The 61,701-nt window shown below is 38.3% G+C and overlaps 1 protein-coding gene across 3 annotated transcripts; it reads left to right on the forward strand.

The window, feature by feature from the left end:
- Positions 1-30,565: 30,565 nt before the first annotated feature.
- Gdap1 (ganglioside induced differentiation associated protein 1) lies at positions 30,566-50,429 on the forward strand. Of its 3 annotated transcripts, XM_048783072.1 has the most exons (7): positions 30,763-30,846; positions 31,560-31,607; positions 32,731-32,821; positions 41,107-41,280; positions 44,899-44,993; positions 45,811-45,925; positions 47,298-50,429. In XM_048783072.1, exons 3-7 carry the CDS (start codon positions 32,818-32,820, stop codon positions 47,678-47,680), a joined length of 771 nt encoding a protein of 256 aa, XP_048639029.1. In that variant the 5' UTR covers positions 30,763-30,846; positions 31,560-31,607; positions 32,731-32,817; the 3' UTR covers positions 47,681-50,429. The 3 variants fall into 3 exon arrangements, with proteins under 3 accessions (XP_015341365.1, XP_048639030.1, XP_048639029.1); XM_015485879.2 differs by lacking the exon at positions 32,731-32,821 and having other exon boundaries at positions 30,566-30,846; positions 31,560-31,752; XM_048783073.1 differs by lacking the exon at positions 32,731-32,821 and having other exon boundaries at positions 30,756-30,846.
- Positions 50,430-61,701: the final 11,272 nt, after the last annotated feature.

Consider the following 61,701-nt stretch of genomic DNA (forward strand, 5'->3'; position numbering starts at 1 on the left):
GCGATCCCGCCCCACGGGCCCTGCCCCCAACGCCGGGAGCCGCCGCTTCCTTGGCGGGCGGGCGCGCGTGTGTTCGCGCTGTGGGATGCGGGTGGGAGGGCAAGTGTACCCGGGGACGCGCGACAATCACGCTTGTAGATGAAGGCGCGGCTCCATGTGTGGGGGCAGCTCGCGGCGCCGGAGCCTCCGGTGTTTGGGGTTTCTCAATTGTGCTTAAGCTCCTTGTAAGTGCGGCCACGTGTGTGATGAGGGAAAACTCATTGTATGTGTTTGTCTGCATGGGGTTTGTAGTTGCATTTTTTCCAGCATTCCAACTTGTGTACTGTTGCATTTGTCATGCTCAGCTGTCATTGTGAATTAATGTTCTCCAAATATATGTATGCATGTGATATAAATCTGAGGCAGCCTAGATATAATTGTGCAGAATGTTCTTTTACACCTACCCATTTCAAAGCACATGTGTTTGCGTTTCTTTAATGAAGATACTGAGGGAGAGCAGTGCAGTTTGAAAGAGCACAGGATAAATTGGTTAGTTTTTATTTGTAATAACGAAGAAGAGGTTTTAAAGCTGTTTTTGGAGGGGCACAGGATGCTTTCTTTTCCATTAGAGCCTGCTTACCTTAATGCCTCATTTGTTGTTCTTCACAACCTTAGAAATCCTTGATCCTGGAGCTGTGTACCCAACAGGCAGAAGACTCAGTCTGTATGTATTGTATATGTGCCTGAAATGTACACTTGACACATCTCCACTGGTATGCTCGATTTAAGAAAGTAAATAGAAGTTTTCAAGGATGAACGGTAAGTAAAACAGTGCTCTAAACTAACAAAGAGGCTGTGACCTACAAAACTAGGGACAGGTGTCAGCTGATCCACTTTCCAGCTACAACACTGCCTTGTTGAATTCACTTTAGATACCTCTTCTAAACTTTGTGTGTGTACGTGTTTGAGGTGTGAGTGTGTGTAGGGGGTAGGGCCGGAACTCCAGGGCCTCATGTATATGAGGCAATGCTTTACCAATGAGCTGCCCCTCCAGCCCTTAAACTTTTAAAATGGTTTCATTATTTTCTGAATAGAAATAACTAGATTTGCTTTTTTTTATGTTAGGTAATAACTGGGTATACTGTGAGAGCAGTGCCCAGCCAAGAATTAGGGATTTGGTACTGGACAAGTTGAAGCAGTCAGTATTGCCTCTTTTAAGGAGACACTGGTCTCAATCTCACCCTTAAAATACTCAGATTCACAGCCAAGGGTCTTAGGTTGGCCTCTCAGGAAAACTGCCTTGCAGGCAACTCTAGTTATTCCTTAGACTGAGAGGCCTTTGGCGGAGGACCAGAACACAGTCTGCCAATTACCTCTCACTAGGTATTTGATAAGCTGATAAAAAATGTAAGGACAGGTGTCGGGAAGGCAGCAGGGCAAAAGTAGACTTTCCTGCACAGAAAAGGAACTGAAATTGACCTTGATTGGGTCTCTCTTAGGACTGGAGCTGATCTTCCCTGCTTATCTGTCTGAAAGACTGAAAGAAAAATCTCAGTTTACACTGAGCCAAATCACCAAAGAGAATTAGAAACCCTCATCCATGGCGCTGCCCGCAGAGTTGCCAGGAATAGTGCTTACCCTAGTGGCCTGAAATAATTAGGCATCTCGCTCAGCATCTTGTCCTGGACTGGGGATTGATTTAGGCCACTGGGAAAAAGAGGGCCCAGAGCTTTGCAGCTGAGCCATAATTTTATTTCTCTGTTATGGGATATACCAGAATTGGGAGCTGGACACATTCCCATCTATTCTGAGGTTCTGTTTGATAGGAGAAACAGTGTGGTTGCTCAAGCTAATATATCTTTTTCCTCCCCTTTTTGAAGGGGCTTTCTTCACAGTAGCTTTTGCCCTTTTTGCTTTTTGCCTGTTTGCTTTTGGCCCCACTCATGTGTGTTAGTAGGTTCTCTATAGTTCTCACAGAAATGAGAATTCTTCTGGCATACATGGCATAGAGCAGGTTTCTGGCTTCTGAAATGGATAACTTGTCCATTTGTGGTAGAAGGGCAAAGAATGGCATTGCACATGCATCTGGGTAGAGTACGGAGATTTCAGTAGGAAAATGGACCTGATCATTCATTGGTTTCTTCCCATGAAAGGAACGTTAATTAAAAAGTGAGAACTTTCCACTGCGTATGTGCTATTAAATTTCAATTCTAACCTGACTCTGCCATTGACTTTCTTCATGAAAGAAAGTTTTGGTATCCTGAACAATTTTTGGCAAAGTAACCATATAAGCCATGCTTCCATTTCACCTGCTACCACCACAGGTGAAGTTTCCCCTGTCACAAAGATGTATTCGTTAATCCTAGTGTTCAGGTTCCATGTCAATGCTTGTAGAAGATTGGCAATGAGAACTAGGAAGAGGAAGCGTTGAGAATGACTGTGTAGCAGAGAGAAGGCGGTGGAATAACGCTGCAGTTCAGTACTCAGGGTTAGTAATGTCCTTATTTTCCCTCTCATGCTGAACCTTTGCCCTGGATAAGGGGGAGTTGAATTTAGCTTTAAGGAGGGATTAGTAAGAAGAGAATGTGAATGTTGGTGTGACAGGTGGGATGGGGGAGGTCATTAAAGCCCAGGGACCAACAACCACTCTAACAGTTTGTTTTCCTCCATGCTTAAAACCTAGCTGTTATGTTTTTACTCTAAAAACTTATAACAAACGGTGAGCCACTTAGAGGATAAATACGTGCAGTTAACAAAATGTTGAGAAAGGTGTTTTGCTTAAAATTTAATGATGTTTTATTTTTTAAATGAAGGTACATTGAAAAATTTGATTTTAATTTATAGAACTAATTATTGATAATTTTAATAAAAAATTACAAAACAGCTAATCTGTGTGTGTTTATTATCTTAAGGAAATGAATTAAAGTGTAAAACACATACAGTTGAAATTACTTGATGTATTCAAAATTCATACTACTAGGTTAATTTATAAAATCAAATAGAAATATGTTGATTATTTGTAATCATCTAAGCATTTATAAAAATTCAAAAAAATTTTTTAATAAATTTCAAATTTAATATTTAATAAATACAGTGATTAAGAAATATGGCCATAAGCTTTGCAGGCAGAATGAAATCAGAAGAACAGAACAGTATTCTAAAATTAGTGATCTTCAGATCTTTTTTTTTTTTTTTTTTGTGGTGTTGGGGTTTGAACCCAGGGCCTTATGCATATGAGGCAAGCACTACTACCAAATGAGCTATATCCCCAGGTCCAGTTTTAGATCTTTAATCCCTTCTTAAAGGCAATTGTTTGTCAGATATTATACTAAGTTCTTCACATGTATTAATTCATGTAAGTCTCATATTGGGTGCAGTGGTTCACACCTGTTATCCCAGCATTTTGGGAAGCTGAGGCAGGAGGATCAGAGGTTCAAGGCCATCTTCAGCAACTTTGGAAAACCTTGTCTCAAAAAATAAGCCAGGTGTCACGGCACATGCTTGTAATCCCAGCAGCTTGGGAGAATCTGGAGTTCAAAGCCTCCCGCAGCAATGGCGAGGTGCTAAGCAACTCAGTGAGACCCTCTCTCTAAATGAAATACAAAGTAGGGCTGGGGGTGTGACTTGGTGGTTGAGTACCCGTCTGTTCAATTCCCGGTACCAAAATAAATAAATAAATAATAAAAAGGGGCTGAAGATGATGTAGCTCAGTAGTAGAGCACACTTGGGTTCAATCTCCACTCCAAAAAATATCTCATAATAACTAAGAGAAAATAAGAAGAAAAAAGGATTAGGATATTTGTGTGCCTTGGGTTATTCAAGGTTTAAATGATTGAACCTGAACTGGGAGCTTGTGTACCCTGCAGGTGGTTCTTTCTTAGTCTTTTATTCTATTGGATAAAGGGTGAGAGCATGTTGCAAGCCTTAAGAGCAGGGAGGAGGAGCCTGGGTGGGAAGTGAGAAGGGGTGGTAAGGATGACTTTTATTTCTTAGGTTTTTCCAATAGCTGACTGGGCAAATGGCAATACTACTGTCTAGAATTTAAAAAACAAAATGAAGATAGAAGAGGAATTACAGGGGTTGGAGAAGATGTATTTTTTTTAGTAGAGGATGATTCCAAAATATTCACCAGGGCTGGGGTTATAGCTCAGTGGTAGAGCGCTTGCCTAGCATATGTAAGCCCTGGGTTTGATTCCCCCGTGCTGAAGAAAAACAAAGAAGAAAGAAAACCCAGAAATATGCACTTGAAGAGATGTTAGGTAGGCAACTGGATACTAGAGATCAAAAACTAAATAATAATAAGATATTAAATAAATAACTCTCATTTTTTACCTTCTCAGTAGCACCTCCTTTTACCACTTGAACTAGTCATTCATGCCATTGGTGCCCTACTCTGATCAGCATCTTCTTTAGGCCATTCCCCCATGTTCTTCCAGGACTCATCCTCTGTCCACTGTGCCTTGCCTTGTCCTGGACAGCTTCATCCTGACTTCAGAACCACTGCCTTTTGCAGCTTCATGACCTTCAGCTTTAAAGTTCACTTCCCAGACCCAGCCTGGATCTTACTTTGACCCAGACAGAGGGCAGTTCTGAGAATTGGAAGGTTATAACTCCACCCTTTGACAGCCTTCTCTTGTCTTTCCCACTGAACAAACACTATCGACTCTTATCAAAGCCTCCACTGTTTTTATGTCCTTCCTCTTCTCCTGGCTCTTCCCTTCCTTACTCTGCTTGGAGGCTCTTATGAGTCACTTCTGCCACACCATCCCTGGCACTCAGTTTCCTTTTCATAGTGGCCTTCTGGTGCATCTGTCTGCCCAGTCCCCAACCTTTATTTTTTTTCCTTTTTAGTTATACATGACAGTAGAGTAGGACTGAGGCTGTAGCTCAGTGACAGAGCTCTTGCCTCACATGATAGAAGAGTAATTTTGACATATTTGTAAAAACATGAAGTATGTCTTATTCTAATTAGGATCCCAGTCTTGTGGCTATACGTAATGTGGAGATTCACTGTGGTGTATTCATATATGTACATACGTAAGTCATGTTAGATTCATTTCCCATCTTTGGCTCCTAGGAAGCCCTTCGGAAGTAACCACATCATTTACTAATTGCTACTGCAAACTGTGGTTGCAAGCATTGAGCACCTCCATCCTCCATGGGAGATCTTTTCCTAGGCAACTTCCAGATGTATATCACTGTCCTGGAGACCCCCTCAGCCCCAGGCCTGCTACTGTGCATAAGACCTTGTCTTTTCCCTACAGAGGAAGAAACATAGGGAACACCCTTGCTTTCTCTCTTTTTAAAACTTAATGTCTATGTTAATCAACTTTTCATCACTGTGTGACAAATTACCTGAGAAAATCTTCTATGTTTGGGGCTCACAGTTTCAGAGGTTTCAGTACATGGTTGCTTGGCCCTGTTGTTTTTGGGTCTGTGGCAAGGCAGGACTTCATGGTGGAGAGTGTTTGGCAGGTGGGAAGCAAAAGGTTCCATTGACTTAACTTCCTTCCATTAGGTCCCACTTCCTAAAGGTTTTACCCCCTCCCAACAGAGCCACAGAATTATCAACCAACCTTTTAGCATAAGGATCTTTGGGGGACTTTTTTTTTTTAAACGCAATTTTTTTTTTTTTTTAGTTGTAGATGGACACAATACCTTTATTTTATTTATTTTTATGTGATGCCGGGGATCGAACCCAGTGCCTCATGAATGCTAGGCAAACGCTGTACCACTGAGCCACAATCCCAGCCCTTTGGGGGACTTTTTAAGATCTAAACCATAATAACATCCTTCCCATTGTCTTCCTTTTCCCTTCCCCTACTCCCAGGAAAAAAAAAAGATATTCTTTTTCCTCTCCCAAGTTCTAGGTCAATTCCTTTTCTCTTTTAAATTTACTTGAATTTCTTCCCTTTTAGCCAGTAAGCGTGCTTTTGTGTCCTCCATATTAAAATAGCTCTAATTTCTTGGTCCCACTTGGTCCTTGTGTCCTTTGTCTAGTCTTGAAGCCACAGACCTTCTTTACATTCCAGTCTTTACTTCGCCCCCACCCTGATTCTTCCACCACTTGATTTGCATTCTGTTATCACTAGTCTAGTGAAGTTTCTTTAGCCTTTGGGGACCTCCTATTTGACAGATGCGGTGACATCTCATCCGTTCCCATCCTGCTAGTGGCAGCTATGAATTTCATACTTGAGAGCGCTTGTTTCTCAGGCTTCTGTGAAATCTTTGTCTCTTGCTTCTCTCCCTCTTCCTCTCCCACCACTTCAGCTGTTTCATTCCTATTTTTCTTCTTTGTATCCCTTTCTAGCCTCCTTAATTCTAGGCTACATACTGTGTTCCAGCCAGGATGGTTCATGGTACCAGAATTTTATGTGATTGCTGGATACTTGTTGGCTAGTACAACAAGGCAATCCTGCCTTAGAGGCCAAGAGTCTAATTTAGAAATGGTCTAATTCCTATATAAAACACCAGCTGAGCCTTACTTAAATCTCAAGGGCAGTACTTTGGTTTCTTCCCATGACTAGTCCCCTGTGGCTTTCTGCCTATTCTTTCTAATGGGGAAAGCTCCACGTGGACCTACATAGCATCCGTGTCTAATGATGAAATTTACAGAGGGTTTCAGGAAAGTTCCAATAATTAAAAAAGTAATGACAGATTAAAGGGATACTTAATAAAGTGTAGTAAACTTGAAGATACAGTTTGGATTGCAAATCTATATTGAATACCTAGTACCTGAAAAAAATCATAAAACGTATATGTACATGTATGGTATGTATGTGTACACATGTGTGTATATATGATACATATTTTAGGTTTGGGTACACAGAAGTAAGGCTTAGACCTTGCTCTTAAGGCCTTTCTATCTCTACAGGGACAGGAGATAAAAAAGAAAAATAATAGAAGTACAAGGGACTGCTGTGGTTGAATGATTTTGGTGGAATTGTGGGCATATTGCTTAGCCTTTGGATATAATGAAGGTGTATACTTCCAGACATCATTATGTAATGATCTTGAGCTGAGACACCCGAGGGAGGGAAGGAATGAGGGGACCCCATATATAAGTGTGAGAATAGAAGAGACCCTCTGGAAAAGGTGTGCCTGGTATCTGAGGGACAATACCATGAGTTTATCTCTATCATTTACAAATCACAGTGCTTTGTTCTGAAGATATGGCTGAAAGGCAAGTAGGTATTTGAAATAGCGCAAATAGGGGATGGCAAGGGAATAGAAAGCATATTTGGGAATGTCAGTATTAAGATATTAAAAGTTGTGGAAATTAATGTGATAACCTTTTCATAAGGCAGCTGAATAAAGAGGGAAGACACACAGTATTGTTGAAAGTATGGCTGTGGAGTAAATCAGCTAAGTGACTCATAGTGAAGGAAAGGGAAAAAAATAACTATTAGGCAGTTAAAGAAATGTAAATTATAATTGAGGAATGAATGAGGTTCTAAGAGCTCTGGAACTGGATTTGAAACAATAGCCAACAGTAGTGAAGGCTTTCTTGTAACTACATGATGGGGGGAGTGTTCTGTTCGTGCCGAGTGTTGCAGCCTCAGTCTGTGTAGCACCTCAGCACACACATCTCAAAGCCCTTGTGGGATTCTTCGGATACTGATTACATTCCATGTACAGCCGACATTCCTCTTCCTTTCCTTCATCATGCTCTAGCATTTTTGTCACCGCTTGCATTTCACTTATTACTTGCACATGGCAAGCACTTTTTAAAGCCTACTGAGACATTAGAACCCTCCATGAGGAGGTCATGGAGGTATTCAGATCTCCCTTCCAGAGAACCTGCAGTGAAGAGGGAGCCTGACAAACAGCGTCCAGCTGCTGCGACTTCAGCTGTGCAGCAGTGCTCACGTGAGGTCATGCTCTGCCCAGGACATACCCTCCCAAGTTTAAGAGGCAAATACTGCATCCTGTGTCTCGTAAGTGCAAAAAAAGGAAGCAGAGCACCTGGTAAAGTTCTTGGGTTCTGGAAGCAACATGTGGCACCCTTCAAAACGGCTCCAGCCTTTATGCTGGGTGACAGAAGGAAAGCTACCAGCTTTGAGAAGGCTTAGAGAAGGACAGGGTTTGCTAGAGGTTCAAGCTGTGATGCAAGCATCCCTGCTTCTTAGGTCCTGTATGATCAAGCAGGTACTATGGTGTTGGAGGTTTGAGTGGTGAGAAAGACATGTGAAGATATGGCAAGCCCCAGTGGAAGAACTACAACATAGGTCTATGAGAACCTAAAGCAAGACAGTATTAACTGCAATAGAGAATTAGGGGTCTTTCTTTCTTTCTTCTTTTTTTTTTTTTGTGGTGTTGAGGATTGAACCCAGGGCCTCACGCCTGTGAGGCAAGCACTGTACAAACTGAGCTATATCCCCAGCCCCGAGAAAAAAAAAATACTTAAAAAAAAATACTTCTTGGTAAGTTACTTGGCTTTGGTAGAAAAGAAATATTTGACAATGAGACCAAGTGCCATTTGTCCAATATTTCCCATTATAAACTGGGTATGTTGAACCTACCAAGACAAAGTTGGACAGATCTGAAGCAATCTAAGTTAGACATGGTACATCCAGGACCAGACTGGGCAGGACCAGAGGGCACAAGAATTCCAAGAACAGGTTGCCTAGTCCTCTGTGTCCTCCACCAGGGTTGCATTCCAGCTCTCTGGGCAGATTGGGATTCTATACAACCAGCTAAAGGAAGAGGAAAGACCTTATATAGTTTCTGGATAGAAGCTTGGGGTATGAATTAGCTGGAAATGAGTTGAGATTGCATTACACCCACACTCAGGGAAAGCCTGTAGACAGGGAAAATCTTTCCAATGGGTACAGCTGTGAGCCGTGAACCATGACATATATTTTATGTGAAAGGAAAAATGGCCCAGTGTCTGAATATATGTATATTTCTGAGCAATGACCAACAGCCTGGTCATCATGTCAGGGACCTCTAAGGAAGAGTACTGGAAGAATGGAGACATAAAGGTCTAGGTGGAGGCATGTGGATGAAAGTATAGAAGTAGACAGAATGTGAAGGGTTCTGTACTGAAGGCTAATGGCCTCCATGGAGGAGGCATTGAAAACCCAAGTAGACTACAGGGTTGTGCTACTTGATTTTAGTCAGCCTTCCTCATCGGCCATCTCACATCTGGAACTAGGGACACATAAATTTAGCAGCCTCAGTGGCAAAGGTTCCGGTTAAACATGGGCAACAAGGACTCCCACCTATCAAGGCCAGTTAAGTGGCTGCTGCCTCTGACTATCTAAACTGCCAGCAGCAGAGACTATTCTGTGAGGATACTAGTTACCTACTTGGTGGCAGGTTGACTGTATTGGGCTCCTTCCAGCCTGGAGGAGCAAGTGGTTCATCCTTATTAGGGATAGACAACTACTCTGGGTATAGATTGGCCTTTCTGTCCAGAGCCTCAGCCTCTGCCACCACAATCCAGGAGCTAATGGAGTGCCAGATCCACAGGCATAGAATATCATACAACAAATGTCTGACCAGGTGACCCACTTCATAGTGAAGAAGGTGCTGGAGTGGGCTCTGATCATGAGATCCCCCCTTATCCTATCACATACCACATTACCCCATATGTGTATTATCTATGAAGAGCCAACCTCATGGAATGGTAGAATGATCTCCTTAGAGGTACAGCAAAGTTGCAGTTTTCTGGTATAATCTGCAAAGATGTAGTTGCGTCTTTTGGGGTGCAATATATGCACTAAATAAGACTGCTCTATGACATTATCTCTAATAGGAAGAATATGTACACTAGGGAACTAAGAGATGGAAGCATCAGTACCTAGTTGGTCTTATCCAGTGACTTACTCAGGCTTTTTTATCTTTTCTGTGCCCGAAAAGGCAACATCTTCAAGAGTTCCCATCTCCACCTGGCCACCTAGGCTTCTGATAACCCACAGTGCTCATGCAGGGCCAGGGCCCCAGAAGAAGCCTCACCAAACCCTGCCTGCAGCCAAGCAGAGGCAACTGGGCTCTTCTGGGTCCCTAGAGGAGAATCTAGAGTAAGAAGCAGGAATTCTTTTGAACTACAACCTATGTCTGCTGCCTGACAGACTTCAGTGACTTATGCCCAGAGACCATCAGATGAAAAGAATAATCACCATACTGACAAGGATGATTTTTATATGATGGGGACAGAAGGGAGTATGTGCAGATCCCAGCTAATGCACTAGAGTGCTTCTTGGCACTCTGCTGGTGCCTTGTTACTATGGATACACATGTGAGAAGGGTATGACGTACAAAGGATTCACTCTTTCCTGAAATGAAGGTTTGGGTCACACCACCAGAGAAGCCACCAGAACCTGCTGATGTCATACTTGGGGGTGAGAGGAATTTAGAATGGAGATGAGGAAGAAGATGAGAACCATTTGTAGCCTCAAAATCAACTACAGCAACAGGGGCTGCTATTGGCCTGTTAATTTCCCTTTTCAAAGCTTCTTTTCAGGAAGAGAGGCTCACGGGAGCTGCTTCCAAACATGTGGAGATGATCTTTGCAATGGTTGGGGACCATGTGGTGGTCATGGATATGCACCATTTAGAGATCCTCCTCCAAGAGAATTTGCTGCAAGGAGTGAGGTTGATGAACAGCCTCAAGCTGCTGCAGGTTTGGATTCCCCACAGTGTTCTTGGCAATGCCACAGGCTACCCAAGCTGTTTCCAGCCAATAACTGAGCACAGTGGGATAACAAAAGTTGGGTCACTCCTTCTCATCTCATGCCTCCTCTGATGGGTAATACTTTCTGTTCTCCCTATTGACCTAGCTGAAACTTTCTTAGGGCTATTGCAGTCTGAGGCTCCTTGGCACAATTCTTCCTTCTCTCTTTCCCTTTCACCAGTTTCAGACCTGCATTATGACCCAGAGGCTTTCCCTATCTATCCATGTTTCCTATGGGTTCTTTCCTTTACATGTGTTCCCCCTGGTAAATCTCTTATCTTCCTAATTCTGTTCTGGTATTTGTTTCTTGGAGGTCTGAATTGATATGCCAATTAAAGATCTTAACTGATCTTTAAGAAACAGAAACACATAAGGGTCCTAGTCGGGGAGAGATGAAAAGTCTAATCCAGGACTTCATAGAATTTGAATTGAAATTTAGATTTCATGGTCTTTGAAGAAGAATGAGGAAATTGTATATGTACCAATATGGAAAAATCCCCAAGATCTACTGGATGTAAAAAAGCAAGGTACAAAACAAGGTATGTGGCATGCAATATTTTGCTGTATTGGTATGTGGTGTTTAAACCTGTAAAGATACAAAGAAAAAAGGGGATGGGAGTGGAAAACTTCACTAAAGAGCAATTTGCTTTGCTTTTATTTTGCACCTTGCAATTATACCGCTTATTGCTAATTAAATTGAAATCCAAAAAAATAAATTGAAATATAAATCTTTAGCTTCTGAGCATTTTATTATATTTCATGATTTAAAAATGATCCTGTATATGTGATTGATTAGCACTGTCAGTTGGCTGATGATGCAATAACAGGTGTGAAGCAATGCAGAGATAGACCCATTGAATTTTAGGACCCTCCAAAACTTACTGTCCCAAATGAAAAAAGACTGCCTTGGGTAATCTAGATGGTATGAGTGATTTCTGACTCATTCATTGAATAATTCAAGGACTGTCTGCCGGCTGTGACAGAAGTGGACATTTAGAAACTTCCAGCTGTATGCTGGTGTGCCAGTCTTGCTGTATTTGCTGGTTTGAAAGTTTTGCTATTTCTAGAGAAAAGTGTAACAGCCCATGATAAATTCTACCCCATTTCTACACCTTAGATCCATATGAAATATTCCTTTAGGATTGGAAGGAATATTTCATGGAAGTGAAGGTAATAATCCTATGGTGAACATTTCAAAAGCTCCCTGTGCAAGTTACACCCTTTACTTTATACCTAGTAAAATCTGTGAGCGTGGTCCCATCACATACATTCTGAGAATTTCCTAGTGATCATGATGTATTTCTCTGATGAAATTATTACTGAAGGAACATTTCAAAAACTACCCTGCTGACAATCACTAGGTAGCACTTGTTAAATATATACATGCCAAGGTTTCTCTCTAGATGTATTCTGATTCTCGGGGTTTCTAATGTGGACCAGGAATCTGTGTTTTTATTAAATACTCTGTTTTTCAGGGAAACTTTGCTTTAGGGAAATTCTCTCATGTGGACTTCCTTTGATTGTGTAATCCAATATATTTAAAGTTGCCCGGTACTCATGATCCTAGTATGACTTCATCTTTTTTACAGGAATTTTTTTTTCTGCAAGTGCTTTGCAAATTACAAACAATATCTTCCTACTTGTCATTTTAAAAGCAAAATTCAAAAGTACAAAGTAATAGTGTATCTCCTAAATGGATAAATGTACAATAGATGGTAATAAATATGTACAGAATAAAACAAAACGCTAATGAGGTAGCCTTGCAACTGAGATATCAATGAAACTGAAAACTGTAGGCCAGACCAGTGAGTGGACTTGCAGGGTCTCCGTCTCTTGTCCAGTGCCTGGAGCCTGACCTCAGGGAGGTGTGGTGTCTCTTGGAACCACTGGTTTTGAGAAGTCTGTCTCCTTTACCCACCTTGGAGAAGTGGCAGGACACAGGGACTGAGCTAAGCCCAGAAGAACTCTGCCCATGGGTAAGAGTTCCCACTGCCCCAGCTCTTGGGTTTCCAGTACCTTTACAATTAGAGCATTAATCTGACTCGCAAGTTTCCCATGACCTTGCCATTTCTGGGTATTGTTTCTGCCAGGCACATTGGCCTCCCCTGCTCCTGAGTGCCAGCATCTTTAGGACCTGTTTTTCCTCCATCACTCCTGGGGGTTGGAGCAGTGTTGGGATGGAGGACTGAACACACAAGAAGTGAATGTGTCCAAATGATCCTGGGGCAACTCTTCAAAATTTTTTCAAGTTACTCTTTAAAATTTTTTTGTTAGAGCCAGGTGTAGTGGTGCATAACTATAATCCCAGTGACTTTCGAGGCTGAGGCAAGAGAATCACAATCAAGGCCAGTCTCAGCAACTTAGTGAGGCCATAAGCAATTTATCGAGACCCTGTCTTAAAATAAACAGTAGAAGGCCGAGGATGCTCTTCAGTGGTTAAGCGTCCTGGGTTTAATTCCTGATGCAAATAAATAAATAATAAATAAATTTATGCCTGTTAGAGGAAAAAATCTTTTCTACAATTATGAATAAGTAGTTTGGTGACGGTTGAATTACATTTAGCCTAAGACCTATTCTATCAAGCAGTAACTAAATTTTGCTTGAAGAAATCTATAGCCTTTGAAATCATTTTCATACTGATTATGGTGTATATTTTATCTATGATTAGTGTCCAAGGAGGCCATCTGCAAGTGATGTTTTAGTTTGTGACTTTTTTCCAAAGGAAACACATTACTTTTCCTCAAAATTTATCATTCTTTTGGATTGTTTCATATTAATATAATCCATTAATTAAAAGATTTTAAAATGTTACAAAAGATCATTCTCCCTCCTTGCAGCTGTTTCAGTGATGTGAATCTAATCTTCAGGTATTCTTTTTGTTCATTTACTTAATACTATATGTAGACTGCAGGTGTCTTCTAAATGGGATCTCCAGTAATAGGTATAAAGTCATTAATTCTCTGCCTTTGTGGAATGTGTAGTCCTCTGAGGAGATGGATACTGAATCAATACACATTGCAAATGCTGTGCTACAGAAGGAAAAATAGTGCTATAAGGAAGAATAGAAAGGGACATTTTCATTTAGATTAAAAAGTCAGGGAAGGCATCTCCATCCACCAATTCATGCTTCTCTACTTCCATCCATCCACCATCTACCATCCATCCTTCCAACAGATATTGCTCCAATTTTTCTGTAAGGAGATGAAAGTCCAGCTAAGCTCTGAGGGATGAGTAGGGATGGCCAGGAAAGGAAGTAGATCAACTGGAAGAGAGGAAACAACCCTGATGTAGAAAAAGGCTTGGTACATTGAAAGGTCCAAGAAAAGGACCTTGTGTTGTGGCTTATTAAGTCAAGGACAGGGTCTTGGTGAGAGTTGATGCTAGGCAGAAAGTAGGGACCAGGGTCTGTTTGTGATCTGTTTGAGAGCTCAGTAAAAAGCTGTTTAGTTGCCTTCCCCATAGCTGGGGATGGAGCAGAGAGAAAAGATGAAGAAGGGTAGTACTGGAGAATATTGGAAGGGTCTTTAATGTGAGCCTCTCCCTATTGATTCTGATGCATACCCTGAGGCAAGATGTGGTCCCTCTTCTATGAACCAGTGTCTTACAAACTGTAGAAATTCACAGATAACCTGGGAGAGGAAAATAAAAATGCACCTAGACCTCTCTCCTATGGTAACTTTAATAATTTCTTTTTTTATTTAGATTTACCTCAGCCATTAAAAAGAATGAAATTATGGCACTTGCTGGTAAATGGATGGAAATGCAGACTGTTGTGCTAAGTGAAGTTTGCCAACTCAGAAACTCAAAAGTCGAATGTTTTCTCCCGTATGTGGAAGGTAGAGTAAAATAATGAAAAGGGAAAGGGAAGGATGAGTAACATAAAAACCAATCAAATAGAAATTAATAGAGGAACAAAAGGAAGTCTAGTAGAGAAGAGGAAGGAGAATGGGAGAGGGGTGGGAAGAAGGGAAGGAAAAGGGAGAGGAATAAGGTGGGGATCATGAGCTGAAATTGATTTCCAGGCATGTGTGAGTTTGTTGGCATGAACCCAAATACTATGTATAACAATAAAACTCTAATAATAAAAAATAGATTTACAATGGTTGTTTATATGTACTTCCATAAGTAAAAAATAAGGTAAACTGCTAATTCACAATAAGTATGGGGGGGCGCTAGGGAAGAATAGAGGTACTTTGGATTAGACAGAGGGGAGTGAAGTGAAGGGAGGGGGTCTGGGGGTAGGAAAAATAGTAGAATCAATCAGACATTATTACCCTGTGTGCATATATGATTATATGACCATTGTAATTCTACATCATGTACAACCAGAAGAATGAGAAGTTATACCCCATTTAGGTATGATGTGTCAAAATGCATTCTACTGTCATGTGTAACTATTTAGCACAAATAAAAAATAAGATAAACTTGTGTATGCTTATAGTTTATTTATAACATAAAGCCAACCCAAATTGAAGCAATAATATTGAAATTAGCAACCTGAATTTAATGTGACAGATGATGTTTTGCATTTTGAAATGTTAGGGTACTGCCCACGGAGGTACAGCTTCCCCCGAGTTCAGCACAGCATCCTGTGGCTGCCACTGAGGACTCTGCTCTCTCAGGAAGCCTCTGTACAGTGCACCGGCACACCATTTGGCTATGCTTGGTGGAGAAGCACCAGTTTCATAGTAGGCCTGCCTCTCTCCTCATTAGTCAGAAACCATCAAAGTAGGAGGAGTCGGTGCCAAAGTCAGCCTAAACATAAACACAAAATCAACCCTAAAATCAAATAACAGTCATCGAGATGAAAAATCTGGAGAGTTTTTCCAGACCCCTTAGAATACATGGGTGAACTCCCATGGGTGAGTGAACTTGTGTTTGGAAAACATCCTAAATAAAGAACAGATCATTCCCAGAGACTTCCTAGAGGTAAAAAGGGAAGCTATCTCTTCTCACATAGAGCCATGGGGCAGAATAACTTGTTCCTTCTAACTTTCTAAAAAGGGATCATTAGAACTCAAAGTTTGGTAGGCCAGGAGGGATCATTAAGATCTGAGTGTAAGGAGAGGCCAGTTTGGATGAGGTCACAGTCCTTGTGGATTCTTCTTATGATATCCAGGACAGACAAGATTAGAAAGAGGCCACCGAGAGGGCTGCCTTCATGGACATGTGACTGAAAAGGCTTTGAGTAGTAGCAGGTACAAACCCATCCACTGGGGTGTGGGAAGAAAGTTTTAAGAGCTTTGGGAAACTTGAACCCTGCCCTCAGGCACACAAAGAACAGCTCTCATAGACGTTAGAGTAGGGGCTCTGCAAAGTTGAGAGTTTTCAATAGTTTGTATATTTTATCAAATACAAACAGCAGCCATAAAGGAAATGTGCATTTTGTGACAAGGCAAATAATAAAAAATAAAGGAGTAGTCTGTATTTGGATGATCATATTAATATGCTTGAAATGTTAACTAAAGCTGAGTTTTCACTGTTCCAAGTGATCACAAGTCTTCCTGTTCATCAACAGCATTCATCCTTCAGGGCAAGGTTCAAAGGAAGTAGATTTGAAGCTTTCTACTTGAAAGCAGATTTTAACTTTAGAAGAAATGATTTGCATGCCAGGTGTGGTGGTGCACACCTGTAATCCCAGTGGCTCAGGAGGCTGAGGAAAGAGGATTCCAAGTTCAAGATCAGCCTCAGCAACTTAGTGAGGCCCTAAGCAATTTAGTGAGACCCTGTTTCTAAATAAAAAACCAAAAGGGCTGGGGATGTGGCTCAGTGGTAAAGGGCCTCTGGGTTAAATCTCCAGAACAACAACAAAAATAGATGAAGAGAAATGATAGGCAAGAGATGAAGACTAGTATTTGTCAGATTCAGGCATCACTGAGAAAGAAAAAAAAATTAAAAGTTTTCCTGAAGGTTACCAATTGGAGGTGATTGTTCATTTTTTACTGGGAAACACAGATGAGGAAAGTTATAGGATATGGTATCAGAACAGTTTGGAGAGCTTTGGGGACAGTTTGAGAGAAATTTCAAAATATTCTGAGGATCTGAGAATTGAAATGTCTCTAACAATACTTCCTTCCTGAATACCTGGGGAGGGATGTGATAAGATTTATCAAATAATAAACCAATCCTAAAGAACCAAAGGCTGAATGCTTTCTCTGACATGCAGATGCTAATTCACAATAAGCGGGGATGGGAGAATACAGGTGCTTGGGACTAGATAGAGAGGAGTGAAGGGAGGGGAGGAGGTATGGGGGTAGGAATGATGGTAGACTGAATCAGACATTATTACCCTATGTGCATATATGATTACATAACCTGTGTAACTCTACATCATGTACAACCAGAAGAATGAGAAGTTATACTCCATTTATGTATGATATATCAAAATGCATTCTACTGTCTACATATAATTAGAACAAATTAAAAAAAATAATCGGAGCCAACCCAGCATAGCTACCTCAAGACAGAGAAGACGGTGTGGTATATTTGGGCAGATAGAGAATGGGTAGCCCTCTATTGGACCCGAAAGCACTGGCCAGGCTCCCTGGACAGGCCCCCTGGACAGGGCATTGGTTTCCCTAGCTGCTGTGAGTGTCCACAGCCAATGCCTCTCAGCTGGCTCCTTGCTCAAGAATTTTCCTCAGCCAAAAGAGGGCCTTGCAGCTGGAGGTCATGTGAACTTTTGGGGGCAGCCTGCATCCACCACTTGTTGATTGTGGGTCATATAAATATCTGCCCCACCTTGTCTCAATTGAGGTAAGGCTGTGGGTGGACATCACAGAGGCAAAGGACTGGATGGGAGTCATGGCTGTATTTAGAAGATCAGTTAGAGCCAAGTTTGAGTCAGCTTTGGTGAGGAGGAGTGGACAGCTACACGCTGACCATGCCTGACCGTGTTGGGAAGACTGACCATGAGTGACCCTAGATATGAATCTTTCAGCAGCTGTAGCAAGACCAGAGGTCAAAACCCAAACATCCAGCTGGACAAGACACCTCAAGGGAGGTCAGTGAGGACCAGAGGATGGCTCTAAAACCAGATGCCCCTCCTTTGAGGCCAGGAGAACACTAAACCACCAGAAGATTAGATTGATTCCCACACTCCCTCCACCACCAAAGGGGAGGAGAGGGGTGACTGAATAATTACCCCTAGGAGATCTGTATTGTACTGGAGATGGCTGAGTTACCCTAAAAGGAAGAAAATATTTTTTTCATCATTAGTGGAAATGGGTCTCTAGAGAGATGAATTTTGGTCCTTGAGACATAAAACAGTTCCATTTTTACATATATGAGATGTGACAATGCAGAGATATGCAGTTGAGAAGAGATGGCAAACAAAAGACATAATGAGTAAAAGCAAACCAAATCTGTGCTCTACATTGATGTATCTACCACTTTAACATTCAGGATAGTCTCTGTCGTAAGTGCTTTCATTTGAGTAATTCTATAGTTTATGGAATTTTCAGGAAAAAATTAGCAGGCTGCCTGCTGATAGTGCACTTTAAATAATACCCAGGATATTGGAGCGGTATTTCCCCGGCAGGCAGCCAGAAAAACTGAATCTGGAGCACAACTCTGTATTGTCCTTTAAAAGAACAGATAGATGAAGACGTACTATGACTGCTCCCAAGGAAACTTGCCAGAGTAAAACCTCCCTGCTCTAAAATGAAAACAAGCCTCCTGGCTCTGGCTTTTAGTTTTTCTAATTGCTTTTGCACACATCTTCCTCATAGAATTCTCCCAACAAGCCCATAAGGTGGTTACTATTATCACTTTATAAGGGAAACCATGGTTGCACAGCTGGGCTATAGGCAGGTGTTCAAACCCAGAGCCCATGGGCCTCTCCACTGCTCCCCATTACCTACACTATAAATTCTCCAGTTTCAAATTGGATTTGTGGAAGGCACAAGAAGTTTGGAGAGGCTTAGCTACGGTGATCTTCCAGGTGGAGACAGACATGGACGGATATGAGCTGTGACAGAAGATTCCAGTTGGGAATGAGGAGGGGTTAGCGGTCAAGTCAGAATCACTCTTCCTTGGTGCGGGTAACGCATGTTGTAATTAGTTATTTGTGTGTCCAAGTTCTTCATTTAGAAAACCTGTATATAGTTACTTCCCAGGATCTGTCACCTGTGCCCTGTATCATTGTAACCTTAATTGGAGCGTCTGTGGCTTGTCATTTAGTCTCTTTCACGTCACAAAAGAAGCGTGTCTTAGTAGGGAAGGCTGGAGGGACTGAGGTCACACCCAGGCAAGTGGAAAATCTTCAAGTGTTCTGGTAACATTTGGACACTCCCAACACTCAGCAGTGAAAAAGTCAACATTTGCCAAATTTCTAAGCTGTCCTTATCGGTCAAGTTGTTTTCCCCCTCTATCCTTGTTTCCATTCCTTAGCAAACTTACCACCAAGAGTTGTTTATATGGTAATAGTGGGATGCTAAGAGTACACATTTAGAATAGAGGACAACAGGATTGAAAACTTTTAATAACATACCACAGATGGATCTAGAAATGCCTCAGAACTTCTCATTTGAACTTTCCTCCTGATGGAATCTATTTGTATCACTGGTTTCAGCCCTTGTAGACTTGGAGGGAGCGGTGAAAGATGAACAGGCAGTGCTTAGCCACAAGGGGAGAACAACGTCATCCAGCCCCTAGAATAGCAACAGCAATAAATATGGCCATGTCGCTCTTCAGCTGAGGCTGAAACGACAGACGGGATCACATTTACGGCACCCAACAGGCCTACAGGCTACAAGGGGTGGCTCGGGGGATTGGAGGAATTGTGTACAAAAGTTGATGCTCACTTAGAGGCTTGATTTCAGAGCTGTGACTTAGCACAGGAGGAGGGCACAGGCCACAGACCCCACCACAGAGACTCGCCACCCTCCAGGCCTCAGGGGAGGACGTCCTAAATCAGCTTTCAAGACAGCTGGCAGAAGGCTCTTAAGAGCTGAGCCGAGAAGTCCCCTGCATGTCTGAGAACTTGCTGCTATCTGCAGCTGCCCTAGCCATCAAGGCACACGTGTAATGAGGAAGGTGAAAAAGAGGGCTGTCGTTGGTCATCAGTTATTTAAAGAGGGCCCATCGTATTTCAGCCACTTCATTGTACAGAATCAGCATCTTTGCTCTGGGAGATCTCAGAGGAAGGGGCATCTCCCTCCCTTCAAAACTCAAGTGTCCTTTCCAGACTTGGGCCATTGGGTTCTAGACACTTCTGGGACTTTGGGTACTTCACCTTCATCTGTCCATTTTCACTATATTCGGATTTTATACATTGTGTAGTCTTATCTCCAGGTAATTGTGGTTTTACCATCTTTACCTTCTTTTGTCACTTGGAATTGGCAGGACTGGGTTTTTCCGTTTTCATAATCTGCATCTGGCAGCCTCTTAGGTTGCAAAGTTTTTAAGCTAGGCTGTGTGGCTGATTCTTCCCAAGTGCTTTGGAAATCAAAGCATCACCTGAATCTGATCTTTTTTTCCTTTCTCTGTTAAACTTCCCTGCTCTGAAATGATAGTTTCTTATAAAGCCATTCTCTTCCTCTCTGTGGTCTACTGATCTCTCCAGTCCGTCCCCACAGGGAATCACTGGAAGATGGCTCATTTTGGCCACATCACCTATTTCTTTCATGTAGCTTTAATAGGCACAGACTCAACTCCATGCTTTCGTTTGTCTCAGTTACATGCTGAGGATTTAAATTCACCTTTTCTCACAGTATTGACTTTATTTGAAAAATACACTATTTTAAAAAAATGAAAGCCAATGTGCTTTAGAGTTGGATGCAACATGAAATCCAGCACTGTGTTCTATTGTTTCTGTTATCTCAGCTTCTTTAGGATCTTAAGACCAACAAGATAAGTGAAGTAGGCTTTTATAGCACTAGCTCCTGTGTTTGTTCTCTCAATATCCTTGGTGATGTTGGATGGCTAAGAAAAAAATCATGCCAGTGTGTCGAAGTTGATGCCAAAGGAACATAGATGACTATTTGGTGCCCAGAATCTGTGGCTGCCCAGAATCTTATCTTGTCCTATTTTTACCTTCACAAAGTAAAATCTTACTTAGAGCAACCCTTTGCAACATTAGCAATTTCCTTATTTGAAGCTTCTGTCTGAATTTTAGTGCCATTTTTCTCATATGGCCAGAGACAATGCAGACATAAATTAATCACTTTTTATTTATTGACTAAAACACACACACACATACACACACACAAACACACACACACACAGAAGGACTTTTGAAAAAATAAATTCCAATGTATTATTAAATATTCTAATTTGAATTACATAGATAGGCACTGAATGATCTTACATTCCTAGAAAGATTCCTTTAAGCATAAAAAAAAAAAGAATGAGAAAACCAAGTGTCTGGGAAGACTCCCTGAATCATTTATTGGGAAATAGCTAGAAATAGGCAACTTCCACTGAGAGAAGGGCATTCTGTAGTGATGAAAGAATAGTTAAAATGTACACAAGCATATTTTAAATTAGGAAGAAAGCACTAGCTTTAGGAAATACACCTAATTAAAAGCTGCAATTTCGAGCTTAAGCATGAAGTATACTCTGTGGAATATGCTTTTTCCAAAATTATGTCTAACAAAATCTAGAGAATTTTATAGTTGCAAACATTTCTAAATAAAGCTCTTTACTCTTGTTGCATTAATGAAGGAAATGTTAGTGATGTTACTAGTTCTATTCCAATAGTAGAGCACACTGGGAAGTGACCCTGTTTTTTTCCCCCTAGATTTTGCTTACCTTCATTCATGTAATCAGTGCTGTTTGCAGAATATTGATACAACCATCAAGTGTTCTTTTAATGATCTACTCAACAGGCACAGCATGAAATGCACTCGCGGATGTATGAGTAGTTTCTAAGGATTTTATCATGTCATTTCTGTCATTAGATAGTTTATTATCTACCTCAGAGAGATCATTTTATATGTGTCATTGAAGTCTAAATGGCTAGGATTCATGTTAAATCATTAGAATTTTTAAAAATGAACTTCAAAAGTGCAAACAATCTAGCAGGATAGATCCTCCAGGAGAAAACATTTACCCAGAATATTTAAAAATCAATTATTTTTACCTTCCTATCATTATTAATTTTTCTGTATCATGTATAAACATTGTGCTAAATACTTAACTTTAAAAAATCACAATCCTCACAATATGCCAATAAAGGTGGTATAATTTCTTTACTGTGCCCACTATCATGTAGCTGGTGACTGGTAAAACCAGGACTGGAATTAGTTCTGACTGTAAAGTCTGAGCTCTTAACTACTTCTCAGTATGCCAGCATGGAGAATAATGCTAAGTTGACATGGAGAAATGACACAGTGAAGTATAACCTTGGCCACTGTACTCACAATAGGAAGACCCCACAGTACTGGGCAAACAATGTCCAGATTCATCACTGTAACTCAAGTAACTGAACAGAAGTCAGTAAAAGAAGAGAAGTCTTTATACTTTGATGCCAATGTATAAAGAGGGGGCTGAGGAGCTGACCCATGCACAGACTGAGGCAAGGAGTGGGCAACACTGAGGCTGCAGATGTAGTAGAGTATGTGTGGAATTTGGAGCTATGAGCCTTGTGTTTTAATTTCAGCTCTACCATTTATTAGTGGATGGACAACTCCACACCTCAATTCCCATCCCTTATCTCTAAAAGGGAGATGTTGGGCCATCAAATGAGTGCTATTTATAAAGGCACTTTGTAAATTTTAGAAGGAACTCCTGTCTTATAATAGGAATGTTGATACAAATTTGTAATAAGTGTTATCTTATTTTTAGGAAGATATTCTTTTCATCCTCCTTTCCCCAATATTTTCTATGCACTCTAAACAATTTTATTCCTGCAGTAAAACACTCAGTGACTTAAGGATTAGATAATATTTGTGAGACTAGGGAAGCCATAGTTGCTGACCATGATTGTGCTTTATATAGTGAGGCTGGGTTTTTTAAGAAAATGATCTCTAGACCAGACTTCTGGGTTTAAGAGTCAGTTTTGACACTATTAATAGTGTGAGTTTGTGAAGTTTAACCGGCCACTCTCTGCTTCAATATCCTCATTGATAAAATAGGGATGATATTTTTCTCTGCCTTTAAGGGATTTTCCAAGTGTTAAATGCAATATACATACAAAGCCCTCAAAAGAGTTCCTAGTACACAGTAAACATTCCAAGAAATTAGTAATCTAGTAGTGCAAATACATCTGTTTGAATTTCATATGGTCCATGTACATGTATTTATTCTGAACATGTACATCATTCATGACTGTAGAGATGGATGGAAACAGGTAGATAGATGTTAACTGCTTCCCATTAGAAATATTGCTCAAAGTGAATTTTCTACTAAGAAACAAAGATTTTAGCATATTATTAGCATTGTTATTTATTCTTTGGGAAATCAGAAGATTCAATTATTGTAATTTATAATAACCTCACTGCTAGAGTCTCTTGAATTAACAAGTTATGCTTGACATGATAATTTCCTCTGGATTGTAAGAAAAACCAGAGGAAACATGGCTATTGTTGATCACTGTAGCATTTGCTTAGAAGCCAACAGGTGAAAAATTGCACATTTTTAGGGAAGAGTGGTAAAGTTTTTACATCTTGATCTTGGGAACTTTAACTGGTGGCTTGGCACCATAGGCTTTTACCTGTTTTGTAATGATTGTTCCAAATTATTTAACTTTTTTTTCTTCCAGGCACAATTAAGTCAGCCTTTTCACTTTCACACACTAGTCTGCTTTACAAATTTTACAGATGGTAAAACAAGAGGCTGAGAACTGTTAATACACTAAATTGATAGTTGTCAAACCTTATATGCACCAACGAAACCTGGATGACTTTAAAACACAGATTGCTGGGCCCTACCCCCAGAGCTAATGATTATGTAGAATGTGCATGTTTAACCAGTTCTCAGGCAATGATGGATTGCTCATCAGAGGACCACACTTTGGGAACTACATATAAATTAAATATGGAAGCCAGGGTGATTAGAGCTCTAGTAAAATAGCCAGAACCATTGCAATTTTGTACCAAATCAACTCTATGAGCCATCTTTTATCTCTCTTAACTAGATAATGCTTAGAGTTTTGTAGATGCTTGAAAATATCAGATAACAGGAATTGTGTTCACATTTAAGATAAAAAATTTTTGAGAATCATTTCTAAATGAGGAACCCTCCTTTGTTTGGGGTGGAGTGTGCATTCCCTGGTCTACATATGCCTTGGTTTCACACATGGTGGAAAGCCCCTTTGACACATACAGATTTTTCATGCCACTACATCTTGGTTACTGAGCTCTTGTGCACAGTGTGCTTTTGGTCACAGTATGACTAGTTTGCAGTGTGCTTGATTTCTCATACCTATTTAATGTGAGTGAATACACCCTTTTTTTTTTTTACTGTATGTAAATCCTATGTAATTCACATGGATTAGATTACTGGCATGGGTCAAGGCAAAACAGGTAAACTAGTTTTTGCTTAGTATTAATACTGTTACTGTCAGGATAAAGTGGAGACAATTCAATTTTTCTGTATGTTTAAAAGATATATATTTTTTTAATTTTGGAAGATCTGCTTTTGAACTTGCTTAGTTAAATATATTCTTTGGAGAATATCGCCATGTCTGTTTTCTAATTTGTCAAGAAATATAGCCATGGGATGTTCTTTTCTTTAAAAATAGAGACCTCTTGTGGTCATTCATAATAGTGCATTAAAAATCAAAAACCATAAGGATATTCTAATTTGTCATGTTTCAATATATCTGGTTTAGATGACCTTCATTAAAAAAAAACAAGAATTATCTAATAAATAAAGATTACCTCAAAATCTTTAAGATCAGTAACAAGACTTAACATAATGGTAAATGTTTTATTTATATATATATATATATATATATATATATATATATATATATATACACACACACACACACACACACACACATCATTGAGTCACAACAATAGTATATAATTAAATCAAAATCTTATTGAAAGAGGAAAGTACAGAAATCATAATTGTCAAGGTCAAGGAACTTTCCCAAACTTGGAATGTCTATATAGCCAAAATATCTAGTAGATTTTTATTATAATTTTATCATAATTTAATAGGTAAGGTGACTCAGACGCAGAGAAGTTATGTATGTTGTTTTAAAACATCTTGGTAATAGTTTGAAATTTGCCATAGTAGTATTTATACTACTATGGCAAATCAAATCCATTTGGACTTCATTTACTCAAAAACATTTAAATGATAAGGTGCTATAATAACTAGTAACATAAAAGACTGTCAATTTACAGAGTCATAATCCACAATCCAGATTTGTAAATATCAAATTTGTCAAATGAAATTACCATCACACATAGCATTTCTACAGCAGTAGGCTACCAGCCTACAACTTATTATTATTTTTCACTGTTTTATTGTTGTTGGTTACCTATTCTTTTTCTCCATCAATTAATAGGCAGTTTGGATGCATATTTTATGTACCAGGCACTATTCTGGATTCCTGGTGATATAAAATGAATAATATTGAATCCTTGTCCTTAAAAGGCTTAGTCTAATGAACATGAAAGACATAAATAGTGTTTGATATCATAGTTGATAAGAGCTCTCATAGAAATGTATATATCTATGTGGAATAGTTTCCAAGAAAGTGGCTATATTTTCCCCAAAGTCAAGTTCAAGTGGTCTATAGCTTGAAAGTTCAACACTCCTTGGTTTAGGGCTATTATAATATTGTAGAAAATAATACTGACTAGTAGTAAGAAATTCATTTTTGTGTTATAGTTTTGTCACTAACTCTAGGATTTTGGACTAATTTCTCAGCTACTAAATCTCATTTCCAGGGTGGTAGAGTACTTGCCTAGCATGCATGATCCTCAACACTGCAAAAAAAAAAAAAAAAAGAGTGTGTCTCAACTATCAATTATGGATTGTCATAAAGATAAAACTAAATTATAAGAAAGTGATATGTGTTCTTTAGATGCAAAAGTTTTATGCCATTTGTTTATAAAGTATTAATGCAGTATCTACTTCATGGTTTTAAAATTTCTACTGGGAAGATATGCTAGAGAAAGTGCTCAGTGTTCCATAGTGGACAGATTGCTATGTGCATATCCACTTTCTTCCTAAGCACAGTAAGAAGAATGAAAGGTACCTAAGACAGTGGGTGTCTGAGAAATGGAGAAGGAAATAGAACTAAAGTTGGTTGGGACAGGAAGAAGTGACAAAAGCAGATTAGTATACAAATGTACTCATTCACAGATTTTTTTTAGTATTTATTTTTTAGTTGTAGTTGGACACAATATCTTTAATTAATTAATCAATTAATTTTTATGCAGTGCTGAGGATGGAACCCAGGGCCTTGCCTGTGCTAGGCAAGCGCTCTACTGCTGAGCCACAACCCCAGTCCCTCATTCACAGATTTAATCAGGATTTTCCTGGCTATCATCATAAAAAACAATTTATTAAATACTGAATAAGAGATACATTCCAGGGTATGTCAGTAAATGTTTAACAACCAATTCTCTGGGGAAAAAGAAACATACCATGTACTGATTTCTGTACTATAAATACTACTATGGCAAATTTCAAACTACTAACATAGTATCATTGAACAAAGAGTTAGGAAGAGATGCACAATAGCATATCCTTATATACTATTTTCATCATGTAGATATAATACATAAATAAACTCAAGAGCATAGATAATAAGATAATTAGGGAGTGATGATTTTTGAGTATTTGCTGGCTTTCTTTAAAAATAATTTATTAAGTAAAAAAATCAATTTGATTAATTTTTAGTAATGGCTGGATTGAAATTCAGCTTGCAAAATTCCTGAAAATTTAACATTTAGCTATCATGAGCTAATGGCAGCACAACACTGGGTATATTGGCAACTGTCCTAATATCATACTTTCACAGGGAAACCCTCAAAGCCATTAAAAAAATTTTTTTTGTAGTTGTAGGTGGACAGAATGCCTTTATTTTATTTGGTGCTGCGGATCAAACCCAGTGCCTCACAGGTGTGAGGCAGGTGCTCTACCACTGAGCTACAGCCATAGCCCCCCCTAATATAATACTAGTTGTGGTAAAGATTATTGCCTCTTCCGGGAAGCCTCTCCGTGTTAGGTGCTTTGCTATCATAATTTAAATATTTAAGCAATTACAACACTGGATTTAAATGTTATTTTTCTCCTTCCACATAGGGCCAGTGACTGTGAGTTTTAACTCCATTTCTTCTGCATCCAGTACTATGCCTGGAACATGTGGTGTTCACTAAATGTATATTGAAACATTAATTTTCCTGAATCTGGCTTCTATCCTCTTAGAGCCCTCAATAATGCTAGGACATACAAAGACATATTACAGAATATAAAGACAATGTAATAGAAGCTCTGAACGAACACCTAAATAGATAATATGATTTTTGTATTACCTACCAGTGGTTTTTACTGGAATATAAAATAAAAGGAAATGATATTCTTTTAGTGTTCACATCTTTAAGAGGTAAAAACAATACATATCCAATTATAGAAAAATTAGAATCTACAGAAGCATAAAGAAATAGAAACCACTTGTATTTCACAAAGTTGATATATTAGTGAGGAGAAGTTAAGACACGAGCATCTGGAAAACCCCAAATAACACTGCCTGTTATGGTTTAGATATGTGTTGTCCCCAAAAGTGCATGTGTGAGACAATGCAAGAAAATTTGGAGGTGAAATGATTGGGTTGGTTATGAGAACCTTAACTTAATCAGTGCATTAATCCACTGGTAAGGATTAACTGGGTGGTATCTGTAGGCAGATAGGGTATGGCTGAGTGGTAGGTCATTGGGGGGCATGCCTTTGGGGTTTATATTTTGTCTCTGGTGAGCAATGCTGAACTTTGTAGTTATGGTTTGGATGTGAGGTGTCCCCCCAAAACTCACGTCTGAGACAATGCAAGAAGGTTCAGAGGAGAAATGTTTGGGTTGTGAGAGTCTTAACCCAATCAGTGAATTAACCCTCTGATGGGGATTAATTGAGTGGTAACTGAAGTGGTGGGGTGTGACTGGAGGAGGTGGGAATTGGGGGCATGGCTTTGGGGTATATATTTCTATCTGGGAAGTGGAGACCTTTCTCAGCTTTCTGATCATCATGTGAGCTGCTTCCCTCTGCTACACTCTTCCACCATGATGTCTTGCCTCACTGGGAGCCCTGAGGAATGGAGCCTGTTGTCTGTGGATTGAGACCTCTGAAACTGTGAGCCCCTAAATAAATGTTTCCTCCTCTACAGTTGTTCTGGGTGGGACCTTTTAGTCACAGCAGCGATGCTGACTAAAACACTCTGCTTCCTGATTGTCATGCCCTGAGCTGCTTTCCTCCACCACACACCACACTCTTCCACCATGATGTTCTGCCTCACCTTGAGCTAAGAGGAATGGAGCCAGCCTTCTATGAACTGAGAGTTCTGAAACTATGCATCAAATGAACTCTTCCTCTTCTAAAATTGTTCTTTTCAGGTCTTTTAGTTGTAGCAATGGGAAAGCTCACTAAAACACTAGTAACCCAATAATCCATATGGCTTATATTTTGTTTAAGTATGGAGTTTTGGAGATGGAGGTGGTTATGGTAGTTCTGCTCCCCAGTGTCTTCATAGGTTATTTCCCTCCCAGCTCATGACTTAGCCATTCCTAGTGTGTGGCCTCCTTCCTCCTCATCTAAGTCAGTGTCCACTTTCCTTGGGGGCAGGATGGAGATGGGGATGAGGAGGCAAACATCTGGCTGCCTCTGTGAGGATGATTCTTAGAACATGCGTGTGGCACATCCATGCCCTTTTGTTTGAATACAGTCATAGGGTCACATTTAGCTGCAGTGTAGCCTGGGAAATGCAGTTTTTATTCTCAGCAGCCACGTGCTTTGCTAAAATTTCTATTACCATAGAAAAAGGGGAAAATAGATGTTTTTAGGGCCAACTGTAGATTTTGCTAGTTTTTCCTTAAACTGAAAATACAGGAATTGACATAAGTTATGTTCATTTTGAAGCATATTGATAAATTTCCCTTCAGAGGCCCTTCACATGTTTACATTGCCAATGAATATGAATACTTGGTACTAAACACCGACACAGCAATCAGGCGGTTCATTCAATGTCCACTATATGGTTTTGCTACTGGGAAGATGTAATGGAGAAGGAAGTTCTTAGTGTTTGATGAACCAGAGTTTTGTTGTCAGGAGTCTTTCAGCTTCAAGCATCAGATGACTCAACATGAGTGTTGAATTTATTCGAATATTGAGGTGATTTAGTAAATCAAGGAAAAACGAACTATATATTTCAGAATTTGGAGTTGGAAAATTAAAAATACAGTTCTTCTTCTGAAGAATGGGAGGATTATATAGGTACTGTAGTTGTAAGAATGGTGAAGCCTAAAAAGAGAGGATTCAGTATAGTATGAGTCTTTTCCTGTCAGTGGAGGGACTCTTAGGCAACCTTCCATCAACTGGTACATTCTAGGCAGTGTCTTGATGCTTTTTTCTTGGTGCATTTCTCTCCTTGAATTGCCATGGCATTCTGGGTTGACACATATTTTTACATATCCATATTTTATATGTGATGAAGTAAAAGCTGAAGAGAGACATCAAGCCAGGGTGACCACAGACTTTAAACTCTATTCTGTCTAATTTCAAAGTTTGTTCATTCCCCTTCTATTTTAAAGTAAACTGATGCTCAATGGTAGATCAAGTGCTTGGCATCCTTGAGGACCTGGACTCAATACCAGCACCTGGCCTGGGGTGAAGTGGGGGCACTGACCTACTTAAAAAACAAATTTTGCAAGATCACTTTTGCTGAAGCATTTCAATTAATATAAGAATATATGAAGACAATATAAAATCTTTTAAAATTGTAAAAATTACAGGGAACAAATGAAGTGCTGTCTTTATTGCACTCTTTGGAAGAACCTCAGGAGATTTTTGTGTCTCCTAGGGGCCCTTCCTATCTGGGCTGGGCACCGTCCCTTTCTTTCTCACAGTATCTTGTGCTTGCCCTAAGACAGTTTTAATTTTTATTGTGGTTACCTATTTGTTGTCTCTGCCACCAGAATTATATTTTGGGTGCCAGGTTTCAGGTCACGCACAACTCTGTATTCCCCGGATCTAGTAAAACACCTGGAAAATAGTAGGTACTCAATGTTTGCTGCACAAATTGCACAGGGATTTATTTCATGATCCTATTTATGTGTATTTACTAAAAATGTTACCAGTTTACTATGATGCCAAATTTTAAGAGGTATACAATAATAATTAGTATGAAAGCATGATTCTGCCTATGACCATAAAGAGATTTTTATAAGGCAACTAAGCTTGTGAATAATATTACGTGTCTACAACGTGCCAGCTGAGTGTTTAACATTTTATTTATGTATTAAGTTCTTGCAAAAACGAATATAATATGGGTCAATAACAAATTTTGCATGAGCAAAATAAAATTACCTCCACTTCAAAAATGGGGAAAAAGAAAAAACTAGGACATAACTCCAGGTAGTTCTGTTGTAAAATTCTGTGTTTAACAACTAGTCTGTTTTACATCGCCATTGTTTATGTTTTTTTCTTTTTTCTTTTTCATGAGAGCATCTTCTAGTGAAAACTCATTGGTCCTGATTAATCTGTCACCGGAACTTCCTTTCCACCAAAGAGCCCTAAGTATCTTGGGAAACTGCTCCCTTCTACCCAAACAACCTCCAAAACCAATGAGTAATTTGCTATCTCCATCTTTCCCTTACTCACCGTAATAACCAGGGACTCATATTTTAGATTTTTTTTTTTTTAACCTAAAATACTTCTGGTTGCACCTCCCAGCTGACTGCCGCGCTCCAGGCCCTCGTGCGCGCGCAGACCTCTGCTTCCTGCGGCCTCGGCCCCGCAGCTTCTCGCGGGTGAAAACTACACTTCCCAGAGGTCTCTTCATCGTCCCCCCACCCACCCCGCCAGGCGTCGGGGCAAACCTAGAGAAGCTCCGCCAGGCGGCGTGGGTGGGAGAAGCGCCGGGCGGACGGGCGAGGCTCCCTGCGCTCGAGCTCTCCGCAATGGCTCGGAGGCAGGAGGAGCAGAGGGCGGGAGCGCCCTTGATGGCTGAAGGCAAGTCCGACGCGGAGGTTAAGCTCATTCTGTACCACTGGACGCATTCCTTCAGCTCTCAAAAGGTACAGGCCTCGGCTGCCTGGGGCCGCGCGGATCGGGTTTCAGCACCGGGACAGCTCCCGCTGGGTGTCGCCGGGCCACGCCGGCCTACCCAGAAACCCGCCTCCGGAGTCCTAACCCTGCGGGCACGCGCTCCGGGGCTGGGATGAGCTTTGGGAAAAGGCGGGAGAATCGGTCTGGGATGGAAAAGGAGTGACCCAACACTGCCAGTCATGACGTGCAGTGAGAAAGCATCACTTTCAGAATCTGAAAGGCCTCTCTGGACCTTGCGCAATGGGCCCTGTGGAGTCAGGCAGAGGAGGCACCTTAATTCAACCGCTTAATAATCTACATTTTTTTTTTAACCCTCCCTTCTTCACTCTTCCTGAAATTCACTCTCTCCATCAAGGCCCAGGATACCTGTACTTCAACTTCTTGTCGGGGGAGGACCCATAATGAGGTTTAGGACATAAAGTGGTGGTGATGGGAAGGGTGACTATAATCAATACAGACAGAATCATTTTCAGTACTTTGTCTTCTCAATTTTTTTTTTTTTTTTTTAAGAGTAGGGCCCTGGAATACATCTCACTTATTCGTTCTAGGAATAGCTATCCTTATAAAGAACGTTTAAAATGTTAATATCTCTGGAAGCCCAGCAAGGCTGCTTAGTGGTATCCAGGAAGTCATTTAACTGAAAGCTTATCTGCACTGCTGTAACCCTTGTGAACTCTTCCAGGTGCGTTTGGTAATTGCTGAAAAGGCATTGAAGTGCGAGGAACATGATGTAAGTCTGCCCCTGAGTGAGCACAATGAGCCTTGGTTTATGCGTTTGAACTCAACTGGAGAAGTGCCTGTCCTTATCCACGGGGAAAACATAATTTGTGAGGCCACTCAGATCATTGATTATCTTGAACAGACTTTCCTGGATGGTAATGTTAAGGCTATTTGTGATTTCTTGGATTTACTCTCAACACAAATGTGCACCTTCTTTCTCTCCCCAGTCCTTCTCCCCCTCCCTCCCCCTCTCTCTCTCCCCTTTCTCATTTCATTATGGTTTTAGTTATTAAAAACCTTTTCCATTTCCATAAGCACACGAATATAATATAGGTCAATAACAAATTTTGCATAAACCAGTATGCATAAACTCTGTTTAAAAGAATTTCATTTAAAGTACAAATGTTAATGTCAAAATTTTTCTTTTAAATTTATTTGCAAAAAACCCCGCAGGTGTGTGGCTTGTGGTTGTGATTTAATTGCTTTAGGGTCAAATTCAGAATACTGATTCTAAATGTACACTGTGAAAACCAATTCAATCTACCAAGTGGTTTCATCTTGAGAGGAAAAAGAGGAGTAAACCTCAGAAAAAGTAGAATAGAACATTAGTGTACTTCGATTTCTATGCCCTAGTACTTTTGTATAGTTGGAATTTTTTAAATCTTTTTTTTTATAAAAACAGAATAGGGCTTAAATTTGTATAGTGTTTGTCAGTAATAGTCATTTAATAGCTTATATATCAAACATTTTATAGTTTCTATTTCAGTCAGTCATCAAATGAACCTATCTGAGACAGGCAAGATAGACTAATTATTACCATTTTGTACATGAAGAAAGAGGAACAGAGGGTTACCCAAGGCAATATAGCCATTTTATAGCAGGGTCTTTGGCCGCCATTGCCTTCATACCAAATGGGCTGTTTCCCATAGTCTTTGCCACTTACACATTCTCACTTACAACCCTTTTAGTTGAACTGTGGCTTCAGTGATTTGCCCAAGATTACACTGCTGATCGATGGTGGAGCTGAGGGCAGGGCATGGGGCTCCTAATTTTCAGCTGAGTTTTCTTCTAAGAGAACTGAGATCCTGTTACTTTTCATCTACTACTAGTTATGCTAATGTTTAATTTCGTAGGATGAAACCAGCATATAAGCCCGAATTAGAAGCAACTGAGGAAGGAAATTACCAGACCAAGAATTATCTGAGGCATCCAGAAGGAAAATGGGTATGAGACCTAGATGAGGAGGATGGGAAAGCCCAAGAACTTAGATGAGCAATCTTAATTTGTGTGTGTGTGTGTGTGTGTGTGCGCGTGCGCGCGCATGTGCACACGCACATATACACACACACACACACTCGCTAAGGAGATACCACTATTAAAATTTAATTTCTTAGATTCTGGATTCTGATTGGACGACTAAAGGTGACCTTGGCCTAAATCAAATGTTTTCATGAACTACTTATTCTTCACCATTATTTGCTGTTGCTTATATGCTGGGAATCATACTGAAAATAGTGACTGATTTGACAATTTTTCTCAACCTTAAGCTTTTTGGAAATGGATAAGCCTGTTAATATAATTTGTATTTCTTGGGAGAAATGATTATATTAATGAACAAAAAATGTGTAAGAATTCTGTTTTATATGATAAAAATCTTTAAGTGGAAAATCATATTTAAATCTTTTTGGTAGCGTTGATGAACTAATACTACTACTACTGTCATATTACACATCTCTTGCATTTCCTTTTTCTCCTCCTTATACTGTTTTTCCTTCTGAGAAATTCTGCAATGATATTTTATAACATAGGAATGTTACTGATATTAGGTTTCCTTAAAATTTTCCTTAGGCTTTCTCTTTTGCTTTTACCATATAATAATGACAAAAATGAAATGCATTCTGGGTCTTGCTAAGTTATATTTAGATAATTAACCCATTTTTTTTTATGATTGCTTATTGAAATAGGGGAGAGGTTACTCTGAACTACATGATAGAATGGAAATATAGAATTACAGACTTTGTTCTGGTTGAGCTTTTATAAGAAAGCAACCAAGAGTTCCAGCTTTTAGTCTGATGCAGCTACTAAGTTGCTGAATACCTTTAGTGATTAAATTTCTCTATTTGCCTTTTAGATTAGGTGATTCAGGTTTATCAGTTGTAGAGATAAAGCAAGTCCAATGAACTCTTATTTCACTCTTTCCTCTTTCCCAGGAGGGTAAGTATCCAATTGGAAAGGATTAAAAAAAAAAAGATTAAGGGATCTATAATTTATGGTAGATAGAAAGACAGAAAGAGAGCAATAGTCATATAAATCAAGCCTAATCCAGTTGAAAGGTCAAGATGAAATTTACCTCAGAGTATTGGAATTAAAAAAACAAAACACACTTCAGTGTTATCACTATTGTAATTAAGATACTTAATTTTTATCTTTAAGAACTCATGGGGAAATAGGAAAAGAGCCAGACAAGTGATAAACGTAATCCCAGCAGTTAAAAGAAAGGAGAGAGTGGAATCCTATGATCCTGGCATTTAAACTGTGTTGCATCCACCAGCAGCACTGACATCACCCAAGAGCTTGTTAGAATGCAGCACTGTAAATCTCACAGCAGATCTACAGAATTAGAACCTTTGTTTTAACAAGAACCCTGTGTGATTTATATGTACATTAAAGTTTGAGAATAATGCTATAAATTACTGTGTTGAAGCTTTAAGCACTGCTGTAAATTACTGACTTGAAGTCTGGCAGAATTCTAGAATGGACTGCCAATGTTTTTTTTTTCCCCCCTTTCCAATTAAATAATTACTCTCCTGGGAAAGAGAAAAGAGTGAAGTAAGAGTTGGTTGGATCTGTTGTATCTCTGCAACTGATAAAATTGCCAAGGGTTTTTAAAATATAGTTTTAAAAGTTTTGGGTCTTTCAGTAGAAGAAACTAGCTTAAGTCTCAACATGGCTTGAGAATGTGACAAACATATTTTAAAAAGGTGTCTATTATGTACCAGCCATGGTTGTAGATACATTGTATCTTGATGTAAGTAGAGCATTTCAGATCACTTTATACAATACCCTTGTGGGATAAAGAGACAGATATAGCTAGATGATAGTAATGCACCATTTGTAGATGAATAAATTACCATGTTGAAGGATATTCATTTATAGATTTGTTATACCAGGTTGCCCTTCTAGCTATGGACTCTTATTTTACTTATGATTATTTTTATCATACTTTATTTTAAATATGTGAATGACTTATAGAGTACTGTAAGCACCATGAAGTCAGAGACAATGCCTATCTTATTAAAAACTGTATTCCCAATGCCTTGCACAAGTGAATGCTTTTTAATAGATGCTTTAAAATGCTTTTGAATGATTAAAATGAGTGAATTATTGAAATAGGCGTCAGTCTGGATGGGGATCTCTAGGGCATTCTTTTCTTTTTGGCTGTGCTGGGGATTTAATCCAGAGTCTTGTGCATCCTGGTAACCTCTATACCACTGAGCCTCAACCCCCAACCCTAGTATTCTATAGTCTTCTATTCTCTGACTTGAACCTGAAAATCATATAAATGAGTTGAATAAAGACATAGAAGACATTCTATTACATATGTGAATGACAGAAAATCTAAAATGGTTAAAATGATGACCATCTTATGAAATGTTTCTGATGGAATAAGAATTAAAAAATAAAAGCTCAGATAAACTTTAATGAGGCTAATGTAATATATAAATTTTGTTTTTAAAAATCAGCTGACTTAAGGATGGATAATGAAACAAAAGGTTAGTGTGATCTCAGGTTCTATCTGGACTGTACAGGTGGTAATCCTCTGCATTCAAAGTTGGTCAGAACATTTGGCATTTTGTCTAGGTATGGATAGGATTTTGAGGAATGTTGACATGTCAGAATGACAATAAGCGGATGTGGTTCAAGAGGTGTGATGAGGAGACGCTGGTGTGGCCGTTCTTCTAAAGAACAACAGCATATAATGAACCAGTATCCCTTTTGTCCTTTGCTCTCCTTTTTTATTCTGTCAACTGGGGTCTATACTAAAAATGAGGATTTGCTTGACCTTTTTGTGTACCACTATTCATGTCTATATCCTTGTGCTTTTGTGATGATCCATTAAATAATGGATAGTTTTAGGGGAGAAATATGAGAGTCAAGGTAATCCTTTTCAAGTCTTAGCCTAAAATCGTGCATATATAAATTGGTTAATGGCTATGTTTGATTATTATTTTTTGTTTGTTTTTGGAAAGCATACACATGGAGGAAGGATGTAGACATGACTGGTATTGTCCAGGCAAGACTTGGGCCAAAGGAGGAATTTAGACAGACTCAATTAAGAGCTGGCCTAGTGCTCCCCTTTCATTCATTCTTTCAGTAGCCATTTATTGGGTATTAATTGGGTGCAAGGTCCCAGCATACTTCAGAGATCCCAAATCATTGGAAGCTTATTAATCTTCAAATATTTTTTTCCTATAAGTTCAATAAAAGTTCCTAATTTGTTTTTAATATATGCATATGCTATTATTACTATTCAGTTTTTCATGTACTTGATATCTTCTTCAGTGCAGGTGTGTAATGAATAATTCTATTAAAGCAAGCCATTGATTAAGTTAGATGAAGTATGACAGTAAGTAAATTAGGCAAACTCAGGAACAGGATATGACAAGGACACACTAATAGAATTTTAAAATCCGGCTATTTTTTTCCTATTCAAAATTTCTTCAAATAAAATTTAATTTGGCTACTAGATTTAAAAAGCGAGTATGAAGTTACTCTAAAATATTAGAACATCTGATATTTATTATGCCAAATAACTGAATGAATGGTAAGCTAGAATCAATGATATATGATGAATATTGAGTTTTGGTAATTTAATATGTTATAATTTGAAAATTATATCCTGTGCCTTATATCATTTAAAGTGTTTAGAAATTGAATTTGCTTTTGAAATAATCAACTATCCTGGTCTGATATTAGAATAACATATAAGTCTGACCAGGAAATATAAATTTATTTTATAAATACAGTATATATTAAAATTCAAGCATAACATTTTAAAAAACATTAATTTTGAAGTAATTGTTACATTAAAATATTTAAGGCCAGTTGTTAAGGTTTATAAAATGATATTATGCTTATCAGTGAATGGTTTTCGTATATAATTCTCATATATAATTAAATAATTGAATAACTTCATATACCTTTTAGCACCTTTACTGAAAGCTTCATATTAACACAAACTGGAGAAAATGGTAAGGAACAGAAAATGAGTCTTTAAGATTAATGATTATGTCAATAAAAGTTGCTTGAAAAGAAGTTATTGTTTTACTTTTGTGATTTGTCCAATTTTAGCAGACAGATAGGGATATTGAAGTGCAGAGGCCATAGTTCTGTAAGTGTATCCAACAGTTGGCACAAGTAATATTTGTCCCTCTCATTGCAAATGTTTCTGTTAAAAGTCTTAAATATAATACCTATCAAAGTAGTTGAACATTTACTATATAATGTATAAATTATTTTGAAAAATAAATGCTAGATTTGTCTCTGTCTCAGAAAACCCTGGAGGCATATCGTGAGTTCACATAATTTGACACCAAGTGTTTTTTTCCTCTTTTGTGTTTAGATTTAATCTTTCTAGTACCAAAGTGATGAGAGTCTTTAGTCAGCTTGTAACCATATCTTTTGCTTCAGGTCATGACTTGTTTAAATAGCTTGATGGATGCCTAATTGAAGGTTATACTGTTGTTCAGTTCCTTATGTATATACTCATGCCCCCACTATGCAATAAAAAAAGCAATAGAGTTAGATTTGAATTTTAATGTGTTTTCATTAATCTAATAAGGAAGATAGGATAAGTTACTAAAATAGACCTGAGGGGTGTGTCTTCTTTGAAAACAAGGCATAATAATGGCTTTATCCACTGTCACTAGGGATGTTAGGAAACCAGACCAGTTAATTTAGTAGAATAATGGAAACTTACGCTTTTAAACTCCTAACTCTTTTCATTTTTGCCCTTGAGAAAACCCAATGTAGTTTTTGTTTTTTGTTTAAATAGCCCAGAGCTATTATTGTTATTGTTATTCTACTCAGCAACACAGGGGCTCACATACAGGCCATTTGTTTCCACTAAATGGCTGTAGAATGCTTCTATTGTTGTTTCCACCCCCCCATTCTTTTGGTTTCTCTTGCTGTTATCACATCTTTCTTTCTGCTATAGGAACTCTGCTTTTTCTCTATTGGCATCTTTCTAATTTGCCACCTAATTTAGGTACAATACAAGACCTGTCTTGTCACTTATTTAATTGGTCTTCTGTCAATTTATCTATTTATTCTTTTTGTTGTTGGTAGTGGTCCTGGATATTGAACCCAGGGCCTTGTGCATGCTGAGCACATATCCTGCATCTGAGCTTACACCCCAACCCTGATTTATTCTTGCAGTCACCAAGCCTGGCTCCTGCTGTGCAACCTCGATCCCCAATACTGGGACCTCCTTTCATCAGTTGCTTCTGAAAACTCCCCTGATTCCCTGCCCTTCCTCTGTGTACTGTATATAACCAAGATGCTCAATGAAAGAGTTGGAAACTAAAATAGAATGGGTTTGGGAGGGAAGATATCTTGTATAATTCAAAGGAAATTCCCAGCTGTCTTTTGAAAAATTGTTGTCAGAGGCAGTGGATGCTGCAGTGCCCTGGGGTGAGGAGGAGGTTGCCTGTGTGATGTTGGAATGGACATCCTTGCAGCATGTGGGGAGAAAAGGGAGATGGGTAGAAAGTGTGGATGCAGTGGGCATCTTACGCTGTGTCTGGTGGAGTACTTCAGGAGATAGTAGGCGGCAAAGGCATGAGAAGAAGAAATTTATTTTCATAAATTTAAGCATTTGTTCTCCTATGAAGAATTCAGGTTTGGCAGATGGAAGCAATTGGACGTTTGTTTTTCCTTCTCTCGTTTACTTTCCTGGGAAGGAAGTGGAATGCTGTTCTGGAGAATGCTTCAGGGCCTGGCACCAGAGGCAGCCAGAGCCAGCAGTCATCAATTTGACATTTGGGAAGCATTTGAAAATGTTGTGCTGTTTATGGTTATTAACCTGAGGATCTTTGACTTCCATAAAGCAGTGGTTCTAAAACTTTTTTGGTCTCATGATCCCTTTGTCTTACAAATAATTGAGGATGCCCGAGAGTTTTGTTTATGTGGATCATTTCTATCAATACTTATATTTAGAAATTTAAACTGAGAAAATTTAAAAATGTTCAATCACACATCCTGCTAGTTGTCAAAGTGATGTAGTAATCACCTTTCCTGTGGCCTCTGGAAAGCTCTGCCCTATGCTTAAGAAACAGCAAGAGTGAAAAAGCGAACAACATCTTAGTGTTGCTATTAAAAAGTAGCTTTGATTTTGTGGATTCCCCGCAAAGTATCTTGGGGGAAACCCAAGGACCCTTAGTCTATATGTGGAAAATGTTGCCCTTAAGGGTTTAGGAATAGAATTTAGGAGAGTTGAAATATTTGAGAAAAAATTTTCTTTATTTTTACTAATTTCTAACAGGAATCTATCGTTTCCTTTCATTACTTATTAGATATAATCCATAACAATATCAAGAATGCTTATGACTTTGTTAACAATGAAAATCAGATCCATTCATGGCATATTAAATTATTATAGATATCTTAATTTTTTAAAAAATTAGGATAGTTATTAGACCTGATGCTAAATCTTATTAATGTGTTAAAGAGACATGCATATTAGTATTTTATTATTTAAAGTTATTTTCAATATAATATCTTTTGCAATCCCATGTTTTGTATTCTATGCATTTAAGAACACTATTATTTTGAGAAGAGTTTGGTGGTAAATGAGAGGCTAAAAATTCCTTAAGATTTCAAGGCCTGGGATCTGTGGTCTGCATGGAAATGACTACCATGCATTAGTTGGGTCCTGGTGCATCGCATGTTCACTGTAGAGGTCCTGAGAAGTCAACCCAAGGAGTTAATTGTAAGATCCTCCATGTTGAGAGCCTGACTGTGTCATAGGTGACTTACCTGCCCTTTTTCCATGTGGGGTCAGTATTGCAGTATGTTCTGGTGTGGTAATCTTTTGGAGGAGCAGAATATAGCTGATACTTCATTCTTGGTTATTCTAATGCAGCCCTTAGTGTTGGACTCTCCAGCAGGGAATTAGATATTTGTCTGCTGGTTTGAAGAGTAATCCATCTTCTTTATTCTTAGAGTCAGAAATAGCCTGCTAGTTTAAAAAGCTTATTCTGCTTGGTCAGACATTAGGAGATCTTGCCTGAAATGCTCTGTTGATGGCAACCAACTATGAATCATTGACATTTATGAATGAGTATGAGATTCTCAGAAGAATTCTAAATTAAATAGATAATGCAAACTAAGAAATCAATATATGAAGAACATTGAGACTGTTTCTTTTTCATTAGGCAGAATAAGCTGGTTGGTAGTTTTTCAGGGATGGTTTAAGAAACAGTGGGAAATGATTCTGAGGGGACATATTCCTGACATTTGGGATGTCACTATTATTCTTTCTGGATAGTCTCTAAATCCTTTGAAGATATTATAATAATATCATAAAATAGAGCACTACATCTCACTGGAACCAGATGCCTTCAGTTCTTGGTCTGCCTCTAAATAGCTGTGGGATCCTGGGAGAACTTCTCAGCCTCTATATCTCACTGTCTTCACTAAGTACTTCAGAGCTTCTTTCTTGAACTCCAATATTCTAAAATAACTGGAAGTTGGGAAAGTATTAATTATAAGTTAGTGAGCACCTTCTGTATCAGACATTATATTAGGCACTAGGGATTTAGTAGAGAACAATATATGATTTCTGCCTGCAAAGAATCTGCAGTCTAGATTTTAACCTGCCCTCAAGTGAAGATTCAAGTGGAACACACTTTCCAGATATTAGATATTCCTAGGGAAAGTGCAGCTGTGGTATATGTTCAAAGGCTTTTGTTGTTCTATTCAGATTGTCATTTAATATTTATATAGTATTAGTAGGGTCACTCCTAGTGTTGGTTGATTATTTTCCCATAGTGAGTATTCCTTCACTTGTGGAGGGCCTAAAATGTGTTTCTTCTCAGGAAGATGTCCATGATGCAAAAAGATACAACTATTTATAGAGTGATAACTTCTGTATAAGAGTATGTGCCTGTATTATGGATATGTAGAGGAAGGCACACCTGAGGTAATTGATGGGTGATAGATGCAGGAGGTTGGGCATGCTTCATGGAGCAAGTGGAGTAAAGAACTGGACTTGGAGGGTTCAGCAGCAGTTTGCAAAGTGGAGAAGTGAAAGGATGTCAGTGTGATTGTGGTTAGGAATCTGGTCTAGTGCATCAGGCTATTTCAAACAGACTGGACTGGGGACATAATCTTTTAAATGTAATTATATAATGTTGAAATGTTAATGATGAGGGATGAGGATTTTTGCTTTTGGATATAACATTTGTAACTTTTTCTTCAATACTTGTGTTTATGTTTCTGTATTTTAGAAAGAACACCCAGGTTAATGCCTGATAAAGGAAGCATGTATTATCCGCGAGTGCAACATTACCGAGAGCTTCTGGACTCCTTGCCAATGGATGCCTATACACATGGCTGCATTTTACACCCTGAGCTGACCGTGGACTCCATGATCCCAGCTTATGCAACCACAAGGATTCGCAGTATGTAAAAATTTTAAAGACCTGGAATTCAGTTTGAAGTTTTCTTTCTTTTTTTTTTTTTTTTGCGGGGGCTACCAGGGATTGAACTCAGGGGCTCTCGACTACTGAGCCATATTCTCAGCCTTATTTTGTATTTTATTTAGAGACAGGGTTTCACTGAGTTGCTTAGGGCCTTGCTGTTGCTGAGGCTGGCTTTGAACTCATGATCCTCCTGCCTCAGCCTCCTGAGCTGCTGGGATTATAGGTGTGTGCCACTGTGCCCTGCTGAAGTTTTCTTTTGATTCATTTTTTTTTTCTTATTAGTTGCTCAAGACAATACAATGATCTTGACATATCATACATTTGATTCAAATAGGGTATGAATTCTCATTTTTCCACATGTACAGATTGCAGGAACACATTGGTTATACATCCATGTGTATACATACAGCAATCCTAGTGTCAGTTGTATTCTGCTGCCCTCCTATCCCCCACTCCCCTCCCCTCCCCTCCCATCACTATTCTCTACTCATTCTACCGTGACACTTATCTCTCTCTCTCTTTTTTTCTTCCCTTCCCCCTCACACCATTGTATATGTATTTTGTGAACCCATGAGGGTCTCCTTCTGTCTTCCGTGCAATTCCCCTTCTCCCTCCCTTTCCCTCCCTTCTCTTTTTCTTGTTTCGTGGTAATCTTCTTCTCATGCTCTTCCTTCCTACTCTGTTTTGAGTCACCTCCCTTATATCAGAGAAGACATTTGGCATTTGTTTTTTAGGGATTGGGTAACTTCGCTTAGCATAATCTGCTGTAATGCCATCAATTTCCCTGCAAATGCCATGATTTTGTTATTTTTTAATGCTGAGTAATATTCCATTGTATATAAATGCCACATTTTTTTAATCCATTTATCTGTTGAAGGGCATCTGGGTTGGTTCCACAGTCTAGCTATTGTGAATTGTGCTGCTATGAACACTGATGTAGCTGTGTTCCTGTAGTATGCTCTTTTTAGGTCTTTTGGGTATAGTCCGAGAAGGGGAATAGCTGGGTCAAATGGTGGTTCCATTCCCAGCTTTCCAAGGAATCTGCATACTGCCCTCCAAATTGGCTGCACCAGTCTGCAGTCCCACCAGCAATGTACAAGTGTACCTTTTTCCCCACATCCTCACCAGCACTTGTTATTGTTTGACTTCATAATGGCTGCCTTTCTTACTGGAGTGAGATGGTATCTTAGAGTGGTTTTAATTTGCATTTCTCTGATAGCTAGAGATGGTGAGCATTTTTTTGTGTACTTGTTGATTGATTGTATATCCTCCTCTGTGAAGTGTCTGTTTAGATCTTTGGCCCATTTGTTGATTGGGTTATTTGTTTTTTTGTTGTTTAACTTTTTGAGTTCTTTGTATACTCTGGAGATTAGCGCTGTATCTGAAGATTTATTTCTCTTGCTGAGAAAAAACTTTTTAGTTTGAATATGTCCCATTTGTTGATTCTTGATTTTAACTCTTGTGCTATAGGTGTCCTATTAAGGAATTTGGAGCCCGACCCCACGAGATGGAGATTAGGGCCAACTTTTTCTTCTATTAGATGCAGAGTCTCTGGTTTGATTCCTAGCTCCTTGATCCATTTTGAGTTAATTTTTGTGCATGGTGAGAGAAAGGGATTCAATTTCACTTTGTTGTATATGGATTTCCAGTTCTCCCAGCACCATTTGTTGAAGATGCTATCCTTTCTCCATTGCATTCTTTTAGCACCTTTGTCTAATATAAGGTAGTTGTAATTTTGTGGATTGGTCTCTGTGTCCTCTATTCTGTACCATTGGTCTACCTGCCTGTTTCGGTACCAATACCATGCTGTTTTTGTTACTATTGCTCTATAGTATAGTTTGAAATCTGGTATCGCTATACCACCTGTTTCACTCTTCCTGCTTAGAATTGCTTTAGCTATTCTGGGTCTTTTATTTCTCCAGATGAATTTCATGATTGCTTTTTCTATTTCTGCGAGGAATGCCATTGGGATTTTGATTGGCATCGCATTAAACCTATAGAGTACTTTTGGTAATATGGCCATTTTAATGATGTTAATTCTGCCTATCCATGAGCAAAATATATCTTTCCATCTTCTAAGGTCTTCTTCTATTTCCTTCTTTAGTGTTCTGTAGTTTTCATTGTAAAGGTCTTTCACCTCTTTTGTTAGGTTGATTCCCAAATATTTTATTTTTTTTGAGGATATTGTGAATGGGGTGGTTGTCCTGATTTCCCTTTCAGAGGGTTTGTCACTGATATACAGGAATGCCTTTGACTTATGAGTGTTGATTTTATATCCCGCCACTTTGCTGAATTCATTTACTAGTTTTAGAAGTTTTTTGGTAGAACCTTTTGGGTATAGGATCATGTCATCCTCAAATAGTGCTAATTTCAGTTCTTCTTTTCCTATTTTTATGCCTTTAATTTCTATCATCTGTGTTATTGCTTCTTTTGATTCATTTTGAGACACAGCATGGTCATTGAGAGGGAATAGGGTTATTGAGTGTGCTTTGTATATATGCATATTCTGAATTGATCCAAGAACTAGTCAGGTTTATCTGCTCTTCTGCAAGGTAGCTGGACGTTTATTGTCAGTGGGCCCTGATTTGTCAGCTTTTGACTTTGAGGGCCAAGCTTGGATAAAACTCTGTAAGAGTGACCTGTGTGACAGTAGAGAACATCACATATTCTTATAAAACAGGTGGACTGGGAGTCAGAAAAACTGGAATCCACTTGGATTATGAACAGCTAAGTTTACATGTCTGGTCTATAATTATCATCTCATGGTGTGAGGGAGCTGGACTAGTTGGTGTCTAGGCATTGCCTCTGCAGTCAATGAGTGGAGACTTATTGAGGTTGAGTTGTGTCATACAGCTCTCTCCCTTCATCCTGCCATGAGGCTAGAGGAGGGTCAGTGCACAGGAGGTGGAGCCTCCGAAGGAAGTATGCTCTATAATGCCGGTGACTGGAGACAGAGGCCCAGGGATGGTGACCGTGGTCAAACTCTAGGGTGTTTGACTAGGAACAATCAAGCCCAGGTCTTCTAGATGCAGAAGCCATGTTTTCCCACCACATCATACCTTGCCTTTATCGTTCCTCTTTATGCTGTTATTTTTCCTCCTTTGACACCTCTTCTCTTCCCTCTCTACTTCCTTCCTCTTCTCCTCTCCCTCTCTTCTTGCTTTCCCTCTTTTTCTTGTCCCCACTCTATCTCTTCATAAGTACTCATTATATGATTTGAAACACACATTTCTACCATTCTATCACCTATAGTGAACAATATTTTAAAAATAAGGCTTTTCCTCTTCACAAAGAAGTTCATATGGAAACTTGAAGTGCGGGAAGGGAGAACAACTCATGTGCATGGAGCCCTGGAATGTGCCAGGCCTTGCTCTAAGTGCCTGTGGGAGCTGCTCAGTCCTTAGCCTGTGTGGTAGGTACTCATTATCTCATCTTAAAGGTGAGGAGACTGAGGCATAGACAGGGCATGTCTGAGGCAGTTGCAGGGCACCAGCCCCAGAGCTCATGCCTTTACCATAGCGTTTTCCCACTTCCCCCTGGGTCTGGTACAGAAAGGAGAGAATACTTTTCTAATCTCAAAAATGCTTCTGTTATCAGGCCAAATTGGTAACACAGAGTCCGAATTGAAGAAACTTGCTGAAGAAAACCCTGATTTACAGGAGGCATACATTGCCAAACAGAAACGGCTCAAAGTGAGTGACCATGCTGTCTGCAGTCGACATTCACTGTTTGTAGAACATCTTCTATTAAATATTGCTGTTCACCAGTGTGTGTTACCTGTAGCTTATGCTTTCTTTTAGAAAAAGTTTTCATTACTACATTTGATAGTTAAACCAAGAGATGATTGTATAGGAAGCAGATACTCAACATTGCTAGCTGCCATGGAAGATTATAAAATGCAACAGGAAGTTAATACAATAAGCCATTTCTAGGCCTGTGTCCCTCCAGACACTGGCTTGCTCTGCCCCCTGACAAGGAGCAGCAGTTCCTTTTGCTTTCTGTTGATTCTTTCCCTGTGGCCCATCAACACATAGAAGACTCTCCCACAGTATAGATGTCACAGCAGCAGCACTCCCAACTGTCCCTCCATTTCCACCTTCCTTTATCCTCTCTTAGCTAAATGAGCGCCTCAGGAGAAATGCCTGTGCACACAGCTGCTGTCCCTTACTGTCCACTTGCTTCACTCAGACTTCTGCTTTGTTCCTAACCTTTGGGTCATTCATTCTCTCAAGGCTGCTCAAACTGATTCTTCATTGTGGACTAGAGGAGGCTCTATGTGCCTCAACATTTGACCAGTGGGCTGTGGTTCTAGTCTTGCGATGTTTTCGCAGCTGGGGTATTTCCCTGCAATTTCACATTGGCTTTGACAAAGTTATTATATATTTTTTGCATTATCTAAAATAAACAGGTTCCATCTCTGTATAAGAATTTATATCTAATTTTTGCTATGTGGATACTTTTTGTAGGCATAGATAACCTATTTAGTTTTTTTCTTTGGTTATTAATTAGTCAAAGCTGCTTGATCATGACAATGTCAAATACTTGAAGAAAATTCTTGATGAGTTGGAGAAGGTCTTGGATCAGGTTGAAACTGAGTTGCAAAGAAGAAATGAAGAAACCCCAGGTAGGTTCTCCTTTATATTCTTTTTCTTGTTTCAACATCAGGAGTACTTATAGGAACATCACAAATCTCACCAAACATGTTATGTTTATAATCTGTCTTTTATTGTTATTATTCATGGGCTGATTTAATTATGATAGCAACAGTGCTGTTGCTCTGAGAAGAACTCAGGTATCTAATTGTAACTCAGTCTATATGAAATATGACGGGGGAAGTATTTTTCTGCACCATTTGTATTTTGGTTGGGAGATTCCTCCCTAACCTGTTTTACACATTTGTAGTTAGTTTGTTTGAATAACCTGAGTAATTACTTGAATGCCCTTCTGATTTTTTCCTTAGGTAGGGAGACATCTTTCAGTCTAAAGTGTAAAGTGGAAGCCAGCATGTGTGTATCTGTAGGATGACCAGTGAGCATCCATGTGTTGCACCTGTGAACTTTAGGACTAAGCCATCACCCAGGTGTATACACATGGACCATTTGTGCTACTCTGATGACAGAGTTGAAGACCATGTTTCCTGAAACCTGTTTATAATAGGAACTCTCTTCTGCTTTCAATAAGTATATGAAGGCCCATTAGGACACTAAACTCCTTGGATTCCCAAATCCCTTACATAAAATAATACAGTATTTGCACATTACCGAAGCACATTCTCCTGTATATTTAGATTACTTGTAATATGTCAAATAATGTAAATGCCATAAAAATAGTTGTTATACTCTGTTGTTTAAGGAATAATATCAAGAAAAAAGTCCATACTTGTTCAGTACAAATGCAGTTTTCTTTTTCAAATATTTTTGATCCATGGAGGTGGAGCCTGTGGATAATAAGGGCTTACTATGACTAGAGCAATAGTCCCTGAGTGATGTTTGAAGCATAACTTGATGATTTTTCTAAGGCACACCTGTGTTTTCCTTCCAGGAGGAAGTGTCTGTTAAATCCTTTGGTTCACAGGCTTTCAACTTCTGAGGCCTTTACAAAATGATAGAATGGCTTTGAGCTCAAGTGATTCCAATGTTACCTAAGGACTTAGGTGGCTGACAGATGTCTAAACAAGTCTCCTTTAGCTTGGGATACATTTGCATGGACTTTTTTTTTTAAAGCATAAAATTACTTAGTGTGATTGTCAAGGAAATATGCCATAGCCTTCATTTTTTAAAAAAAATTTATTATTTTTTTATGTGGTGTTGAGGACTGAGCCCAGTGCCTCACACATGCTAAGCGACCACTCTTCCTCTGAGCCACGACCCCAGCCCCATAGCCTTCATTTTTTGCTCCACTTACATTTGTCCTTAAGGCTGAGACTTCAGGTACCATGTAGAGTCTGTTAATACGGTGCTTTGCCTCTAATTCTCCATGTCCTTTTCTCTGATTAGAAGAGGGCCACCAGCCTTGGCTCTGCGGAGAAGCCTTTACCCTGGCAGATGTCTCACTTGCTGTCACACTGCATCGATTGAAGTTCCTGGGTTTTGCAAGGAGGAATTGGGGAAATGGAAAGCGACCGAACTTGGAAACCTATTACGAGCGTGTCTTGAAGAGAAAAACATTTAACAAGGTTTTGGGACATGTCAACAATATATTAATCTCTGCAGTGCTGCCAACAGCATTCCGGGTGGCCAAGAAAAGGGCCCCAAAAGTTCTTGGCACCACCCTTGTGGTTGGTTTGCTTGCAGGAGTGGGATATTTTGCTTTTATGCTTTTCAGAAAGAGACTTGGCAGCGTGATATTAGCGCTTAGACCCAGACCAAATTATTTCTAGGTTTGTTGGGATATGGAGGTGGCAGCTCATCCAACCATTCAGCTAGACCCTTGTCTACTCTTACAGACCCAGTGAGGAATTGTCCTGGGCAATTAGTGAAAAGCATAATTTACTTTACTCTTTGAGTAGTTTATGTGGGGAGAGGAGGTTATGAAAATGTTTTTGTAGGTTGGTAATTGAGATGACTTATTTGCAAACCTAAACTAATTCATTCTGAAGACAAGTGCAAGGTTAAGATATGTCAAATGCTGACAGGTAGGACATAGACCTTAAAACCAAAATGCCATTCAAGTTTTGAATTCTCTTTTTGGAGAAGGTTATGATAAACAGACAGTAATAATAGCCCACGACCACACATAGCTTTTAATCTGAGATTCTCTGAATATACTGTGTTGAGTTGTTAAGAGTATCTTCTCCTGGAACTCAGAAGTCATCCTTGTTACAGGAGAAACTAGGGAAATTCTGTACCAACTCATGGGTCCAGACAGCAACAGAGTACAGCACTGCTTCATCCTGTCCTACTAGCTTCAGGCAGAAATGAGTGAGGCGAAGGAGAAGGAAAAACAGGAGAATGAAATCTGCGTAGTGTACAGCAGTTGATTCTAATCTCCAATTGCTTCCAGTGTCACTTGCAGCTGCCTGGCTCCTTGGTAAACATCACATTTAACTTTTTGTGGCCACCACCCACACACACATTCTTGTAATTAAGAACTCTTGAGAAGAGAAAACTGGGAAGTTGGTGGGTGTTGTGGGTTGGAGAGAACTCCAGACTTTACATACATAGCACCTCATTTGACCTTGAATACTTATGAACACGCTTATTGATTTAATAAGATTAAGTGATTATTTATATACATGAACATGTTTATATACATTGGAACATGTCTGTCTAGCATTTACATGTCTTTAAGTGATGTTAAAATGATTCCCTATGATCCCCAATTCCGTGGCACCTGTGAGATATTACTCCTGTAGACCATTGTATCCAGACCTAGGGTCTTGGCCTCTTGGGCCATCTTTATGCACATAAATGATATGTAGATGAATGTCCCAGGTAATCAGCAGCATGGCATGCAGATGGGTAGTGGACATTTTGATGAGTGCCAGATATGCTCATTCTTCATTTGGGAAGGCTGGTGCATTAACATACAAACTGTTGTTTAGGCCTTTTATCTCTTTATGATCATTGACCAAGCCTTAAGAAATTGAAGAGGAAGAGAAATGTAAAGCCTTAATCCTTGGTAGTTGATTTAGGGGACATGAAATATATAGTGAGTGATACCCACCTGTGTTCAGCCATGTATATACAGTCACTTTGGGGGATACTGTAGTCCATTTAGAAGAGACAGTCCCAGTGTTTCCCAAGAACAACCATAGAACCTGCAGCATTGATATGCCCAGGAAGGTAGTTTCTCTGGAGCTGGCCATCAATGCCTTGGGAGCAGTTTTGGGTGCCTGGTGGGTAGCTTGTGCAGAGATGATGAGCTAAGGTTCATCATTATGTTACTCATAAGTGATAACAAAAGCTTGTATGGACTGTCTCAGCTGGGCTGGGCAAGTAGGCAGAGAATGTACTGTCTTTTATGAGTAGGAAGTAGACATACCTGGGAAGCAGTGACCTTTTGATGGTAAAGCTATTCTGTAATTCCATTTTGACCTTATATTCCATTCCATGATCTAGCTGTATCATAAAAACTTGACAAACTGGATATTTTCAGTTTACAAAAAGTCAATAATACCTCCAGAATGAACTCAGCCCAACAACAGTGCACATGCAGCTTGTGTAACGTCTTAATTTTTCACATCCATGTTGTCACATGGGATGTCTGAATCTGTCTATTGCTGGGACATTCTAATCCTTGTGTTCAAAAGAGCCATAGAATTGATTATTCAGTAGTTCCTGTGTGTCACTCTGTTAGAAACAAGAATTGAGACATACATAAAAATGGAGTTTAATAAAAATCTGCAAGGAACATTTTCCTGTGAAAGGGTTGTTGATTAAGAATAAATATTGGAAGCCTAATATTGGCTTTTCTTTTAGTATATATTACTGAATCATAGGAATCTACTAGGAAGTGTTTGCAGTTTTCTTATACAGTAGAGATACATGTGTCAATATTAAAGGTGAGACATCTAGTATTCTCACTTGTTTCATGGATCTGTTTAAAAACATTTGTTTAGCTATGTAATGTCCACTAGATGTCACTGTTCATCCAGTAGTCTAAGATCAGGAGTTCATTAGGTTCAGCCTTCTGAAATGTTTCAAGGGAAGATAAAACGCAAATGACCTTAGTTTTTGAAATGAGGGTGTCTTCATCAAGATTATTCATCTGCAAAAAAGCTTGAGGCAAGTTTAATATTGATTTCTAATGCTTTGTAAATGATAACAGCACATAATGTCAAGCTGATGAGTTGAACATATTAGGTAAATAGGCACTTTTACATATTTTTCATAATCATTGGTTAATAGCCACTGTGCTTCTCACTTTCCAAAATTTGTATAAATATTAGTAGACAATGCCTGAGGTACTAAAGCTATGTTGGCTATTTATGTCTTAACAACAGACTATTTTATTGTTATCACAATTACACGCCTTTTGAATATCAAATACTTGTAAATTGCTTGCTGGATTTTTAGTAATTATTGTTATTGACACCAGAATTCTAAATCTTTGGTGTTGTTGAATGTTATAAAGAGATCAAGATGCTATTCTGCCTATAAGATCAATAAAAGTAATTGGAAAACAAATAGGAGCCTTAAGACAAACTACTCATTTTGTAATCTTTTTTGGGAAATGTATTTATTTATTTATTTATTATTTAAAATCACTGCATCATGCAATTAGAAAGGGTAAAATAATAATTTCAGTATTCAAGATTTTTAGTTATAGGATGTCGTACTTTTCTTAAATCATAAAAATTACCCAGTTTATTGAAATAGGTGCAATTTTATGGTTAAAATGAATGGCAAACTTGGACGGGGGTTGTAGCTTAGTGGAAGAGCGTTTGCCTAGCATGTGTGAAGCACTGACTGGGTTCGAATCTTAGCACCACATATAAATAAATAAAGGTCTATCAACAACTAAAAGATATCTAAAAAATATTTAAAAAGTGAATGGCAGCCTAAAGAATAACATATTGATCCTGGTTATTAAAGTAGCTCTTTTGCAGCCAGGTGAGCATGCACATGGTGAACTCTAAGCAAATATTTATCTTTGCAAAAGAGTTTTGTTACATCTTTAGTAGATTTTATATGTTACTCTTAGAATATTTATGTGTTCTTCTGATAGTTTTTTTTTCTTTCATGAAGTATGGATTATGACTATACAGATAACCATCTATATTTCTAGCCTTGGTAAGCTTTGCTTATTCTTATCAAATAGAAATTGAATACTGTTTTTTTTTCTTTTACCTTGAACTAAGCAAGTTAAGTATATGTGTAAGCTTGTCTTTTCTGAGTTTACAAACAAAAACAAAAGGCAAGAATACTTAATATCCACAAAAGTCAAGTGAATATATGATAGTCTGCTCAGAAAAGAAAGTACTATGTTAAAAGACAAAATCAAATTAATGCAATAAATAAGTCAGTATTTAGACATAGCCTTTTTGTTATTTGTCGAATATTGATCCATTTATTTTGTTCTTTCTATTTATTCCAGATTGTCTCACTTTTTTAATACTCGAGCACAGTTGTGTTTTACCAGGTAGGGTAGTAGATTCCAAACCAAGTAAGAAAATGTCATTTCTGGTGTGAGCATAATCATTTTGTTTTGATTGTATTTTAATTAGGAAAGTGAAGTGAGAGGGAGAGAACTGTTTCATGGGTTGGGAAAGTGGTGCATTGATGAAAGCAATATCCCTATTACTGGCATCTGAATTGAGGTGTGGATTTTTGTTTTAGGAGGGAGGAAGGATTGACAGGTGAGAAGGTAGTGAGATAGTGCAGGCCTCCAGGTAGAGAAACAACACCATGGAGAGCTTGAGATAAAATGTGCCTATGGTGGGCCTTGATACATTGTTTGATTCAAGTGGAATGGTGTATTTCATTCACAGTACTTTATCAAACTCTTTTGGGAAAATTATAAGTTTTTTTTTTTGTCTTCAAACTTTTACTTTAGACACTCTTATATCTTGGGTTCTTGATCACAATATGCTGTCATTAAACTCCCTCAATATAAGAAGCCAGTCATAGGGGTAAACATGCAAAGGGTTAGGTAGCAGTAAAATTCATATTTACATGTATAATTCCTAATCAAATAAGTAAATTTTCGGGCATATGGTTGGCATGTATAAGCATCACTTTTTCTACCATATTAAACTGTATTTTGAGATTCAATAACATTCCATAAAATAAATGAACATCATATAAAGGACACATTTTCAGAGATTCTGTACTAAGTTTAGTGCATAAAAAATGTTTGCAATAAGAAAATGCTAGGTGCCAAGAATTATTAGTACTAAAAGAAGTGGCTAAATTGCAAAAATAGCCACAAAATCTCATTATTTCACTTATTCCCTTGTGCTGTAATGTTACCTTCCTATCAAGAAATAGCGTCTACAGAGCAAGACTATGTGAGGCTTACCAGAGAGTACATACTAAAGACATTAGGCACCATATAATGCTGAAGGTCATTGGAGGTCCATTCCAGGCAGAGTAGAGGGCTTCAAAACCTCATTAATTCCCCCTGGTAGAAATAAGGACTGTGCCTTAGAGTATAGTTTACAAGGTTTTCAATCTCGACAGTGTTGATATTGTGGGCCTGATAATTCCTTGTGTGGAGCTGTGCTGTGTGTTGTAGGGTTTTGGCCTGCATTCTAGGCCTCTGCCCACTGAGTGCTAGTAATGTTCTCCACCCTAGTTGTGCAACCCCAAATGTCTTAACATATTGCCAGATGTCACCTGGGGAGAAAATCATCTTTAACTGAACACCGTTACTCTATACCCACTGCAACAAACCCTAACACTAAGCCATGACAAGACTGCAGAGGCAACATATTTTGGAGGTTGATTCCTGCCAAGTTATAGGTAAATGGGAAACATGTTGGGGTTCTACATGTTCTCCACAACAAAACATAAAATCAAACCTAGCCAATTTGAAGATGGCTAGCCATTAAGTGAGTTGCCTACTAGAACAAGAATCAACAGTCTTCAAAAGGAAGATAATAGATAGAATCCAGTCTCTATCACTAACAATATCCAGTAGATGGTTACTAGACAAGCAAAATAGTGGGTGATAGTCAATAAAAAAGTATTAGTAAGTAGAAACAGAAAGATGTGAACAAATGTTGGATTTAGCAAAGACTTTAAAATGGCTAACAAATAGTTTTGCTTATAGAATTAAAACAAAATGTACTCTGATTGAGTCAACACACAGGAAATCTTAGCAGAGAAATAAACATTGAAAAAGAGTAAATGGAAGTTCTAGAATAGAAAAGTACCATACCTAAAATGAAAAATTCACCAAATGGGCATCACAGCTATTAGATTTGTGAAGTGTAGTATCAGTGTCAGGAGAGATATGCCCAGTGTAAAGTAACAAGTGGGAAGAAGAAAGTGGTGTCAAATGTGAAGTAGTACAAATTTTCCCCCTATGGTACTGGGGATTGAACCCAGGGCTTTGAACATGCTAGGCAAGTTCTGACCTATATCCATAGCCTGAAGTAATAAAAATTTGATTCTAGATAGATTCTGATAAGCTAAGGATGCATTGTTAGCTCTGGAAGAAAACTAAAAATTAATTTAAAAATAGCAAAGAAAACAATAGAATAAATAGAAATAAAATACCAGTGAAAGAGCACAACCAAGAAACAGAAGGGACAAATGGAAAACAAATAGTAAGACTGTAGATGCGAACACATACCCATAATTACGTTATACTAAATAACATTATATGTAAAATGTTGCAGTTGCAGGTCAGAGATCATCAGATTAGATCCATAGGAACACACAAGTATATTCTGTCTATAGGAGTTCCATTTTAAAGATATAAATTGAATATCAGTGTATGTAAAGTGACATACCAGGCAAATAGCACAAGAAATTGTGTGGATATATAAATTTCATAAAGTAACAAGGAGCTGAAAGATGGACATTTATAAATCACAAAAGGAATAATTCACTAGGAAAACATAACACCCATAAATATATATTTATCTAAAAACAAACATTCAAAATTTATGTAGCCAGAATAGACAGAACTATGATGGAAAAAGTAGTTGGAGATGTTATCACCATTAATTCAGTAATTAATAGAAGAAGTAGACAGATATTTAGTTTGGGTCTAAAGATCTGAGCATACTATTAACTAACTTGAGCTAATTGACTAAAAACATTATCAGTAACTGGGATAAACATTTTTTTTCAAGTGCATGTGGAATGTTTATTAAGGCAGATATGTACTAGACCATAAAACAATTCTCAGTAAATTTCCAAAAATTTTCATATTGCAGAATATATTCTATAGCCAGGGCAGAACAAAATAAAAAATAATCAAAATATTTAGAAAATTTCCAAATATTTGGAAATTAAATAACAAAGGCCTAAGTAACTCATGGCCTAAGAAACCCACGAAAGAAGAAATCCTGAAGGAATAAGGAAATATTTTGATTTGAATGTTAGTGAAAATGCAACATTTTTAAATTTATGGGATACAGCAAAGACAATGGTTAGAGGGAAATTTATAACTTTAAATGCCTATATTAGATGAGAAGAAGAGAAGTAAGGCTTAAACATTTGTTAATTAGTATAATAGTTCTACAAACTTATGGGACTCAGTATGATATTTTGAAGTATGTATATGATATTTAATGAATGATAGTTGTGATGTAAATTTCCACTTAAAGAGCTACTGACAGAAGAGTAAGTTAAGCCCAAAACAAACATAAAAAGTAATTATCAGTGCAGAAATTTACAATATAGAAACAGAAAAATTAGCAAAGTTTAAAATTCATCCCTTGAAGGATAAAATTGATAAACTCTAACAGGATCATTCAGGAACAGAGATCTGTACACTACTAACATCACAAATAAGAGAAGGAATGTCATTGCATAGCCTATGGATATTAGTGGAAAAATTTAAAAATGTTCAAAACAAATTGTATCAATTAACAACTAAATGAAACACAACTTCTCAAGAGTAACTCAAGAAGTGGGAAATTGGAATAGCCATGGATCTATTAAAGACCTATTATTTGTAATTTTTTTCTACAAAGGACACTCAAGTCCTCCATAATTTCATCTGTAATTTCTATAAAAAATTATGTAAAAATTACACCAATCATAACACAAACCTTTTCAGAAAATAGAAAAGTGTTTCCAAAACTAGTGAGACCAGTGTAACCCAGATGCCAAAATCTAACAAAGATTTGCAAGAGAAGAATTTAGAGACCAAGTATTCCTCATGAACACAGATTCAGAAATTCTTAATAAAATATTATCAGATTGAGTCCATTAAAATACAAAAATATGTATCATACATATGGCCAAGTAGAGTTTATTTAAGTAATGCAAGCTTGGTTTAATCTTTGAAAATTATAATGTAGTTAACCATATTAAGTGAATAAGATTTACACATGACCATCTCATTAAATGCAGAAAAAGATTTTTATAATATTCAACACATGTTCAAGATAAAAACATTCAACATAGTAGGAATAGAAGTACTTCTTTAACCTGATAAATCCCTAAAAAAGCCAAAGATAATATACTTAGTGGGAAAGACTGAGGTTTCCAGCTTACAGCTTGGGAATAGGACAAATATATCTACTTTTATCACTTCTATTCATTTTTCTATTGGAATAATAACCAGAAAATAATGCAACTATGAGAAATAAAAGGCATCAAATTGAAAAGAAAGAAGAAAAGGTTTCTATTTTCAACTGACATATTGTCTATATTAAAAAATCCTAAGGATTCTTCTAAAAAGCACTTAGAAATATCAAGTGAAGTTTATCAAGGTCACATGTAGGGCATGATGTAACATGTGGGGCATGTTGCATCAGAAAAGAGGAAACCTAACTTTCTAGCTTGCTACCCGCTTCTGGGTCCTGGGGCCACATGTGGCTAGATGGCGCCTGGCTATCAGCCAGGAGGCGGTGCTGTTGGTGGTGACGAAAAATCAGACCACCTCTAGGGCTCAGAACCCTTCCGCTCTCGTGGACAGCTCATGTCTCCCATTATGGCCTATAGGATGGGTGTACATGTAACCTCTCCCCACCCTGCTGACCTTTATCCTGATTGGCTCCTGTAAATTATATTAGCTGTGTGTTTTCTCATTAAGCAAGATCCTGCTTTGACTGGTGTCCCTGGCACATCTGATTGTCCTCTGGCGAGGGAGGGCTGGGTGCAGGCCGCCAGCCGACCTTTACCTTTCTTGGCTCCTCCTGGTTGGGGAGTGCTTTCCTCACTTCTCTTGCTGGTCAGGAGGAAACGGGGGCTAAAAACCCCAACAGTCACAGAATGCAACTCAGTTGTATTTATACATACTAGAAATATACAATTGCAATATAAAATCAAAAATTTCTTTCACAGAGCATCACAAAAGATAAAATGCTTAGGATTTAACAGATGTATAAGATACGTAAAGTGAAAAGCTGAAATAATTGATAAAAGGTTTTAAAGAAGACCTACATAGAGAGATATGCAATATGAATGAATTGGAAGATCAATAGTTAGGAAGTCCATTCTCCCCAAATGTATTTATAGATTTGATAATGTGCTAACCAACATCCCAGCTGTTTTCTTCCCTTTTAAATAGGAACTGACGACTTACATTTAAATGAAAGTGAAATAGACATAGAGTAGCTAAAACAATTTTGAGATAGAACAAAGTTGGAGGATTTGCATTATTTTAAATCAAGACTTAAATCTATAGCTTTCAACTTAGTATAGTATTAGCATAAAGGTTAATGGCACAGCATAAACAATCCAGAATAGACCTTCTATGTATGATCTACTGTTTCCTCTCTCTTAAGAACAGGAGCCAATTTATTTTACTGGAGATACTGAAATAACCAGATAGCCATATTAAAAACATATACCTCAACATTAATTTTAAACTATATGTAAAAATTATCTTGAATTTTGTCATGAAATTAAAAGCTAAACTACAAAAGCTAAACTACAAAACTTCTACAGGAAAATAAAGGAGAGTTTTTGCTACTTTGGGATGGGGAAAGAGAGGACATAAGTACTCACCCCCAAAATGATAAATTAGACTTTATGAAAATTGCACTTCTTGCTTTCTAAAGGACACCATTAAGAAAATGAAAAGGTAAACTTCTGGATGGAAGAAAATATTCATAATATATGTATCTACAAAGGACTTACAGTCAAAATACAGAAAATATTCTTACAGCTCAGTGATAACAAACAACCAAAAACATAGGCATAAAACTTTGACATTTTACAAAAGAGGATATATATATATATATATATATATATATATATATATAACTATTTTTAAAAAAGATATATATATATATCTAGAGATATATATATCTATATCTATATAAAACTAGTAAGCCTATGAAAAGATGCTCAACATCATCACACACCAAATCCAATGAGACAATTGGATTCAATTGGAAATTGCATATACTAATCATTATATCAACACAGAAACTATTAATTCTGCATGGTCTAAGTCAAACTCCAAACTACAATAAGTACTTCAGAGACACTAAAGGGTTACAATAAAAAAGACTGACATATTAATTGTTGGCAAGGATGTGGAAAAACTGGGACTCTTATAAATTATTGATGGTAAGGTAAAATTTACATCTGTTTTGAAAATAGTTTGGCAGTTTCTTATAAATTAAAAATATACTTAATGTATGTCTTAACAATTCCACTCCTAGTTATTTATCTCAAAGAAATGACAATCAGTATTCACATTTATGTGCAAGGCTTTTACATAAATGTGTATAGCAGTTTTATTTATAATAAACAATATTTGGAGACCATTCAAATGTACATCGTAGATGAATAAGTAAAAAACTGCTATGTTTATACAATGGAATACAATTCAACAGCAATAAATATTTATATGTACCCTAATATTGATGAATTTCAAAACCATGGTGTATGAAAGAGGCAATGGGTCACACTTGTAACTCAAACCCAAGTATGACTATCGCAGGCTCAGAATTCTGAATTTGTCCTATGTCTGACATGAGTGAGAATAGTTTCAAAACAGGGTATCAACACCATTTTGGCAAACTAACCTTATATGATCATATGAAAGAAACTGTCCTAGTCAATGGAAGTGAACTGGCTACCAACCAGGCCACTCTTCTGGAGCTAGATCTGACCATGGACTGAGTTTTTCAGGATTTCTTGTGACTCTTCATGCAGGTTTAATAATTAGAGATTATCCACCAGGCATGGTAGTGTGTGCCTGTAATTCTAGTGAGTCAGAACACTGAGGCATGTGGATGGCAAATTCAAAGACAGCCTCAGCAATTTAGTGAGGCTCTAAGTAATTTAGTGAGACCCTGTCTCAAAATAAAAAAGGGCTGGGTATGTATCTCAGTGGTTAATCACCCCCCTGGGTTCAATCCCTGGTACCTAAATAAATAAAATGGAGAATATACAAAATGTGAGAAACAGGGCCAGAGCCCATGCAGCTCCTGGTCTCAACTCAGTGTTTTCTGTCTGGATGGCACTGTTGGCCCTGGCAAGTACCAGGCACCACAGGTGGGCTTAGAAAAACTTGAGAAACACACTCTAAAGCACATCCCGCCCCCTACATTCTGGGACCCACATTGTTTGCTTGAGTCTAAGGCAATACTGTAGGGGAATGTTTCAGAAATTCAGTGGTGGTTATTCTTGTTTGGTCTGGGATGACAGTAAAAGATACTGTCATTAAACTATTTATCAGTGTCATCAAATTACTGTCAGTTCCAAACAATTCTGAACTAGCAGAGGCCAGGTAGCAGCACTTAACTGACAGAGGGGAGATGCACATGATTAACAAAATGAAGAGCAACGCTGGAGTCACAGTGAGGGGACTTTGAGCCACAGCATGACAACTAATAGACCATGCATTCTCAGAGGAGCAACATGTGAGTAGTCTAGTAGGGCATTATTATTGGACTTGTATGACCAGAACATTGAGAGCCTGTGAGCAGAAGCCTGATAACAGTTGTTGTAGTGAAAAATCCTTATCTTTCTGTAAGTCTCCAGATCTAAATAAGTTCTGAGACCCAGAGTCTGTTACTTGAAGGGGAACTATCCTTTGGAGAAAATGACTTGCACTTACAACACTAAGGTGTGTGACAAATGACTGGTGATCTTACCTACCACTTAGGTTGCAAGATGTGGGGCAAGCATACAATAGAAATTGTTGGCCTGAAGCTATCACTCTTATTTTTCCGCCCTGGGGCCTCACTCACTCATATGCATACACCCCAATATGCAGGTCCAAACTCTGAACACCTCTACACAGCCAAAGTCCTCTTGGGTTTTCAGGTATCACACCAGCAGCATGATATACTCTTGACTGGAAAGAAATAGGGAATGAGTAGCATATAGGTTTTGGCAGTGGGCTCAGGCTAATTGGGGACAAGGGAGTGGGAAATCACATACTCCTAATACCTTGAGTATTGTTTTGAATTGGTGATGTGGGCTTTGAAGGGCATGTCCTTTTGGCCCTAAACACATGCAAGGAGAGTTGTGGTTGGAGGCCAGAGCAGTCTTTTATTAAATGCAAGTCACAGAGGGGTTCTAGGCAGGGTTGTTATTTGTCTCTCAGGGTGACAGTGTACATTGGTGAGAGTTAATCAGAGTTTTTGAGGACAAGTGGAATCCTCATATTTATCTCCTGACTTGAATAGTAGGAGCCATTGTGATATGATGGGCCAAGTAATAAAGCCACCAAAATTACCAGGGTCCCCCAATTTCATAGGCCAAAATGATAAATCAGAAGCCAAGTTATATTATCAGAGGAGTTTCAGAGATTAGTGTTGCCCAAAACTTTAAAGTATACAGACATGATTGTTTCCAATTCACTTTACTTTTTGAGATCTTGCAAAACCCAATGGTACATAGCGGTTGCCTCTTATTATGGTAAATTCAACAGAGTGGCAGCACTAATTATAGTTGCTGTATCAACCATAATATCTTCTTTGAAACATTATCAAACTTCTTCAGTCACTTGAAATGCAACTATTAACTTTTAATCTACATTAGAAAAAAATGCCCTAGAGTAGTTTCTTTTATATGGGAAAAATAAGAGGATGTTGGAGGTCATGACCAAGTCAAGATGGCGCCTGGCAGTTTGCCAGGAGGAATGGTTTGTGAGGCAATGCCACCGAGCCATCAAGATGGTGGGGACTCCTTATTGGCTGATTGCTGTACCTGTAGGGGAGCAATGCTATGATTGGATGATGCTGATTGAGTCATGCTTTATGTAAATCAGTTAGATATATATACCTCTGCTGTTCTGCAATAAAGCAGTTCCTGCTTCAACCCACACAGTTGCTTGTCACCTCTCGGTTACTTTGCCCAGCTGGACTGCGGCAAGAGTAGACCTTCCCTATCATTTATTTCTTAACTTTAGTCTTTAAGTTTTGGTTTTAAACATTCAGCAAGCCAGTTCCACCAGTATTAAAGTAAAAGTACTGGACTTTACATTTAATGTCTATAACTTTACAGTTGTTTATCCCTTCTATTCAATTGGGGTCAGTATTAGTGCTGGACATTAGCCTTATATCCTGTCTGTCCCATAGAGGATGGCCTATTATCTCAGATTAACTCAGGTTGTTATATATAAATTGTACTTTTGTAAGGCACTAACAGATAATAGTTAAATTTTACAAGGGAAATACAAAATGAAATTAACACGAGTAAAAACATGATTAGTTTGTATAATAGCTGTGAACTAAGAAACATACCCAAAACTTTAATTTAAACTTTAGTTTGAAGAACCCCAGTTTGGTAAAATGTTCTTCTAAACCTTATACTTTAAAGACTTGTATACTTGGAAGATACAAATACATTTAGGAAAATTCAGAATCTGTAGTGTAATACTCTAAAATAACAGTTGTTTAACCAGAGTTGTACAAACTCTAACTTATTTAAGACTATTTTCTCTAAATAATAAAATTTAACAGACACAAGAAATTACCTTGAGAGATAAGAGTAGATTAATGTTTTAAGGAATTACTTGTTATTTCAATAAGTTATTTCAACAAATATATATTATTTCAATATATATTCAATATATTTCAAAGTTTAGACTAAACTTTGATTTATAACAGTACATTAATATTTGGTCTTAGGAAAAAGACTTAAATAACTAACTGATTGTGATAATTTTATATAACCAATTTAGTTACACACAAACCTTATGAAATTTATCCTCCACAAACCTTCTGCAACTTACTTAGATATTCTACAACTTTTTATTTTACCACACAAAGGACTTTCTTATCCAGAAACATTTCTTTTTCCTTCCACTTTCATACTAAAACATATTTCTTTACCTAGAACCTTCTTATATCTCTTTCCTAGCTTTTTTTTCATTAATTTTTATTGTTGGTTGTTCAAAACATTACATAGTCCTTGACAAATCATATTTCACACTTTGATTCAAGTGGGTTATGAACTCCCATTTTTACCCCGTATACAGATTGCAGAATCACATCGGTTACACATCCACTGTTTTACATATTGCTATACTAGTGTCTGTTGTATTCTGCTGCCTTTCCTATCCTCTACTATCCCCCCTCCCCTCCCCTCCCATCTTCTCTCTCTACCCCATCTACTGTAATTCATTTCTCCCCCCTTTTTTTCCCCTTTCCCCTCACTTCCTCTTGTATGCAATTTTGTATAACCATCAGGGTCTCCTTCCATTTCCATGCAATTTCCCTTCTCTTTCCTTTTCCCTCCCATCCTCTCATCCCTGTTTAATGTTAATCTTCTTCTCATGCTCTTCGTCCCTACTCTGTTCTTAGTTACTCTCCTTATATCAAAGAAGACATTTGGCTTTGTTTTTAGGATGCAAGCTTCACTTCACTTA

Source organism: Marmota marmota, unplaced genomic scaffold (genome assembly GCF_001458135.2).
Source record: "Marmota marmota marmota unplaced genomic scaffold, marMar, whole genome shotgun sequence".
Lineage (NCBI taxonomy): Eukaryota > Metazoa > Chordata > Mammalia > Rodentia > Sciuridae > Marmota > Marmota marmota.

What these genes read in the sequence shown, in the direction of transcription:
- Gdap1 (XM_015485879.2), top strand. Translation starts at nt 30,730, where the DNA reads ATGGCTCGGAGGCAGGAGGAGCAGAGGGCGGGAGCGCCCTTGATGGCT. An exon ending in TGCAACCACAAGGATTCGCA is followed by an intron (nt 41,281 to 44,898) that starts GTATGTAAAAAT and finishes TTCTGTTATCAG; the next exon opens with GCCAAATTGGTAACACAGAG. An exon ending in AAGAAATGAAGAAACCCCAG is followed by an intron (nt 45,926 to 47,297) that starts GTAGGTTCTCCT and finishes TTCTCTGATTAG; the next exon opens with AAGAGGGCCACCAGCCTTGG.